General features: G+C 54.0%; 1 pseudogene and 5 gene segments (V, D, J or C); 1 reads left to right on the top strand and 5 right to left on the bottom strand.

The window, feature by feature from the left end:
• Positions 1–396: 396 nt before the first annotated feature.
• On the bottom strand, positions 397–3860 carry LOC137457547 (T cell receptor alpha variable 1-2-like). The segment is given in 3 exon segments: positions 397–429; positions 3045–3325; positions 3812–3860. Coding segments are annotated over 3 exon segments (363 nt in total).
• A 9779-nt stretch (positions 3861–13639) lies between these two features.
• On the bottom strand, positions 13640–14916 carry LOC137457546 (T cell receptor alpha variable 1-1-like). The segment is given in 2 exon segments: positions 13640–14001; positions 14868–14916. Coding segments are annotated over 2 exon segments (411 nt in total).
• An 11370-nt stretch (positions 14917–26286) lies between these two features.
• LOC137457545 (T cell receptor alpha variable 1-2-like) lies at positions 26287–27190 on the bottom strand. The segment is given in 2 exon segments: positions 26287–26654; positions 27142–27190. Coding segments are annotated over 2 exon segments (417 nt in total).
• Positions 27191–30167: 2977 nt separating this feature from the next.
• LOC137457544 (olfactory receptor 6F1-like) lies at positions 30168–33513 on the top strand (annotated as a pseudogene).
• An 8335-nt stretch (positions 33514–41848) lies between these two features.
• Positions 41849–42745, bottom strand: LOC137457543 (T cell receptor alpha variable 1-2-like). The segment is given in 2 exon segments: positions 41849–42210; positions 42697–42745. Coding segments are annotated over 2 exon segments (411 nt in total).
• Positions 42746–58825: 16080 nt separating this feature from the next.
• LOC137457542 (T cell receptor alpha variable 1-2-like) lies at positions 58826–59722 on the bottom strand. The segment is given in 2 exon segments: positions 58826–59193; positions 59674–59722. Coding segments are annotated over 2 exon segments (417 nt in total).
• Between the last annotated feature and the right edge of the window lie 1226 nt (positions 59723–60948).

The raw sequence follows: 60948 nt of genomic DNA, 5'->3' as shown, positions 1-60948 counted from the left end.
GAGGTGTTCAAGAGGTGATTGGATGTGGCAGTTGGTGCCATGGTCTAGTCATGAGGTCTGTGGTGATAGGTTGGATGATCCTCAAGGTCTCTTCCAACCTTAGTTATACTGTGATACATGGCGGCTCCCCTCCCACTATGATGGGGCAAGGCAAACGTGGACTCACTCTCGATCAAGTCCTTTCTCCCCAGCAACTGGGCAGATCTTACCCTCGGGGGTTGGTCCAGTCCTCCGGTGGCACGGTGGGCTCTCCCGGTCGGTACGACTGGCTGTAGTGACGTTGGCTTCTCGGGCTCAGCGAAGGTCCTCCCTCTGGAGATGATCCTCACAACTGCTTCTCACGATGCAGAGGCTTTCAGTGTGCCTGCATGTATGACAGAAGCTAACAACAATAAGCTAAATGGCAGAGGCTATGGCTCGAGAGTTGTTCTGTTGAGCAAGCACAGAGACAAAGTGGAAGAGGGGGCAACTTGTTTACCAACTGGGGTGATACTTATAGATTCCTCGAGGCTGGGTTTGACCAATGGGCACTCTCATAAACAGCTGGCTTCAGCCTATAGAAAGTGTGAAGCTAGAATTATGCCCATACTTGGTGTCAGCATGAGCACTGCATGTGCTAGGTGCCTGCTGGCCTGGCCAATGCCTTGGCTTTTGTCTTCCTCCTGGAGGAGGGGGAACTTGTCCACATGCTGGGACAAGATTTGATATCTGGGCATAATGTGCCTTTACCACACTCATTCTTCTCCTCACTTGTCACCAGCTGCCAAAGTCTGCTCCATTAGTCTAACTAGGCTGCTATTGCAGGCTGAAGGCTCATGCAGTTCCCAGATGCAAGGCAAGAAAGGATTTCCCCTCCTTGGGCTCATATGCCCCAAAAAGAGAGAGAAAATGGAGTGGAACCAGTGCTGGTGATGCCAGAAACTGGGAGCAGTGCAGCATGAGATCTGCGGAGACCAAATAAGAAAAGGTCAGGAGAGAGGAGCTGCATTTCTGCATCTCTTTCCTGGAGAGATCTCCAGCAGGATGTTGCCATCACCAGGCAGCTGCACTTGGGCTCATTCTGACCTAGGAAATTGCTTTCTCCTTCTTGCAGACAAAACTGCAGACACAAAGAGAAGTACAGCACAGGTAGGAGCAACATTTGATGGGGTCAGATGTGAGTATCACAAGACACACGTGGGGAGGCCAAAGCCATTGACCATCAGAGTGAGATGAGGAGGGAAACAAAGACACAGGAGCCCAGGGTGTCCAGCTCAGGTCTTTGACACTGTCCCCCACAGCAAACTCCTGGCCAAGCTGTCAGCCCCTGGCTTGGACAACAGCACTCTGAGCTGGGTTAGGAACTGGCTGGAGGCTGAGCCCAGAGAGTGGTGGTGAACGGTGCCACATCCAGTGGCAATGCCAGCGACGAGCAGTGTGAGCAATCTGGCAGTGTAGGCCTAGAGCCTGACATGGTGGTGGGCCATGCTCAGCATAAGTGCAGAAGGGGCTAGCAGTGTAGCAAAGCAGTGCTGGGCCTGCATCATGTAACTAGAGGAGGGCACTGGTAGCTATAAACATAGAGAGTTATCTTGGAGCAACAGGACATGCACCTGCATCAACAACCTCGCGTGTCATTAGTAGTTGGACCAATGATCTATAACAGTGCCATGTGTGGTCACTCCTAGGGCACCAATGAAGCCATGCCAACAAGGCTCTCCAAGTTTCTATAAGTTGTAGATGTTCCCTTGACAGGCACTTTCCTTCACTTTCCTTTGCTATCCTATACTCACCATGCTCGCACTATACTGGAAGAATAAAGGAACAATACTGGATCCTATTGGTCGTCTGTATTGACTTCAGTCTCCATCACCGACAACATCCAGCTGGCAGCCAGGCACTAGTGGTGTCCCCCAGGGATCAGTGCTGGGCCCCATCCTGTTCAATATCTTTTTTGATGATCTGGATGAGGGCATTGAGTCCATCATCAGTAAATTTGCAGATGACACCAAGCTGGGGGCAGGAGTTGATCTGCTGGAGGGTAGAGAGGCTCTGCAGAGGGACCTCAACAGGCTGGACAGATGGGCTGAGTCAAGGGCATGAGATTGAATACATCCAAGTGCCGGGTTCTGCACATTGGCCACAACAACCCCATCCAATGCTACAGGCTGGGGTCAGAGTGGCTGGAGCGTGGCTAGGCAGAGAGGGACCTGGGGGTGCTGGTCGATGGTAGGCTGAACATGAGCCTGCAGTGTGCCCAGGCAGCCAAGAGGGCCAATGGCATCCTGGCCTGCATCAGGAAGAGTGTGGCCAGCAGGAGCAGGGAGGTCATTCTGCCCCTGTACACTGCACTGGTTAGGCCACACCTTGAGTCCTGTGTCCAGTTCTGGGCCCCTCAGGTTAGGAAGGAGGTTGACTTGCTGGAGCATGTCCAGAGAAGGGCAACAAAGTTGGTGAGGGGTTTGGAGCACAGCCCTAAGAGGAGAGGCTGAGGGAGCTGGGGTTGCTCAGCCTGGAGATGAGGAGGCTAAGGGGAGACCTTCTTGCTCTCTACAACCACCTGAAGGGAGGTTTTAGACAGGCTGATGATGGTCTCTTCTCCCAGGTGCCCAACAACAGAACAAGGGTTAGGAAGAAATTCTACACACTGAGTGATTGCCCATTGGAATGGGCTGCCTGGGGAGGTGGTGGAGTCACCATCACTGGAGGTGCTCAGGAGGAGACTTGACAGGGTGCTTGGTGCCATGGTTTAGTTGATTAGGTGGTGCAGGATGATAGGTTGGACACGATGGTCGTGAAGCTCTCTTCCAAACTGGTCTATTCTATTCTATTCTATTCTATTCTATTCTATTCTATTCTATTCTATTCTATTCTATTCTATTCTATTCTATTCTATTCTATTCACCTGGTAAAGGATCTTGTCCTGCATATGCTCAGGGGAAGCCTCACTGACAGGGGAGAGCTGAGGGCCTCTTGCCCTAAGCTCAGCCTTGCCCAGACACTTCCCCTCCCTCCCCTGGCTTCTTGCACAGCCAAGCAAGCTCCTGCACCAGGGTGTCTCTCACAGCACAGAGGTACAAGGCACTGTCAGAGACCTCCACTTCCTCCAGCTGCAGCAGGCTGTATTTCCCTGTGGTGTTCAGCAGCGTGGTCAGACGGCCACTGGCCTTGGGGCCAGCTGCTACCTGGTACGAGAGCAGCTGGGGAGCTTGGCCTTTCTTCTGCTGGTACCAGAGCAATGCATTAAAGTTAGGTGACTGGTATGAGCAGATGGTGTGGAAGGTTTCTCTTTCCTTCACTGTGACTTGTCCTTCTTGCTGGGTGACAGTGACCTGCCCCAATGTGCCTGGAAGAGAGCAAATGTCAGAGACTGTGGAGGGAAAGATTCTGATATGCAGAACAAGTGGAGATGGAAAGTGAGAGAGGAGAAGGTTCCCTCAGCACAAGAATGCCAATTACCTCCCACAGAGATACCCTAAAGAGAGCTGAGCTTTCACCCAGCTCTTCCCTCCTGTCATTTCTCTGCCCAGAGTGAAACACTGGGCCCAGACAGAGCAGCAGAGAGGGATTGAGAGAGGTGGACACTTGGCAAGAGGACAGGAAGGCAAGAGGGCTGAGATGGTCAGGAGAGGAGCTGCTGCTTCTGCAGCTGAGCTCTCCTGTTCCATCAGGAGCAGCATCTTGAGAAAGCAGCTGCAAAACCACCTGTGTGAGCTGAGGCTTCCCAAGCCTGGCCCAGAAGTGCAGAGCAGCTCCTACAGAGCTCTGCTGAGGGCATGAGGCTGCCCTGGGCAGGAGAGGAACCATGCTTGCAGTGCAAGGCAGTGCTTACCCTGTGGTTGCCTCAGGAAGGCAGCCAGGAGGAGATAGGCGAGGCGCATGCTGAGACCCATCCTGCTGCGTGTGTGAGAGAGACTCCAAAGGCCACAGGTCCCAGGCACAGCCTCATGAGAGCAGAGCTGCCGGAAATGACTCTGCCAGGGGCACAGCCACTGCCATGGGCAGGAGAAAAAGCTGCTGCTCAGCACACCTGCAGTGCCTGTGCTGTGGTCTCCTCCAGCAGTGACACATGTGGCTCCTGCAGCCAACAGCTTCTGCTGCTCCCAGGGGAGGGATAAAGAGGAGAGAGGTGACCAACCTCTCTGACATATTGTCCTCTGCATTGCTGCCTTTTTCCTCCTCTCTCAGTAGTCAGAAGCCTTTCTCTGGTTTGTCTTGTCCTTGCTCCTGCAGAGTGTCTAACCCTATGCTGCTGTCAGCACTCCCCACCCACTTTGCCACTCAGTCCCCTCAGGCACTGCAGGGTTTCCCTCTCTGTCCAGAAGATTTGATCTCAGTCAAGGTCTCTGTCACAGCCCTCTCCTCACCTCACCTCTCCTCTCCTCTCCTCACCTCTCCTCTCCTCTCCTCTCCTCTCCTCTCCTCTCCTCTCCTCTCCTCTCCTCTCCTCTCCTCTCCTCTCCTCTCCTCTCCTCTCCTCTCCTCTCCTCTCCTCTCCTCTCCGAACCTCTCCTCTCCTCTCCGAACCTCTCCTCTCCTCTCCGAACCTCTCCTCTCCGAACCTCTCCTCTCCGAACCTCTCCTCTCCTCTCCGAACCTCTCCTCTCCGAACCTCTCCTCTCCTCTCCTCTCCGAACCTCTCCTCTCCGAACCTCTCCTCTCCGAACCTCTCCTCTCCTCTCCGAACCTCTCACCTCCTCACCTCACCCCTCCTCTCCTCTCCTCTCCTCTCCTCTCCTCTCCTCTCCTCTCCTCTCCTCTCCTCTCCTCTCCTCTCCTCTCCTCTCCTCTCCTCTCCTCTCCTCTCCTCTCCGAACCTCTCCGAACCTCTCCTCTCCAAACCTCTCCTCTCCGAACCTCTCCTCTCCGAACCTCTCCTCTCCTCTCCGAACCTCTCCGAACCTCTCCGAACCTCTCCGAACCTCTCCGAACCTCTCCTCTCCGAACCTCTCCTCTCCTCTCCGAACCTCTCCTCTCCGAACCTCTCCTCTCCGAACCTCTCCTCTCCTCTCCTCTCCGAACCTCTCCTCTCCTCTCCGAACCTCTCCTCTCTGAACCTCTCCTCTCCTCTCCGAACCTCTCCTCTCCGAACCTCTCCTCTCCGAACCTCTCCTCTCCTCTCCTCTCCGAACCTCTCCTCTCCTCTCCTCTCCTCTCCTCTCCTCTCCTCTCCTCTCCTCTCCTCTCCTCTCCTCTCCTCTCCTCTCCTCTCCGAACCTCTCCGAACCTCTCCTCTCCTCTCCTCTCCTCTCCGAACCTCTCCTCTCCTCTCCGAACCTCTCCTGACTGAAGCTCTTTGGCCTTGCTCCTCCTCCCTGTGCTGGTATTTTGGCAAGCAGAATTGTGGCAATCCACAATGGAGGAAGGCCTTCTACTGTTGCTTCTTTTACTGATCAAATCAGGCAATCGAAGGACAGTTTAACACACAATTCATTGGTCTCTGGGTGGGGAGATAAAGGATGGCATAAAAGAACTGAAGGAAGAATTTAAGACCTCCATGTCCAAATTGGTGAAGGGGGATGAGACCACCCCTTCCTCTTCTGAATGGGTCCATGTCTGGGCAATGGGAAATGACATCCTCCTGGGAGGCCAGCTGGAACTAGGCCAATTCAAAACAGACCTCAACAATCACGTGGGTCTCCTTGGATAACCCTGCGTGAGCAATCTGGTGAGATCAGGAACAAGTGGGATGGGCAACCCACCTCTGAGCTTCTGAGGAGAGTGCAGGAACTGCAGAGTGGCAAACCCAGAGGCAACACTACCACAAAGGAATCTGCCTCACTTTCCCACAATGGTTCAGGTTGCTCAGCCATGGTTCTGACAATAACACTAAAGCCTGTGCCAACTGTAGATGCAATGCTCAGAATTAGAGGCACCCTACCTCTTGCCAGGAGGAGGAGTGGAGATAACAGAGTCTATTGGAAAGTGTTCATGAGGGGTCCAGAAGTACAGGGCCTTGGTTGACCCAGGTGCTCAGTGTAGCCTAATACCATCAAATTGTAAAGGTGCAGAGCCCAGAACCCTTTCAGAAATCACTGGTGGGTCTCAAGAGCTGCCTCTGTTGCAAGCTGAAATAAGAGTAACTGGGAATGAGTGGAAGAAACAAAGCATTGCAAAGGGTCCAGATGCACCTTGCATTCTGGGAACTGGCTTTCTGAGAGAAGGGCAGGTCAAAGATCCTGAGGGATACAAATGGGCTTCTGGAATAGCAACTGTAGGAATGGATGGAGGCAAATTAAAGCTGTCAACTAGACCTGACCTCTGGGCTGAATCTGCAGCTGTGGGACAGCACTGTGACCTCATCAGCACAGCCTAGTCCTCTCCATAGCCTACTAAAGTCTGTGGAAGGAAGTGCATGGGATACACCCACCTGATTGGATTAGCAGGACACAAGCTGGCACTGCCACGGTCAAGATCATTTTCCCCACCTCCAGAATCCGTCCTGCAGGAGACTCTCAGCACACAACAGAACCAGACACTCCCAGCAGCTCAGTGCAATGGCTGCACCCTGCAGACTGTGCCAGCACATGTGACACAGTCGTGCCTCTGGGGTGGGAAGGCCCACTCACGGTTTGCCTTTGATTGTCTTCACATCAGAGAGCAGACAGCATCAGTGCCTTCCTGCACTGTCCCCTGGCTTTCCCTCTCCCTTTGTAAAGTTTGCTCTGCAAGACAGCCTCTCTCTCATGCTGAAGAGTGTAACTGCCTTTGTGTGCTCCTCAGAGGGGGGAGGGCTTTTGGAAGCACAGCAGCTCCTCACAGCGTTGGGGCTCTGGCAAACAGCTGTCATGTTCTTTTCAAAAGGTTTTCACGTGTCTCTTCAGCCTCTGTTATTTGGAAGCAGCTGTTCAGTATTTCTCCACACATGAGGACTCTGAGCCAGGAGGAGGAAGCTGGTAAAGGAGCCTTGCCCAGAGACTTGGGTGCTGGCACAAGTAGCTGCTGCAGGGGAACCTGCTGGAGTGCCCTGTGCCAGCCTGTGCTGCACACTGCTGGGTGCTATGGCAGAAAGAACCTTCCAGCATGTAAGGAGATGATGTATGATTAGTTTTTGGTATTACACAAACTAAAAGGCACCACAGCATGGGAGCAAACCAAAAGCTCTTTCAGGATGGGAGAATCCAGCTGGGTCTGCACAGTGTTGCATGAGTCCAGGGTTCCCAGCACCTGGAGGGCTGTAAGCTTTACTCATTGGCTCTATTCCTATTTTTATTCTGTCTCACTAAAACAATTTGATTACACTCTGAGATCTGGAAAGGACTCTGCACCATCTCTCTCCCCATTCCCCCCTCCCTGGTGCAGAACAGCAGGAGCCAAACCAGGCTGGCAGTGTCTTCCTGGAGCAGTGTTAGGCAGGCTAGGGTCAGACCCAGAAGATGGCCACTCCTGCCAACAGGACCAGAGAAAGACTCAAAGGTGCAACCCAGACTGGTGTAATTTCCTTGATTCCTCCAGCATGTGAGCTGAGTCCTCTGCCCACTCTGGGGTGCTTTGCTCCTGAAATACTTGGGCCTCTCATCCTGTCACAAAAAGATGCCCTCACTGAGAACGTCTGGCATGAAACAGTGAACAAAAAGACATCAACTCAGTAAGCCAGAACACAGCCCTCAGCATTAGCTGGGAGCAAGATGAGCTTGTCAGAAAACAATCACCTGTAGAAGGGATGTATCTGGCAGCCTGGGGCAAGAAGGGCCCAGGACAAAATCCAGCCCAGCTCCTCACTCTCTCATCCATTTCTCTTGCTTCCTTCTCCTTGAGAACCACGTGAGGCTGAGGCTCCTTCTCCTTCTCTTCAGTCTCAAAAGGAGTTGTCATCTCAATGAACCTCTTAGAGTATCACAGAATCACCAAGGTTGGAAGAGACCTCAAAGATCATTGAGTCCAAGCTGTCACCACAGACCTCATGACTAGACCATGGCACCAAGTGCCACATCCAGTCCCCTCTTGAACACCTCCAGGGATGGTGACTCCACCTCCTCCCTGGGCAGCACATTCCAGTGGCGAACGACTCTCTCAGTGAAGAACTTTCTCCTCACCTCTAGCCTAAACTTCCCCTGGCACAGCTTGAGACTGTGTCCTCTTGTTCTGGTGCTGGTTGCTTGAGATAAGACACCAACCCACTCCTGGCCACAACCACTCTTCATGTAGTTGTAGAGAGCAATAAGATCTCCCCTGAGCCTCCTCTTCTCCAGGCTAAGCAACCCCAGCTCCCTCAGCTTCTCACAGGGCTGTGCTCCAGACCCCTCCCCAGCCTCGTTGCCCTTCTCTGGACACCTTCCAGTGTCTCGATGTCTTTCTTATACTGAAGAGCCCAGAACTGGACACAGGACTCAAGGTGTGGCCTAACCAGTGCAGAGTACAGGGGCACAATGACTTTCCTGCTCCTGCTGTCCTTAGCTGATATCAGCTTTGTCCTTTGCCAGATCATGGGGGCTACTTGTGGGAGAGGGAGAAGGTTAGATATGGAGGGAGGCTGGAACTGTACTGAGATGGCTTCTGCCCACAGGGGCTAAGCAGTAGTTGCATAGGGGCTGGTAGCACTTTTTGGACCCTGGCAGGATGAGACCAAGAAGCTCTCCATACATCTCTGCACAGCCTTCGGTTCTCAGCCCTGCATGTGCCTTGGTATTGGTTACAGGCTACTCCTCACACATCCCCACGTCCCTCTCTCCCAGGGGCATCTTCACTCAGCACAGGTTCAACCCTGTCATCCCTGCAGCTCAGTCCCACTGGCCAGAAGTTGCCATGCGCTCCACCGCTGTGGTCGAGCGCCCTCTCGTGGTGGTGACCCTGCACGGCCCCATCCTCAGCCCCATCTCCCAGAATGCCTTTGTGGGCTGCACACAATCTGGGTTTAGAGTGGGAGCTCTTAAATACCCCGGTACTGTGTGTGTTGAGTGATGCTGCAGCTGGGTTTATTCTAGCAAAAAAACCCCAAACCATCCTTGGCATCCAGGACTCCAGGATTCAGCTGATAACAAACTTAGCAGAAGCTTTCTCAATTTCATTTCTCTCACAAGCAGATCCTCAAATCATTCATCACAACCACGTTTATTTTGTTAGGTGGGGAAAAATGGTTATCACAGAGCCACCCAGGCAAGCCCTCCCCAAATCTGATTAAAGGATACTCCCAGAACACTTCCTGCTATGGCAGCTGGCATCAGCTAACACCACAGAATATCCTCAGGCATTACAGACAATGAGTGCTCAGCATCCTTCAGTCAGGCAGTGGTTGGGAGTGAGCCAGCAGACTGGCACCAGAGAAGGTGAAAGGGAGGCAGGAGTTCCTCTAAGATGCAACAGCTTGAAAGGCTCCAGGCCCCAATGGCAGTGGAGAAGCAGACAAGGGACCCCTGCTGGTATTAAAGTAAGTGCAAACTCTGGAGAAGCTGAGGGATGGAGGCTGGTGACTTCTGGCAGCAAACAGAAGGTTCATGCCCCACTACGAGCATACAGCTACAAACCAGGGTCACAGCCCTCAAAGAGGAACCAAATGAACCAGGTGAATTTTCTCCTCAACCTGGTGGTTGAGCTTAAGGATGAAGTATCTAGGCTCAGGACTACATGGGAATGTGAAAGGGAGTTAGATCATAGTATCATAGTATCATTCAGGGTTGGAAGGGGCCAGAAGGATCATCTAGTTCCAAACCCCCTGCCATGGACTGGGACACCCCACACTAGATCAGGCTGGCCACAGCCTCAGCCAGCCTGAGCTTAAACACCTCCAGGGACGGGGCCTCGACCACCTCCCTGGACAACCCATTCCAGGGTTTCACCGCTCTCATAGGGAAGAACCACCTCCTCACATCTAGCCTGAATCTCCCCACCTCCAGATTCATTCCATTCCCCCTAGTCCTATCACTCCCTGAGATCCTGAGAAGTCCTTCCCCAGCCTTCCTGTAGGCCCCCTTCAGATACTGGAAGGCCACAATTAGGTCACCTCGGAGCCTTCTCTTCTGCAGACTGAACAGCCCCAACTCCTTCAGTCTGTCCTCACAGGAGAGGTGCTCCAGCCCTCTGATCATCCTCCTGGCCCTTCTCTGGACACATTCCAGCACCTCCACATCCCTCTTGTCATAGGGGCTCCAGAACTGGACACAGTACTCCAGGTGGGGTCTCACCAGGGCTGAGTAGAGGGGGAGGATCACCTCCCTCGGCCTGCTGGCCACACTTCCCCTGATGCAGCCCAGGATCTGATTGGCTTTGCGGGCTGCAAGTGCACACTGAGAGCTCATGTTGAGCTTCTTGTCCACCAGCACCCCCAAGTCTCTCTCCTCAGGGCTACTTTCCAGCCAGTTACTGCCCAGCCTGGATTTGTGCCTGGGATTGCCTTGACCCAGATGCAGGACCCTGCACTTGCTCTTCTTGAACTTCATGAGGTTGGCTTGTGCCCACCTCTCCAGCCTGTCAAGGTCCCTCTGGATGGCCTCCCTTCCCTGCAGTGTTTCTGCTGCACCCCACAGCTTGGTGTCATCAGCAAACTTGCTGAGGGTGCACTCAATGCCACTGTCCTTGGCACCCACAAAGATGTTGAATAAGACAGGTCCCAGGACTGATCCCTGAGGGACTCCGCTTGTCACTGGCCTCCACTGGGACATGGAGCCATTGACAGCCACTCTTTGGGTGCAGCCATCAAGCCAGTTCCTTATCCATCTAGTGGTCCACCCATCAAACCCATGTGCCAGCAGCCTGGACACAAGGATGTGGTGCGGGACAGTGTCGAAGGCTTTGCTCAGGTCCAGGTAAGTGACATCAGTTGCTCGCCCCCATCTATTAATTTTGTCACCTGCTCATAGAAGGCAACCAGGCCAAGGGCTCAGATCCAGCCAACATTGATTTAGGAAGGGCAGGTCCTGCCTCTCCAACCTGATCTCCTTCTGGTGGACGTGGGGAGGCCTGTGGATGTGGTCTACCTGGACTTCAGCAAGGCCTTTGACACTGTCCCCCACAGCAAACTGCTGTCTAAGCTGTCAGCCCCTGGCTTGGACCACTACACTCTGTGCTGGGTTAGGAACTGGCTGGAGGGCCGGGCCCAGAGAGTGGTGGTGAATGGTGCCACATCCAGCTGGCAGCCAGTCACCAGTGGTGTCCCCCAGGATCAGTGCTGGGCCCTGTGCTCTTTAACATCTTCATCGATGATCTGGATGAGGGGGTCGAGTCAGTCATCAGCAAGTTTGCAGATGACACCAAGTTAGGAGCAGATGTTAGTCAGTTAGAGGGTGGAAAGGCTCTGCAGAGGGACCTCGACCTACTGGACAGATGGGCAGAGTCCAATGGGATGGCATTCAACAAGTCCAAGTGCCAGGTGCTACACTTTGGCCATGGCAATCCCATGCAGAGCTACAGGCTGGGGTCACAGTGGCTGGAGAGCTCCCAAACAGAGAGGGACCTGGCTGTGCTGATTGACAGCTGCCTAAACATGAGCCAGCAGTGTGCCCAGGTGGCCAAGAGGGCCACTGGCATCCTGGCCTGCATTAGGAATAGTGTGGCCAGCAGGAGCAGGGAAGTCATTGTGCCCTGTGCTCAGCACTGGTTAGGCCACACCTTGAGTCCTGTGTCCAGTTCTGGGCCTCTCAGTTTAAGAAGGACATTGAAACACTTGAAGGTGTCCAGAGAAGGGCAACAAGGTTGGGGAGAGGCCTTGAACACAAGCCCTATGAGGAGAGGCTGAGGGAGCTGGGATTGTTTAGCCTGGAGAAGAGGAGGCTCAGAGGTGACCTCATTGCCCTCTACAACTACCTCAAGGGAGGTTGTAGCCAGGAAGGGGTTGGCCTCTTCTCCCAGGCAACCAGCACCAGAACAAGAGGACACAGTCTCAAGCTGCACCAGGGGAGGTTTAGACTCGAGGTGAGGAGAAAGTTCTTCACCGAGCGAGTCATTCGTCATTGGAATGTGCTGCCCAGGGAGGTGGTGGAGTCACCGTCCCTGGAGGTGTTCAAGAGGAGATTGGATGTGGCACTTGGTGCCATGGTCTAGTCATGAGGTCTGCGTTGATAGGTTGGACTCGATGATCCTCGAGGTCATTTCCAACATTAGTTATACTGTGATACTGTGATACTAGGGCCAGCCTCCCTAGATGGGGCCTGCTTGAGATGTACCTCTTCCTGCATGGCAGCCAGAGGCGCGAGACCTCTGTGGCTCAAATTGTTCTCCCAGCAATGCTGATACAAATGTACAAATATTTTTCAGTCCCTTACACCCCTTGAAGCCATCTGCTTTCAACACAGAACTGCTCTGGGTTGGAGAGAATCCACCAAAGGGCCAGAAAGAGGATGGATGAGCTGGAGCATCTCTCCTGTGAGGAAAGGCTGGGAGAGCTGGGACTGTTCAGCACAGAGAAGGGAGGGCTGGGGTGGATCTTATTAACAGAATAAACACCTGAAGGAAGTGTGTGGTATATTGAACCTGGCTGCATGCCAGGTGCCCACCAAGCTGGAGGTCAGAGCCCTCCTCAGCTGGGGTGAGGAGAGAAAAGATAATGTAAGGCTGATGGGTGGAGAGGAGTGCAGGGAGCCCTGGCACAAGTTGCCCAGAGAGACTGGGGACTGAAGTTATTCAAAAGGCAGCAGAGCCACCTGCTTGGGAAGCTGACCACAAGTGAGCACAGGAGCAAGTTGGGAAGAAGGAAAAGCAAGGGAAAGACTTGGCACACGTGCTCCCAGGGAAGCCCCTGGGGACCAGACAAGGATTGCAGGGCCTCTTCCTTTCAACAGGGCCACAGGAAACCCCACCAGGACAAAACTGCTTTCCTGCATTGGACTCACTTGGTACTTGAGCTGAGGCCTCTGCTGGCACTGACACATTCCTGCCATGGCCATCCTGGGGTGTCTCAGTCCCAGCACTCAGAAGAAGCCTCCATGAAGGAATGGGTTGGGCATGAGGTAGGAAATGAAAAGGCAGCACTGGGAAAACAAGCACCCAGCCCATGCCATGAGCTGGGATCTTTCCTCTTCATCATCAGCACCTTCAGAAATGGCCACTCCAGAGCCATGCACGTTTTCCACAGCCCAGCCTCTGCCTCCACCTGGCTCCTCTTTTGGTGTCATTGCCTCAGGTTGCTGTGTAAGGAAGGCATTGGCTTGGGGGCTGGGGGATGAGGTGGGGACACAAGTGGCCAATTCATCATTGCCAGAGGAAGGAGAGAGTAGGGAGCACAGCAGTGAGGCCCTTTCAGGCACTGTCCCTTGCAGCTGAGGAAGACATCCCTGGCTCCTGCACAGGCAGTGGGGATCAGGCCCTGCTTCTGACAGCTCAGCTCAGATACAGCCCCTTGGCCTCCAAGCAGGTACAGCAGACAAAGAGCCCAACCACTGCTCTCCCTCAGTGAGCAGCTCAGTGCTGCTGGAGGCTCTGAGGTGCCAGCAGCTCACAAGGCTGTGAAGAAAGGATTTCCTCATGGTTTGGGTAGCCCTGTGCTGGGAAAATGAGGCAGACCAAGAGTTTATCATCATCATCTTTCCAGATGGAGAAATCCAGAATGCAAAGAGCAGCGGCAAGGCTCCATTGTAGAAGTGATCCCAAACTCCTCCATTGCCATCACCTGACCAGAGCCACTGGGCAGAACACAGACTCTGTCCCCTACTGGAAAAGGATCTTGTCCTGCATATGTTCAGGGGAAGCAGCACTGCCAGGGGAGAGCTGAGGGCCTCTCGCCCCAAGCTCAGCCTTGCCCAGACACTTCCCCTCCCTCCCCTAGCTTCTTGCACAGCCAAGCAAGCTCCTGCACCACGGTGTCACTCACAGCACAGAGGTACAAGGCACTGTCAGAGACCTCCACTTCCTCCAGCTGCAGCAGGCTGTATTTCCCCGTGGTGTTCAGCAGCGTGGTCAGACGGCCGCTGGGCTTAGAGCCAGCTGCTGCGTGGAACGAGAGCAGCTGGGGAGCTTGGCCTTTCTTCTGCTGGTACCAGAACAAGCCATAAAAGTTAGCTGTCTGGTAAGTGCATTTGGTGTGGAAGGTTTCTCTCTGCTTCACTGTGAGTTGTGCTTCTTGCTGGGTGACAGTGACCTGCCCCATGGTGCCTGGAAGAGAGCAAATGTCAGGGGCTGTGGAGGGAAAGATTCTGATATGCAGAACAAGTGGAGATGGAAAGTGACAGAGGAGAAGGCTCCCACAGCTCAAGAATGCCAATTCCCTCCCACAGAGATACCCCAGAGAGAGATGAGCTTTCACCCAGCTCTACCCTCCTGTCACGTCTGCTGCCCAGAGTCTCCAGGGAGCAGCCTGGAGTGCCTGACTCTCCTGTGCTACCTCCAAGGACATCTTAAACAGGGTGAGGAACCATCCTAGGTCCTGAAAGATGTTTTACCCTGCTTCCCCTTCCCTGCTCGCTGAGCTAATCCCAGGGTCATGGAAGACAGGGAAGAGGAACCCCTGGCACTGCAGACATTGAGGAGGAATGGAGAGCCAGGGCCTGCTGAATGACATGTGCCAGCCAGGAGAGGGACTGGGACAGCATCAGAATGTCAGTGGCATCAGAGAGCTTTCATGTCCCTGCCTCAGCTCTCCAAAGCCCTCTGTGTTGGGCTGCAAGGTCAGAACATGTGCAGTGCTGAGAGGCAAAAGAGCTTCTGCAGTGCCACGGCTGTGAAACACTGGGCCCAGACAGAGCAGCAGAGAGGGACTGAGAGAGGTGGACACTTGGCAAGAGGACAGGAAGGCAAGAGGGCTGAGATGGTCAGGAGAGGAGCTGCTGCTTCTGCATCTGAGCACTCCTGTTCCATCAGGAGCAGCACCTTGAGAAAGCAGCTGCAAAACCACCTGTGTGAGCTGAGGCTTCCCAAGCCTGGCCCAGAAGTGCAGAGCAGCTCCTGCAGAGCTCTGCTGAGGGGATAAGGCTGCCCTGGGCAGGAGAGGAACCATGCTTGCAGTGCAAGGCAGTGCTTACCCTGTGGTTGCCTCAGGAAGGCAGCCAGGAGGAGATAGGCGAGGCGCATGCTGAGACCCATCCTGCTGCGTGTGTGAGAGAGACTCCAAAGGCCACAGGTCCCAGGCAGAGCCCCACGAGAGCAGAGCTGCCGGAAATTACTCTGCCAGGGGCACAGCCACTGCCATGGGCAGGAGAAAAAGCTGCTGCTCAGCACACCTGCAGTGCCTGTGCTGTGGTCTCCTCCAGCAGTGACACATGTGGCTCCTGCAGCCAACAGCTTCTGCTGCTCCCAGGGGAGGGATAAAAGGGAGCTAGGCCTGCACCTGGTGACCAACCTCTCTGACCTATTGTCCTCTGCATGTCTTGGGGATCCCTTTCCCTGATGCCTTTTGCCTCCTCTCTCTCCAAGCTCAAGCCCATGTCTTCTTTGTCCTGCCCTTGCTCCTGCAGTGTCTAAACCCAAGCTCCTGTCAGCACATTCCAAGGCTGCAGGACTACCAAACTGAACTCTGCACACCCCTCTCAGCACCCCTCTCAGCACCTCCACTCTCTAAACCAGCTCTCTGGGGAACAGATAAATGATCTTTCCTGCCACACTCTCCATCTGCTCTCATCAGTCAAGTTCCTAAATGCTCACCCCAAACCAACCAACCTTCTCTGTTGGCCCAAACCCTTGGATCAGTTTCCTCAACACCACTTGGATCTGCACTTGTCCTCTGCCTAAGTCTAACCTTGGAGCTACAAATCAGCCAAACTCTTTTCACTCTTTCCATGGCATACCTGCTGTTGGACAGGACCTCTGCAGATCAGACATTGCAAGACCTGCTCAGAGGAGGTCTCAGAGTCTGAGCATCCCTGGCCCTCCTTGCAATGCCAGGCTGGAAGGGCTCAGCCTGGAAGCATGGCCCATGTCTGCCTTTCTCTCCTCCTGCTCTCTCCTTTCCCTCTCCTCTTCTGGAATGCTTCTGATCTCCTGGGTACTACTCAGACCAGCCCAGGAGGCACCTTCTGAAGCCTTACATTCTCAGGGCAAGCCAAGAGAGTTCTGTGGGAACTCTGCAACAGCCAAGGGACAACAAATCTCCTCTGACCCTGGTACCCTCTTCTTGGTGGCTGATTCCAGAGCCCCAGGTCTTCCTGGAGGAGATGGCCAGGACCATGAAGGAGGCTGTCATCCATTCTGTTTTTGTACCACTGGGGGAAATGAGACACCTGCTGCCATGAGGCTGAAGCTGGGGCTGTAACTCTGGAGAGCAGAGGTGGGGAGAGCCCAGGGATGCCCTGTGCTGCAGCTGCTGCCTTCAGCTTTTCCTTAAATCACAGAATCACAGAGTCACAGAATCTTAGGGGTTGGAAGGGGCCTCAAGAAGTCATCCAGTCCAACTCCCCTGCCTGAGCATGGTCACCTAGAGCAGATCACACAGGAATGCATGGAGGTGGGGTTTGAATATTTCCAGAGGAGGAGATTCCACAACCCCCCTGGGCAGCCTGCTCCAGGCCTCTCTCACCCTCACAGGGAAAAAGCTTTTCCTGATCTTCATGTGGAGCCTCCTCTGCTCCAGATTGCATCCATTGCCCCTTGTCCTCTCATTGGACATCCCTGAGAAGAGCTCTGTCCTCCTGACACTGCCCTGCAGATCTTGTCTCACATTTTGTCTCCTCTACTCCAGGCTACAGAGCCCCAGCTCCCTCAGCCTTTCCTCTCAAGGGAGATGTTCCACTCCCTACAGCATCTTTCTGGCTCTGCACTGGACTCCTCCAAGCAGTTCCCTGATGTCCTTCCTGAACTGAGGGGCCCAGAACTGGACAAAATATTCCAGATGTGGCCTCACCAGGGTAGAGAAGAGTGGGAGAAGACCCTCTCTCAACCTACTAACCAGAGTCCTCTAATCCACCCCAGGATGCCCTTGGCCTTCTTGGCCACAAGAGCATATTGCTGCCCATGGGCAACCTTCTGTCCACTAGGACCCCCAGGGCCTTTTCCCCTTCACTGCTCTGCAGCAGCTCAATCCCCAGCTCACACTGGTCCATGGAGTTGTCCTTTCCCAGGTGCAAGACTCTCCCCTTGCCCTTGTTGAATTTCATTCAGTTTCTCCAGGCCCAGCTCTCAGCCTGGCTGAATGGCAGCACAGCCTCCTGTGTCAGCCACTCCTGCCAGTTTGGTGTCCTCAGTAAACTCTCTGCACTCAACCAGGATGTTGATGTCTCCGTTCAGTTTGTATCATTGCTGCAGGTGCTGACAGGAGAAGGAGAAGGTGCAGCACCTTTACATCAACCACCATGGCAGGGATTCAAGAGGGAAACAGCAGAGTGGAAGTACTTTTAAGCTGTCTCTGTCTCAGGGCAAGACAAATCCAGTTGCTGCAGGGGCAGAGGGATGTGACTGTGGTCATTAATGGGGGTCAAGTTGAACCAATGGATAATGTCTGAATGCAATGGGTCATGGATGTGCTCCTGGCTCTCCCACAGACAGTGCAGCATTCCACAGATTGATGATGAGAAGACTGAGCCATTGCTGAGATGGTACTGCAGTACATCAGAACATGTCTGAATAAAGAGTATGACTGAATGAATTGCTGCCTGGACAGACCAGAAGAGATTAGATCATGGATCCTGTCCTGCAGATCCCTGGGTGCTCAGGGGAAGCAGCACTGCCAGGGGAGAGCTGAGGGCCTCTTGCCCCAAGCTCAGCCTTGCCCAGACACTTCCCCTCCCTCCCCTGGCTTCTTGCACAGCCAAGCAAGCTCCTGCACCAGGGTGTCACTCGCAGCACAGAGGTACAAGGCACTGTCAGAGACCTCCACTTCCTCCAGCTGCAGCAGGCTGTATTTCCCCGTGGTGTTCAGCAGTGTGGTCAGACGGCCACTGGCCTTGGAGCCAGCTGCTGCGTGGTACGAGAGCAGCTGGGGAGCTTGGCCTTTCTTCTGCTGGTACCAGAGCAAGTAAGGATTGTTGGAGGCCTGGTAAGTGCATTTGGTGTGGAAGGTTTCTCTCTGCTTCACTGTGACTTGTCCTTCCTGCTGGGTGACAGTGACCTGCCCCATGGTGCCTGGAAGAAAGCAAAGGTCAGCAGTGCTACAAATCCCTGGTGAAGAAGGCTTCCTGTCCTTTATGGAAGTGCCCAAATCTTGCAGATGGTGAGCACCAGGGAACAGCCTCTCATGCCTCAACTTTGTCTGCTGGCACCTGCACCCCTCCAGCAGGTTGCATTGGAGCTGCTGCAAGAAAGTCATCCTGCTTGCCCTTCCTCTGCCTCTCCAAGGGGAGAGAGTGGGAACCCTGACTGTGTTCCCAGCCAGGACATACCTGAAGGCCATGGCAGGTAGGTGCCAGCCAGGAGGCACTGACCCCATGTCATTGGGAGGAGGGCTTTAAATTCCCTCTAGCAGCTTGGACAGGATCTGATCCTTGGTGTTGGAAATGGGAGCCTAGAGACAGCTGAGATCCACTCTAGTGACAGAAGGGTGACCAGAGGAGAGATGCAGAGAGAGATGGATGGAAGGGGAGAGGCAAGAAGGAGAAGGTGTCTGAGGGATCTCTCCGCTCCCCTCCTCTCCTCTCTGCAAGAGGAGAATCTTGAGCCAAGGAGTGCAGAACCCCAGGAGTGAGCTGACTTTTCCCAGCGTTTTCCTGGAACTGAAGAGAATTTCCCCACAGGCACCTGCTGAGGCTGCTCAGAGGTTCCTGGGCAGAAGAAGAAAGAGGCAGTGAGGAAGAGCCAGGACTTACCCAGCCACTGCCCCAGCAAGGCAGTGAGGATGAGGTAGGTGAGGAGCATGTGGAGACCAAGCTGCCTGTGCAGGGAGAGTCAGCAAAGCACCTCCCAGCCGCCAGACAGCAGAGCTGCCGCAAATGACTCTGCTGGGGAAGCCAAGGAAGCAGTGGGCAAGGGAAAAGATCTCTTCTTCCTCTGCCTGAGAAGCCACTTCTGGGGCCCTCCCTCCTCCAGCAGCAGCCCCTCTGGCTCCCTCAGCCAAGGGCATTCTGAAGAGTGAGGGGCCCTGGGGGCTCTCTCCACACCTGCAGGAAGATTGACTTCTGCATTGGTAGCCAGAGCAGAAGTGGAGCCAGAGGCCTCCACAGGCCACCACCCTTGCTGACCCCAGTGACACAGCCCTGCCAGTCTCTCCTTCCTTCATGCCTCTGCCTCCCCTCACAATCTGTCCTGGACAAGCTCCAGAGAGCTTTGCAATGCCTCCAGGGACGCAGACTCCACAGTGTCTCTGTGCCTCCTGTGCCAGTGCTCCCTCACCCTCACAAAGTGTTTCCTGATGCTCAGAAGGAATCTTGGCTGATTGCCTTTGTGCCCAGAGCCTCTTGGCTGCTCCCTGGGTGCCATGGAGCACAGCCTGCCTCTGCCTTCTTCACAGCTGCCCTCAGCTATTTGCTCAGCTTCTCTTCTGCCAGGTAAACCATCCCAGCTCTCAGCCTGGCACCAGGGCAGAGCTGTTCCAGTCTCGTCCTCACCCAGAGAGGTTCTGCTGCTGAGTGAGTGCAGCATGCCTGTGACACACAGCTCCCAGGGACAACAGCCCCTCAGCCTCTACACTCCCAAGCACAGCCACATTCCTGCAGCTCTCAGACACCACCACAGGCCTCAGACCAAACTCTGACCCTGCCTGCAGCCTGGGCCCTCTCACCCAGCACCTGGGTCTCCTCCTTTTCTCTGGTCAGCCCAGCCTGATGTTGCCAGGCCAACAGAGGCCTCCAATTCCCCACAGCTCTCACAGCCATCCCACACTCTCAGATCCCTCAGGCATCACCATGGGGTGGTAATATCAGCGCCTGAATTGTTTCTTCTTCTCCAGGCACTTGCACTTTGACCTTGCAGCACACAGCCTGCTCCATCCAGCTGCTGGCACCCAGGAATGAAATATCTGCAATTTGTTTCTTACTTGCCCAGTCCCTTGGCTCCCAGCTCTCCCTTGCACTCCAATCTCTCCACTCCCTGGCTCCCAGCTCTCACACCTACAGAGCTCAACCTGACTTTCTCCCCCTGAAAGGAAAAGGGCTTTGATCTGGCAGCCTTGGTGAACCAGCTGCTCTCCCCTTGCACATAGCCTGACAGTGCCCTCTGCTGCAGCTCCTCAGCTGAGCAAGCTCCTCAAGGCACTGAAAGGCTCCTGACCCCACACAGAACTGGGTCTCCTGAGTCCCAGCTCTGGGGGAAAGCCTCATGTTGAGCTCAGCCACTGAAGTGTCTCCCTGCAGCACCTGCAGCTGCACTAAGCCATTGCTATCCCCTTCAGGGGGCCTGAGGAGCTACAGACATGAAGCACAAGGGAGAGCCTGGCCACCAGAGCAAGCAGTTCCAGGTGGGAGGTGGTGTGAAAAGTACTCAGGTCATGTGAAATGTCATTCTGGAAGCAGCTGCTCTGTGGCCCCATATTCCAACTGATGCATTCTTTGCCCTCCCAGATCTCCTCCATGTCATGCAGCATCCTGGATCCTCCCTCAGAGAAGTTTGAGTACAGCTGAGGATGAGGGCAGAGCTGAATCCCACCTCCAGCAGGGAAGCAAACCACAGCTTCCTTCCCCATCCAGATGAGAATCACCTACCAGTAGCCCACAGAGACCTTTTTCTTCAGGGATCAGTCTCTGAGCTTCCTTTGTCACCTCACAAGGCCTCACTGCAAGCACCTGATGCCATGACCTACTCATGGACATGTTGGCCTGGCAGCAGGGCTGCTTTTGTCACCTTTCCCCACAGCTTCCCCTCTGCAGGGCCAGCTCTTTGCTTGCCCAAGCAGACTGAGCAGAAGAAGAGCTACAGAGGGACAAACTGCATCCCAGAAATCCACCTTCCAGAACTGAAGACCACCAGAGGTGTTGTGCTGCACAAGGAACTCACAGGGACTCAGGGTCAGTGATGCTCCCTGACCAACAAGTAGTGAGTGCAGCCCCTGAGGAGAGATGTGAGAAGCAGGAGGACAGCTGAAGGAGTGGGACTGGGAATGTTGTCCAGGTGTCTTGCCCCAAGTTGAAGCTGTTGCTGGTCCCCAGAGGCAGGGCTGGGAAGACTTTTTCCATCCTTAGTAGAGGAGAGCACTGAGAGGGGATCTGATCAATGCCTATCAATACCTGAGGGCTGGGGGTCAGGAAGGAAGGGGCAGGGACAGCCTCTGCTCAAGGGGGCAAGAGATGGAAAGTTCAGCACAGGAAGTTCCACCTCAACCTGTGGAAGAACTTCTTGACTGTAAGGGTCCCAGACACTGGAGCAGGCTGCCCAGAGAGGTTGTGGAGTCTCCTCTGGAGGAGAAGCCCTGTCTGGAAGGGTTCCTGTGTGACCTGTGCTGCATTCTATGGTCCTGCTCTGGCAGGGGTTTGGACTTGAAGATCTCTGGAGGTCATCCAACCCCTAACATCCTGTGAGCTGTGGTCCTGTGCTGTCAGGCAAGAGGAGCCTGGAGGCTGTTGAATGGCTTTTTGCTCCTCCTGGAAAGCACAACCAGCACAACACAACCCCAGTGTGAGGGGAGTGCCCATGGGGAACAGTTCCTGCCTCCAGGGGCCAGCCAGAGCCAGGAGCTTCAGTCAGCTGCCTCTGGTGGGGAGAGAGCCCCCACTGCAGCCTCGGACATGCTCCCTGTCCCCACAGGAGTTTCTTTCCCTTCTTCAGCTTCTCAGCACTGGGGCAGTGTGGGCAGTGCTGGAAGGTGCCTTGACCTTGCCACCCCTTTCTCCAGCCTGTGTGGAGCTGGAACTCCTGACTGCATGGGATGACTTTGTACCAAGCACCACCTGGAGTACTGTGGGGAGTCTCAGAGAGACATCAAGGTGCTGGAGCATGTCCCGAGAATGCTGCTGAAAGCTCTGGAGAATAAGTCTCATGAGGAGCAGCTGAGGGAGCTGGGCATGTTTAGTCCAGAGAAAAGGAAGCTGAGGGAAGCTCTTCTGGCTCTCAACAACTCCCTGAAAGGAGGCTGGAACCAGTTAGGGCTTGGTCCCTCCTGACAAATCACAACTGACAGGACAAGAGGAAATGGCCTCAAGTTACAGCAGGGGAGGGTGCCCCATGGGGCAGGAGTGGCCCTGGCAGAGTTAGCTGATGGATGGCTTTCAGAGGCCTATTTCACAATCAGATCTCCCCAGCTTCAACCCCCTGGGCACTTCCAGGGGCCAGGTGCATCTTCTCTGTCCCCTCTGAACAAGCAGTTGTAGAAAGGCAGAAGGTCTCCCTTCAGCCATCTCTTCTCCTCTGCTCTCAGCCTCTCCTCACGTGTCCCATTTGTCAGAGCCCTAATTGCCCTGGCAGCCTCTCTTGGCCTTGCTTCATTATGTCAAGAGCCTTCGTGGAGCAGGGAGCCCCAGGCTGGCTGCAGTCCTCCAGCTGTGGTCTCAAAAGGGCCAGAGGGGCAGGGTCCCCTTGATTTAGACTAGGGATCTAAAGTGGGGTGGAACCATCCTTGCTGGTGCTGGAGTTGTGAGCAGAGGAGCATGAGCTTTGGAGGGCCATGGAAAAGGCCTCAGGGGACAGGAGCTGCACTGTGGTGCCTCTTCCCTGCACACATCTGCAGCAGGCTGGGGGCATCACCATTCAGCTGCAGCCAGGCTCCTTCTGTTGCTCTGTGGTGCTCATGGAGTGAGCAATGCAGAGTGTCCCTGCCATGAGCAGCACATGTCCTCGTGCTGGGGGACACACAGGGACGCTCACACACAGGCTCATGCACACCCCTGTGGATTCTCCACAGCTCTGTGCCCTCACCTGCACCCACACAAAGCTGTCTGCTTCCAAGTACACACAAGAGAACAAAGGGAGGAGCACCTTGAGCCATGGACTCTGCAGAAGGCCTCTGAGGCTGTCCAGTTTCAGGCAGGATGGAGCCAAATGTGATCAGGAGAAGGCACAGGCCTGGTCTGGTGACAATTGGTCACTGGTGTGAGCTGAGGAGGCAGTGAAAGACAGGGACATGCCAGGACCTCGTGCTCAGGAGCCCATGGAGTCCACCTGAGGACTGCTGGAGGTTCTGCCTGACAACAGCACTTCAAACAGCCCCAACAGAGCGACCCAGGCTGACATCGTTTGTCTGATCTGCACCCTCCACACAGCAGCACCATGAGCCATGGACTCTGCTGAAGACCCTTGAGACTGGGCAGTGTTACACAGGGTGGGGTCAGACCTGAGCAGGACAAGGCACAGACCTTTAAGAAGTGAGCTGAGGACACACAACAGCACTTCAAACAGTCCCAACAGAGAGAGCCAGGCTGACATCACTGCTCTGATCCGGACCCCTCCAGCACCTGAGATCAGTCTTCTGCCTGCACTCCTGCATTCCTGCCCTGGAAATCCTGGAGCCTTTCCACCCAGGGCTCAGGAGAAGCCTTCACTGGGGCATGGGCCTGGCACAGACCTGGAGATGAAAAGGCAGCAGTGCAGGAGATGAAAGCACAGCCATGTCCTTAGCTGTGATGCTTTGCATTCAAGATGAGCTTGTGCAAAGATTGTTACCTCTGCCAAGCTGCCTCTGCTCCTGCAGCAATGAGGGGCAGGTGCAAAAGGCAGCCCAGCTCCTGCTCTCTCATCCACTCCTCCTGCTTCCTTCTCCTTGGCAAGCAGGTGAGTCTGGAGCCCCTTCTGCTCCTCTTCCAAAAGGAGATCTCCCATCAGACCAGCTCTCAACTGCTACTGCCTCTGTTCTCTGCTGATGGTTGAGTCTTCTTGTGAGGAGAGAGGGAAGCAGGAGGAGGTGTGCTTAGGGAGAGGCTGGGAGGTGGCTGAGGCAGCTTGTGGTGTCTGAAGTGAGAGAGAGCCTCCCTGGGCCAGGCTGTTCTGGCCAGGGTGACGAAGGCCCTGTGGCTGCTGCACAGTTTCCAGCTGCCCACTGAGTCTTGGCCTTGGCTGCTTTGTGAGAGTGTCACCAGGCTGCTCCTCACCCAGCTGCCTTCTCTGCTTGCTCCCTGCCCTCTCTGCCAGCTGCACCTCCAGCCTCCAGCCATGTCCTGCTCCAGCCAGTGCCTGCCCTGCCGGTCCTGTGGCCCAACCCCGCTGGCCAACAGCTGCAATGAGCCCTGTGTCAGGCAGTGCCAGAGCTCCACTGTGGCCATTGAGCCTCCTGCTGTGCTGCTGACCCTGCCCGGCCCCATCCTCAGCTCCTTCCTGCAGAACAGCCTTGTGGGCTCCTCCAGCTCCGCTGCTCTTGGCAGCATCCTCAGCTGTGAGGGAGTGCCCATCAACTCTGGCTGCTGTCACCTCTCTGGCATTTCCAGCTGCTCCTATGGCAGAAGGTAGCTGTGCTGAGAGAGCTGCTGGGGAAGCCCCAGGGACACAGCTCCAGGAGCTCACAAGATGCTGCTGGCCCAAGGATGGACTCCCTGCATGTCTTTGCAGCACAGCTGCTGGGCTTTGCCTTTCCCTTTCCTTCTTTGCTTTGCTGCCCCTTGGCAAAAAGGTGCCCAAGAAATCCATCCTGCTGGGAGCCATCTCTCTGCTCTTCCTCTAGGATGGATGCAGATATTGTGCAGGAACTGGACCGTGGCCAAGGGCCACAGACTCTGGTGTGTTTTGGGGCACTCCTGCAGTGCTGTCCTCCACTTGCAGTGACTTTGGTTTTTCCTTTTGACTGATTAAAGTTCTGCTGCATTCAAGCCTGGCCTCTGTGTGGTCCTTTCCTGTCTGGACAGTGTCGAGACAGGACAAGGACACGGAGTGGAATGAAATACAGCTGGGATGGGGGCATCTAAGGAAGCTGCCTGAGCAGCAAGAGACCTGGTTAGAAGAGCTCAAGCTCAGTTAGGATTAAATCTAGCCAGGGAGAGCAAGGGGAACAACAAAAGTTTCTTCAGGTACATTCGTGGCAAAAGGAAGACTAAGGCAGGTGAGGGCCCCCTCAGAAAGGAAAGGGCAGAACTGGTGACAAGTGACATGGAGAAGGTTGAGGTCCTCAACAAATTCTTTACTGCAGTCTCCACTGGCAAGGGCTCCAGCCACACTGCCAGAGTCACAGAAGATAATGGCAGGGGCTGGAAGAAGGATCTGCTCATTGTGAGTAAAGATCCCCTTAAGGACTTGAGAGTGTACAGGTCCGTGGGACCCTACAGGATACACCCCCAGGTGCTGAGGGAACTGGGGATGAGGTCACTGAATCTCTCCATTGTATTCCAAAAGCTGTGGCAGGCTGGGGAAGTCCCCACGGAGTGGAAAATGCATCTGGCCAGTGCTAGGAAGAAAAGAGTGAATGGCAGCAGCAGAGACCAGCTGCTGGCAAGCTGACCACAAGTGAGCAGTGGAGCAGGTTGGGAGTGAGGAAGAGAAGGAAGAAGAAAGGGAAGGAGAGAGGGAAGAAGAAAGACCTGGCACATCCTGAGCCAGGGAAGCCTTGGGTGACCTGACAAGGAGTGCAGGGCCCCTTCCTGGCAACACAACCACAGGAAACCTCACTGTGTGGCCCAGGTGAAGATCACTTCATGCACTGCACCCATCCAGCACTTGAGCTGAGGCCTCTGCTGGCACTGACACATTCCTGCCATGGCCATCCTGGGGTCTCTGAGTCCCAGCACTCAGAAGCTGCCTCCTCCAGGGCATGAGGCAGGAAATGAAAAGGCAGCACTGGGGAAACAAGCACCCAGCCCATGCCATGAGCTGGGATCTTTCCTCTTCATCAGCAGCACCTTCACAAATGGCCACTCCAGAGCCATGCAAGTTTTCCACAGCCCAGCCTCTGCCTCCACCTGGCTCCTTTTTTGGTGTCATTGCCTCAGGTTGCTGTGTAAGAAAGGCATTGGCTTGGGGGCTGGGGGATGAGGTGGGGACACAAGTGGCCAATTCATCATTGCCAGAGGAAGGAGAGAGTAGGGAGCACAGCAGTGAGGCCCTTTCAGGCACTGTCCCTTGCAGCTGAGGAAGACATCCCTGGCTCCTGCACAGGCAGTGGGGATCAAACCTGGAAGAGATTTTCTCATGCTTTCAGTAGCTGTGTGCTGGAAGAAGGAGGCAGCCCAAGAGCTTCTGCTCATCATCTCTCCACCTGGACTTGCAATGGAGGCCATGGCCATCACCCAAGGACAAGGACAGCAAGGGCAGGACTCCCACACACCCTCTACACCCAAACAGTTGATAAGCAACTCCCCTTGTCATTGTTAGCTGGAATGCAGGAGGGGAGTGGATGGCCTTTAAGGAGGGCAGGATTGGATAGAGAAGCTTTGCATAGAGAGGAGGAACCAGGACTTTCTGTAAGATACTTCTGCTCTTCTTAGAGAGATAACCTTGGTATTGATAGGAAGCACCTGGACTTTCTGTGCAACACCAGCACTCCTCTGGCATTTGAGGTAGAGAACCTTTTGCATAGAAGCCTGCACTGAACCCTCTGGAGACACAGAAGCTTTGGGAAGGATCCCCCTGCGTTCAGTGATGTAATAAAAGCATAATATGAGAACCTGACTGAGTTTCTTGTCCTTCTCTAAATCAATGAGGTCTCTCACAGGTTGATGTTGAGAGGAGTTAGCCAGGCCACACACCAGGGCTCTCCTGCCCCTCACACAGCTTCTTGCACAGCCAAGCAAGCTCCTGCACCAGGGTGTCTCTCACAGCACAGAGGTACAAGGCACTGTCAGAGACCTCCACTTCCTCCAGCTGCAGCAGGCTGTATTTCCCCGTGGTGTTCAGCAGCGTGGTCAGACGGCCGCTGGGCTTGGAGCCAGCTGCTGCGTGGTACGAGAGCAGCTGGGGAGCTTGGCCTCTCTTCTGCTGGTACCAGAAAAAGCCATTAAAGTTAGGTGACTGGTATGAGCAGATGGTGTGGAAGGTCTCTCTTGCCTTCACTGTGACTTGTCCTTCTTGTTGGGTGACAGTGACCTGCCCCATGGTGCCTGGAAGAGAACAAAGGTCAGATACTGTGGAGGGAAAGATTCTGATATGCACAACAAGTGGAGATGGAAAGTGACAGAGGAGAAGGTTCCCTCAGCATAAGAATGCCAATTCCCTCCCACAGAGATACCCCAGAGAGAGCTGAGCTTTCACCCAGCTCTTCCCTCCTGTCACTTCTGCTGCCCAGAGTGAAACACTGGGCCCAGACAGAGCAGCAGAGAGGGACTGAGAGAGGTGGACACTCAGCAAGAGGACAGGAAGGCAAGAGGGCTGAGATGGTCAGGAGAGGAGCTGCTGCTTCTGCATCTGAGCTCTCCTGTTCCATCAGGAGCAGCACCTTGAGAAAGCAGCTGCAAAACCACCTATGTGAGCTGAGGCTTCCCAAGCCTGGCCCAGAAGTGCAGAGCAGCTCCTGCAGAGCTCTGCTGAGGGGATGAGGCTGCCCTGGGCAGGAGAGCAACCATGCTTGCAGTGCAAGGCAGTGCTTACCCTGTGGGTGCCTCAGGAAGGCAGCCAGGAGGAGAGAGGCGAGGCGCATGCTGAGACCCATCCTGCTGCGTGTGTGAGAGAGACTCCAAAGGCCACAGGTCCCAGGCAGAGCCTCACGAGAGCAGAGCTGCCGGAAATGACTCTGCCAGGGGCACAGCCACTGCCATGGGCAGGAGAAAAAGCTGCTGCTCAGCACACCTGCAGTGCCTGTGCTGTGGTCTCCTCCAGCAGTGACACATGTGGCTCCTGCAGCCAACAGCTTCTGCTGCTCCCAGGGGACGAATGAAATGGGGAGAGGTGACCAACCTCTCTGACATATTGTCCTCTGCATGGCTGCCTTTTGCCACCTCTCTCAGTACTAAGAAGCCTTTGTTTAGTTTGTCTTGTCCTAACTCCTGCAGAGTGTCTAACCCTATGATGCTGTCAGCACTCCCCACCCACTTTGCCACTCAGTCCCCTCAGGCACTGCAGGGTTTCCCCCTCTATCCCCTCCTCTTGCCTCGCCTCGCCTCGCCTCCTCTCCCCTCCTCTCCCCTCCCCTCCCCTGCCCTCCTCTCCTCTCCTCTCCCCTCCCCTGCCCTCCTCTCCCCTTTCCTCCCCTCTTCCCCCCTCCCCTATCCTCCAATATAGGCATATAAGAAAGGATGATGTCAGAGGAGAACAGTAATGAGTTGATGAGTTAATTTGGAGGGTGGTGTCACACAGGTGCAGCTGCTTTAGAAGTCAGCAAGAAATCTCATAAACAGTTGAGATATCTTGCTAGGGACAGTGGAATCGATAAGTACATAGGGAGACCCATTGGTAAGGCAGCCCTGTGGACATGCCTTTTGTTGGCTGTGCTACTGCAGTATCCATCTAGGCATGAGTTACCATGGAGCCCTCAGAAATGCTCCACTGGTGAAGAGGGCATCAAGTCTTTGCAGGAGTTTGCTGTGAGAGAAATGATTTATGGAAATTATGGCACACACAACCCTGATGATATTGATGTGGGAACAGCTCTTTCACAGAAGCTCATTGGGCTTGCTCCTCCTCCCTGTGCTGGTAGTTTGGCAAGCAGAATTGTGGCAATCAACAATGGAGGAAGGCCTCCTACTGTTGCTTCTTTTACTGATCAAATGAGGCAAATGGAGGACAGTTTAACACACAATTCATTGATCTCTGGGTGGGGAGATAAAGGATGGCATAAAAGATCTGAATGAAAAACTTAAGACCTCCATGTCCAAATTGGTGAAGGGGGATGAGACCACCCCTTCCTCTTCTGAATGGGTCCATGTCTGGGCAATGGGAAATGACATCCTCCTGGGAGGCCAGCTAGAACTAGGCCAATTCAAAACAGACCTCAACTATCAGGTGGGTCTCCTTGGATAACCCTGCATGAGTAATCTGGTGAGATCATGAACAAGTGGGATGGGCAACCCACCTCTGAGCTTCTGAGGAGAGTGCAGGAAGTGCAGAGTGGCAAACCCAGAGGCAACACTACCACAAAGGACTCTGCCTCACTTTCCCACAATGGTTCAGGTTGCTCAGCCATGGTTCTGACAATAACACTAAAGCCTGTGCCAACTGTAGATGCAATGCTCAGAATTAGAGGCACCCTACCTCCTGCCAGGAGGAGGAGTGGACATAACAGAGTCTATTGGAAAGTGTTCATGAGGGGTCCAGAAGTACAGGGCCTTGGCTGACACAGGTGCTCAGTGTAACCTAATACCATCAAGTTGTAAAGGTGCAGAGTCCATAACCCTTTCAGAAATCACTGGTGGGCCTCAAGAGCTGCCTCTGTTGCAAGCTGAAGTAAGAGTAACTGGGAATGAGTGGAAGAAACAAAGCCTTGCAAGGGGTCCAGATGCACCTTGCATTCTGGGAACTGGCTTTCTGAGAGAAGGGCAGGTCAAAGATCCTGAGGGATAGAAATGGGCTTCTGGAATAGCAACTGTAGAAATGGATGGAGGCAAATTAAAGTTGTCAACTAGACCTGACCTCTCAGCTGAATCTGCAGCTGTGGGACAGCATTGTGAAGAAGAGGTTATTAAATTTATGAATGTGAAATAGGAATTATAAAAACAATTTTATTATCAAAATTATGAATTACCGATGAATCACTAATTTATATACATGTTCTAGTGCACGTTGGTGAAATACATTCCATAAGTGGCTTAGTATGGTAATTAGAACTCGATTGAACTATCTACAGAATTAGAACTATAGTTATATAACGAAGGGTGCAGTTCTGCCGCATGGCCACTAGACGGCGACGCGACGGGGAGAGGGCTGCTTCCGGCTCTATACAGCGCTATTCCAATGTTGCTCTGCGTCAGAGGCTACTCCGCTAGCCACGGATACTTTGAACTGAGAGTTCGTGGATGGAAAGCACGTGGGAGATACTCTGTAGTTGTTGCTTGTGGCAAGGTTGGGGTCCGGCAGACTCCTGTCGCTGCACTGATTCCAGCCCATGGGACCGGCCCTCGGCATCGGCTCGCACGGCAGGGCAGGGCGACGGTTCCCGATAGGCGGGCTCGGGCTCGAGGTCGGGCTCGGTCAAGTCCCTTCTCCCCGGCAACTGGGCAGATCTTACCCTCGGGGGCTTCCAGTCCCCCGGTGGCACGGTGGGCTCTCCCGGTCACTGTGACTGGCTGTCACGGCGCTGGGCTTCTCCTGAAAACAGCTTTGGCCATTAAGCGAGAGAAGGTGAAAGGACCTGCCAGGCCAATACAATTCCTGGGAGTGCGCTGCCAGGATGGTCCCCATCACATTCCAATGGATGGGATAAACAAAGTCTGCACCATTGCAAATCCCACAGATAAGGACACTCTCTCTTTCCAGGGAGCAGTGGGATTTTGGAGACTGCACATTCCTGGAGACCATCACTCTTGATGATGGGACTTGCAAGAAAACCAATTTTGAGTGGGGTTCCTGAGCAACAAGCAGCCTTTGACCAGATGAAGCAAGAAGTAGTCTGTGCCATGGGCTTGGGGCCTGTTTGAACTGGTCCCGACAATAAGAACTTGCAGACATGGCTGCAAGTGAGGATGGTCCAAGCTGGTGCTTATGGCAGAGAGCGCCAGGTGAGACACGCAGACATCCACTTGGTTGCTGGAGTTGTGGCTACAAAGGCTCAGAGGTAAATTGCACTCCAACTGCTCTGGCACTCTGACACACTGGCACTGTGACTCTCTGTTGTGGTCTGTAAAAGGATAAATTAAAGTCCAATAAGCGGAGTGATTAATTAAAAAAATTCATAATTTTATTAATCACACAAAAAAATCCCTCAAAAAACACTAATCAAAACCTATTTGCAGTTTCGAGGGGGTCGGTTGTGGAACAGATACCTCCCCAGCAGGAACAAGTAACAGTTTAAACAATACCTACAATAATCTAGAGACAACAAACAGCACTTTAAACTGTAAAGAAAAGCAACCTCGGCACTGGCACCGGCGATTGCCCACAGCGGGGCAGGGGAGGGGGGCAGCTCTAGAATTCCCTAAGGCACCAGACCTTCAATAGGTGCTTATAACAATCAGCTATTGTAATTCCTCACTGATAATGATACCTCGTGGCACATGTTAAGATCTAGACAAACCAAAATGGCATCGACCACGTGGAAGCTGCAGGAGCACCGTTTCACTTTCTGTTGGCGTTTGCAGCTTATTACTGAGGCAGGATTTGTTCCCGCAGGATTTGTTCCCAAAGAGCTTGTAGGTGAAAGCTTTGTAGAGAGAAGGTTTCTCGGCTGGAATCCTTTTGTAGCAGCGCTCGCTCCTTTCGCCAGTCAAATGAAATTGTCCTGGGGACTCAGCTCCTCTGGGTTTCGCCTCTCGGCCCGGCAAAGATGTATGTCTGTCCTCTGGGCTTTACAACGCTGGAAACAGTGAGGGGTCCTTGCTGTCTTGTCTGGGGAAGCTGAAACACAGTTCAGCTTCCAAGCGAAGCTTGTGGTTCCTTCCAGGGCGTGGACAATTGCAAGACAAGGCTCTGGCCCTTTGGGCTGATACTTATAGATTTCCCAAAGCAATAATGGCCAGTAGCAACACAGAGCTAGGGATAAAACCCTGGTATTGCAGCCTATAGAAAGCCTTCTTTCCAAACGTGGCCAAAAGCACGCCCACCTGGCTCATTCTGGCTCTGAGACATGTTCAGGCAAGCCTAAAGCACCAGATCTACTAACTTCTGCCTCATTGTCTGATTCAGAGTAATTTTGAGCCTTTTTTGTCCATCCAGGACACGCTCTGAAACTGTGACACTCTGGCACTGTGACATTGGCACTGTGAAAATCTGGCACTGTGACTCTCTGGCACTGTGACGCTCTAGCACGGAGAAAATCTGGCACTGTGACATTCTGGCACTGGGGCTCTGTGGCACTGTGACATTGGCACTGTGATGCTCTGGCACTCAAACTCTGGCACTGTGATTCTCTGGCACTGTGGCACTGTGACACTGTGATGGTCTGGCACTGTGATGCTCTGGCACTGTGACTCTCAGGCACTGTGACAACCTGGCACTGTGATGTTTTGTCACTGTGGCACTGGCATTGTGACACTCAGGCACTGTGGCTCTCTGGCACTGTGAAGCTCTGGCACTGTGACTCTGTGGGACTATGATCTCTGGGATTGTGATGCTGTGGCACTGTGAGTCTCTGGCACTGACATTCTGGCACTGTGATGTTTTGGCACTGTGACACTCTGGCACCGAGACATTGGCACTGTGGCACTCTGCAATTGTGACTCTCTGGCACTGACTCTCTGGCACTGTGACTCTCTGCCCCTGTTACACTAAGGCACTGTGACTCTGGCACGCAGACACTCTGGCACTGTGACATTGGCACTGTGATGCTCTGGCACTGTGTCTCTCTGGCACTGTTATGCTCTGGCACGGTGACACTCAGGCACTGTGACTCTCTGGCATTGTGACAATCTGGCATTGTGACACTGGCACTGTGAGTCTCTGGCACTGTGACTCCCTGGCACTGAGTCTCTGGCACTCCCAGGTCCTTCTCCACAGAGCTGCTCTCCAGCAGAACACCTCCTATCCTGTACTGCTGCAGTTCATACAACATCTCTGCAAGGTGCATTCCAGTGCTGGAATACCTAGATTGAATTTCCAGGTCCTAAATGTTATCTCTTATCTATTTTCCCAGTCCCTGGCTCCCAGCTCTCTCTTTCACTCCAATCTCTCCAGTCCCTGGCTCTCAGCTCTCTCTTTCACTCCACTCTCTCCAGTTACTGCACTCACACAGGGAAGTTACACAGAAGATGTTTAATAAAGGATTTCACAAGAAGGCAGGGGGGGCACTCTGGTGATCAGTCTCAGGGCTCAGCCTATCAACTGCACTGATCAGCCTCTGCCTAGGTGCAGATGCCTCCTCTCATCCTTCTTCCTGTCCATTGCCTCCCTTTCCCCCTCCTCTCCTATCTCCTCTTCCCTCCCACCTATCCCCATGCACCTCAATATTCCTTCAGGAGTGTTGCCTCCTCCTGCAGGACCCATTCAAGGCATCCTCCTGTTCCTTTTGTCACTTCTTGTCTCTTTCAGAGCTCAGCCTGAGCCGCTGCAAAGCTACCCCTGCAGGTTCCTCATGGCCTTTGAGTCAGAGGTTGGAGAACTTTGGCCTTCCCCCATGTGACCCTGAGCCTCTGAAGTACCTCCCTGCAGCTACAATAAGATCTGGGACACCACAGGTGTTGTGCCCAAAGCCATAGGAGTCATGCTGGGGACAAGCCCAACCATCTCCTTCAGTGCTTGCATGTTCCAGTTCTTCTCTCTTCTCTCCCTAGGCTCCACTGAGTGTTTTCTCCTCTCTGTCACAGCTTGCAACCACTACTTGGCCATCTGCAGCCCCCTGAGGTCCAGCTCCCTGATCAGCAGTGTCCTGTCTGCTGGGCTGGCACTCAGCTCCTGGCTGGGAGGCTTTCTGGCCATCTCACTGCTGGCCTTGCTGACATCCAGGCTGATCTTCTGTGGGCCACATCTCATCAATCATTCCCTCTGCCATATCGATTCCTGCCTTGCTCTCTCCTGCAGTGGCATGTGGCCTGTGGAGCTGGCAACCTTCCTTGTCTCCATCCTAGTTGTGGTGGCCTCCTGGGGGCTCACCCTGGTCTCCTACCTCTACCTCACCTCTTCCATCCTGAGGATCCAGTCAGCCCATGGCCGGAAGAAGCCTTTTCGACTTGCTCTGCCCAGCTCAGTGCTGTCACCATCTAGTTTGGCTCCAGCATGTTCCTGTATGTCAAGCCATCAGCCCACAGCTCCCTGGACCTGAACAAACTCATCATCACCTTGCACAGAGTTGTCACTCCTGTGCTGAACCCCTTCATTTACACCCTCAGGAACCCAGAAGTGAAGCAAGCCTTGTGGAGGACTTTACAGAAGAAATGAAGTGGCTTTTTGAGGAGCCTCAGGCACAGCACAGTGATTCAGCTCCTCCCTCCCACCACTTCTACCCTGCAGAACTTCCTCCCTGCACTGTAAGTGCTCCTGGGCATCACAGGGAGGCCAAAGCCCCCAGTTCCCCAGTCAGCTCATCTCACTGGGCTCAGTCTTGATCCTAATGCTTCCACCACCCTCTGGCCACTCCTGGGGGAACTCACAATGGCTCCAAGGGCGGTGGGGACCAGCACTTGGAAAGGCTCACAAACCCCATCCAGAAAGAGTTCTCTGACAGAGCTGGAGGAGTCACCTCTCCTGCTCAGGGTTCATCCCAGGCCCCATCAGAAGTCCCAGCAGCTGCTCCTTGCTTCAGGAGATAGATCTGTGCTGCTGCACTCACTCTGATGTTTTCTGGCTGCAGCTCTGCCCCATCCTTGTGGCTGTTCCATGCAACCAAGCTGTCTTGGGTGGTGCCAGAGAAAGCCTGCCAGGCTCTGGGAGCTCTACCTGCAGCCACCATTCCTGCTGTAAGGCTGCCAACACCATTCCCCTCCCTGCCTCACCCCTCTCCAGTACCTGATTGTACTTGGAATTTCTAATGGGAGCAATGCAAACCACTGCTTCCTGCTCCCTGTGTCAGGGCATTTCCACACCCAAACCCCACATCATGATTTAACTCTCCATGCTTTCAGCCAGCTGGGGCTTTGCTGTGGCAGCCCCTGAGTGTGGTTGCCCAGGTGCCCAGAGTGCAGAGCTGGGAAGGGCTGGCTGGGCAGGAGCCTCTGCTGGCACTGGCTGGAGGCCATTAGCACTGCCAAAGGGCCCTTGATTGCCCCTTGCTATGACTGTCACTGCACAACAGATGAATCATGTCCTCAAAGCTCTTCCTCCTGCACACTGGCAGGGAAGGGTCCATGAGGCCACTTCCTAAGGAGCAGGCAGCACCAGGGCAGCTCCACCTTTAGGAACAGGCTGGCATTGATTTCAGCTGAGTGCAGAGCTCTGGGAGGGAGATGCCTGAGCCCCAGAGGAACATCTGCTTGTCTCTCCTGGAAGCAGTGGTGCTTCTGGAGGCCATTCTCCTGTATCCAGCTGTCCTGGGCACTTGGCAATTCGAGCTTCAGCCAGGCTCAGGCACCAGTGCTGTCACAACCCTTGCCTCAAAGCCTGGGCTTAGAGACAGAGCTGTGCCAGGTTCTGAGATCCCCAACAGACAAACCAAGGTCAATCCAGCACCAAGTGGCTTTTGAACCCAACTGAACTCTGTCTTAAATACAAACACAAATGGCAGTGCACTACAGCAGGTGTTCTTCAACCTGCTGTTAGCCCAATGAAATCAGAGATGATTAGAGCAAAGGAGGAAAAGAGAAGAGAGAGCTAACAAGAAGGAGATAGAGATATCACCACCAGTGCAGCCCAGCCTCCAGCCTGGAGTTCCAGGGGGGTGGGGCACCCCGCTGGCCTGCCTTGCTTTGACTCTTCTATAGTCTCTGGTTTCTTGGGGTCCTTCCCTTGGGCAGATTTTGCTGGCCATGTGAACTCTCTTGCTTTGGAAGTTTCCCAAAATGCATCTGGGGGCCAGGGGGTCTCAGGGGTCAGCTGACTGCTCCTGCTGCCATGGCCACTCTTAGTGCTCAGCCAGAAGAGGGCAGAGCTGCAGGAGGGGCCTCACTTCCACAGGCCTTGTCCCCTCTTGCTGCTCACCAGCCTGGCACAAACAGTGTGCTTCAGGAAGAGCCTGCAGGTCAAGGCCAGGACTGCACTCAGGGACTCAAAGAGAGCTTTGTGCCAGGTTTTGGGTCTCAACTTCATCTTCTTCTGGTCTGGTGATCCTTATGCAGCAGACAAATGGAGAAAGGAGAGGAGCAGCCGCAGATGGTAAAGAAATGGATCCTACATTGAACTGTAGCTGTTCCTCTCACCAAAACCAGAAATCCACTCTCAATAATTTTCCAGCCGTCCTGGCTCACTGGCGAGGTCCCAGAGGACTGGAAGCTGGCCAACGTGGTGCCCATCCACAAGAAGGGCCGGTTGGATGAGCCAGGGAATTACAGGCCTGTCAGCCTGACCTCAGTGCCAGGCAAGATCATGGAACAGGTCATCCTGAGTGCAATAACACAACACTTACAGGATGGCCAAGGGATCAGGCCTAGCCAGCATGGATTTAGGAAGGGCAGGTCCTGCCTGACCAACCTGATCTCCTTCTATGATCAGGTGACCCGCCTGGTGGATGTGCGGAGGCCTGTTGATGTAGTCTACCTGGACCTCAGCAAGGCCTTTGACACCGTCCCCCATAGCAAACTGCTGGCCAAGCTGTCAGCCCCTGGCTTGCACAGGAGCACACTGCGATGGGTTAGGAACTGGCTGGATGGCCGAGCCCAGAGAGTGGTGGTGAATGGTGCCACAGCCAGCTGGCAGCCAGTCACCTGTGGTGTGCCCCAAGGATCAGTGCTGGGCCCTGTGCTCTTTAACATCTTTATTGATGATCTGGATGAGGGCATTGAGTCCATCATCAGTAAATTTGCTGACAACACCAAGCTGGGGGCAGGAGTTGATCTGCTGGAAGGTAGAGAGGCTCTGCAGAGGGACCTCGACAGGCTGGACAGATGGGCAGATTCCAACGGCATGAGATTTAACACATCCAAGTGCCGGGTTCTGCACATTGGCCACAACAACCCCATGCAGTGCTACAGGCTGGGGTCAGAGTGGCTGGAGAGCAGCCAGGCAGAGAGGGACCTGGGGGTGCTGGTCGATGGTAGGCTGAACATGAGCCTGCAGTGTGCCCAGGCAGCCAAGAGGGCCAATGGCATCCTGGCCTGCATCAGGAACAGTGTGGCCAGCAGGAGCAGGGAGGTCATTCTGCCCCTGTGCACTGCACTGGTTAGGCCACACCTCGAGTCCTGTGTCCAGTTCTGGGCCCCTCAGTTTAGGAAGGAGGTTGACTTGCTGGAACGAGTCCAGAGAAGAGCAACAAAGTTGGTGAGGGGTTCGGAACACAAGCCCTATGAGGAGAGCCTGAGGGAGCTGGGGCTGCTTAGCCTGGAGAGGAGGAGACTCAGGGGTGACCTCATCACTCTCTACAACTACCTGAAGGGAGGTTGTAGACAGGCTGATGATGGTCTCTTCTCCCAGGCAGCCAGCACCAGAACAAGAGGACACAGTCTCAGGCTGCGCCAGGGGAGGTTCAGGTTGGATGTTAGGAAGAAGTTCTATACAGAAAGAGTGATTGCGCTATGGAATGGGTTGCCCGGGGAGGTGGTGGAGTCGCTGTCATTGAAGGTGTTCAGAAGGAGACTTGATGGGGTGCTTGGTGCCATGGGTTAGCTGTTTGGGTGGGTTGGATTGGTTGATGGGTTGGACACGATGATCTTGAAGGTCTCTTCCAACCTGGTTTGGTTTATTCTAATAAAGGTTTATTCTAACTCTAATAAAGGTTTATTCTAATCCAACCAACAATGTCAACCCAAAGTTCATTAACCACCTTCCCCACCCCATGACTCCCAAAGCCTTTATCATGGACACAACCCAGAAACCCAGGGACGCTCTGCCAAACCAGGCTTTTGCTTGCAAGGCTGGGCACAGCTCAGCTCTCTGGCTGGCAAGGCCTTCATTTTGGCAAGGGCTTCTTGAGTGGAGGTGGAAGTGTTGTGGGTGCTGATGCAGCTTTGACATCCCATATACACCTGTTCCTTTAACAGCAGCATATCTAATGTCAGCCTGTTCTGCAGAGTCATCTTTGGTGCTTGCTGGGCTTGTAAAGTGAGTTCCCCAAGGGCACAGCCAGTCCAACTGCTTCACAAATGCAGTTCCCAAGTCCTGTTTTGCAGAACAACTTGGTGTCTTTGCAGGGTACCGTGGGGCAACTGTGAGTTCAAACATCCAAGAGATGAATTGCCCAGGGCTGGAATTGTTTGATACTGTGTCATTTCCCAGGTGACATCTAAAGGACAGAGTCACAGAAGGGACCTCTAAAGACCATCCAGGTCAATCCCCCTGCCAGGGCAGGGTCACCTGGAGCAGATCACACAGGGACACATCCAGGTGGGGTTTGAATATCTCCTGAGAGGGAGATGAATTGCCCAGGGCTGTAGTAATTGGGTACCTGGAGTTTGCCTGCTGTCCACACCTGGCTTGCTGGGTTTGTTGTGTGCCCCCTTGATGTGTTTGTCTCTGAGGGATACTGAAATGGAATCTTGCATTGGGACATAAGAAGCAATTCTGCTACCACGTTTTTCTCCTGTGTCATATTCCAGAGTTAGGTAAGAATGAAGTTTCCCTTCTGAGCACCCCAGGCTGATTCCAAAGGAGCTGTGCCATTGCTGCTTACAACTGCAATTGTCAGTGTAACTCAGAAGGGTGAAGCTGGGATGAGCCTTTGAAGATGTTCCAGCTATGGGATAATGAGGACAGGGAAGGCCACAGGTTTCAGAGGTGTTACTCTGGCAGCTGCTCCTATCACAGTGTTTATCTCCATCCTTTTGATGGGTAACCCCAATGACTGCACGGATCTCTGATGAGAGTTCTAATGCTTCCGATGAACGATGGGATCTCCATGGCCAGTACCACAAGCAATCACTCTAGCAGAGCTGCAAAGAGGACTCTCCACCCCTCTGAGCAGTGGGCCAAAGGCAGGGTCAGTTCAAGGCCATCCCAGTGACAGAATGGACCAGGACCACATTACACTATTCCCCTTGGTAGGTGATATTTGTGTCTCACTGGGGAGTTGTATGCACCATACTGGCTCCCGTGGGGTGGAAACATTTGTCTCATAGAAATGTGGTTTTGTCAAGGGATCAAAGGCAGGAGCCGAGGGACAGGCAGGACAGATTGTGTGGTATCCTTCACCCCCTGCTGTGGCATTGCCTTCAGGCCAAGGCACAGGCTTGGAAACTGCTTTGGTGTAGGAGCAGAGATTGTAGTATCTGGTCAAGTAGCTTTGCATGTCCTCATCCACAGGGTGGTGGTTTCAGGAAGGTTTGGAGGCTTTTCCAGGCTGTGTGATTTGATCCCCAAATTGTGTTCTCCCCCCAAATGAGGATCTCTTGACTTTGAGGAGAACCCCTGTCATGGGCAGAAACGGTCAAGAGTGGCATTGGTCACATTAACAATGAAAGACAGTTTTACAGGACACAGAAAGGATTTTAATCCCTCTTTAGCAGCCCAAGGAAATGTCATACACAGCCCTTCATCTTGGTGCCCCTAAAGTCTCATGAACCCCTCTGCAATTTGTCAGCTGACATCTGGGGTCTCATCTCCTTGATCCTGTGTGACCCCAAGGAGAGGAGAAAGGGCACCTGAAGCATTGCTGTGGCACTAACATGGACAGCCTACAAAGAGAACAACCTGATAGCTACAACAGTTACCAAAATGCCTGAGAGGAGCATCTGCTTCCAGCTTGATTGCAGGCCCTTGGCTCCTCAGTGGTGAGCTCTGCCTACAAGACAAGAGAAAAGAGGACTCAGCCCTGTGAGAACTGCTTTCAACAGAAGGCTGATTCAGCAGCTGTTAACTTTGTGCTCCTTCCCATGGGTGGCAGTGGCCACCCAGGCACAGAGATGAAGGCAGCTTCTAAGGTGAAAGGCACTTGTCCCACAGTGGGGAACACCAGCAGGAGCAGTTTCCCAGGAGAGTGACAGGACCTGGCTGGCTCTTGCTTTTCTCTGCCTCTGGGCACAATTGTAGGGGATTTACAGCAAAAGGCAATTAGCTGGGGACAGCCATTGCCTGCCCAGGGGCCACTGGGTAATTGCTGAGCCCATCCTGGGCCCTGGGGCTTTCAGGCTCATTCTAATGGCCTGTTAGGGAACATTCTACAGTTCCTTTGCCTGAGGGCACTGGGAGTGTAGGAAACCCATTTAGCAGGTTCCATCCTTGTATTGCTCCAGCCCTCAAGTGCCTCCCTTTATGTGACCCAATGGACTTGGCCCTGGGTAGGTGACTAACCCACAACTTCAAAACCTTCACTGCATCTCCTGGGGCCCACCTCACAACTTCAGGTGAGTTATTCCTGCTTCCAAGGTCAATAATTCTTTCTGGACCTCTTCCACTAGGGAGGTGCCCAGGAGACACCAATAAGCAGCTCCTTTATACACTGATAGACTTGGACCCCTTTCCCTGGGGTGACTTTGGCAAGCTCCTGGGCCAAGGCAGGATAGAGAAGTGTGGGGATGCCTTGGGGCAGGCAAGTGAAGGGAAACTGCCCTCCCTGCCATGCCAGAGCCAAATGATTCCTGGCTGCTTCCTGAAGGGGAGCATAGAAAACACATCACTTGTGGGTAAGGTCATCTGAGACTGTTCTTGGGCAGCTGTTACCAGCTCAGCCATGTCAGGTACCACTGCTTTTAGGGGATTGGTGCCGACACTGAGGAGGCCACAACCAATGGTTCCTACCATTTCTAGTTTGGTTGTGTAGTGGCCACAAAGGAGAGTTCTAGGAGAGGGCATTGGAATAACTCTCCCCAGCTTCCCTAGCCCTGCAGTTACTGATGCTATCCCCTCCTGGGCACCACAGGCAATGGATAGGGTTTTACATTCACTATTTTAAAGGTGGGTAGAGGAGGGGCTACCTGAAGTAGGCTAATGGAGAAGGCAGGAGATCCACATTTCCACTGCCTCCTTTTTGAGTTCTTTGCATTCTCAGATCCCTAAAGGTTTGTTTGTATGTCCCCAAGTACAATCAGTGCTGCCATCAAGGTGTCTTCACCTGGAACCCAACACACCACACACATGGTCTTTTAAGGTCAGGTCCTTTGAGCATCAGTCCCTCATAGCTGCTTTTTGTCTAAGCTGCTCCTGGATCTACTAGAAAAGTTCTTTCTGTGAGCCTCCTTCCATGAGCACCATTTGCTGCCCCTAGGCTCGCTTACAGAGGATGGTGCTGGCAGTTTCCAGATCTGGGGGTCCCTAAGTCAATTCAAGCCTTTTCTGGGGGAGCCAAGAGAGCTTTTAGTTCCTGCTTCTCCTCAGAACAGGAGGAGATTCTTGGGGGGTCTGGGACAGGGTTCCCTTGGCTTCTTTCCAGGCTCTAATCAGTGCCTCCAGACTAGGTGGCAGTTTCCCTCCAAGTCATGGCTCTTGGCCCTGCCCTGTGCCTTCACCTCTTTCCCGTGGCCCATCAGGTACAGCTCTCCATTGGGCTAGAATTTGGACCATGTAAAGCCTTTCAGTTCTCCAGGATACCTTGTCTAGGGGGAGTCATGGAGGTGGGGTCCACAACCATTAGCACTGCAGAGGGTCTGCTTGGCACCAGCTGCCTGTGATACATCAGCTGGAGGCAAGCTGCCTCCGGAAAACTTTCAATCAGCTACTCAATAGTAGGTGTATTGACAGTGACCAGGTCTCCCCTCTCCAGTGGGTCTAGACCTCCAGCCCAGTGCCCTTTGGCTTATGGACCAGGGCTCCCGAGGGTCTTCACCAGTAAGAAACAGGGGAAGAGGGGACAGTAGGAGCCATCATTTCTGGACATACCTCAGGCTCTCTACCTCACTCTTCCACACCACTACAAATCACTCATCCTGAAGTTACTATTCGCTGCTGCAAAAAACTTTTCCAGGCAGAGGCTGGTTTTTTTCCCAGGAGAAGATGATTTTCCTGGCAGAAGGCATCAAATCTGAAAGGCTCATCAAGAAATGTCTGTGGAACCAGAGAGCTCACTTCATGATGTGGCTGCAGTCCCACCCCCACACTTTGCACAACAGAAAACTGACAGAAAGCTGAGGTATCAATATTGGCCCTTTTGGAACCCAAGGTGGGGAAGAGAATTCCACAAGGCCCTGGGGACACAGTGATGGATTTTCTTCTCCTCACCCTCCCCAGGAGGGTTGTCCTTTGGGGAAGCTGTGCCCTTGGTCCCTACTGAGTGGATTTTTACCACTGGATTTTCTCAGAGCTGCAAGGCAACTGCTGCAGCTCAGCTCTTAGCACCACCAAGCTTAAAGAATCTGTACCTGTGGTGTAAGGGTAAACAAAGCCTGTGACTGGTGCATCTGACTGCTGAACTGCAAGTAACCTACAGCAAAAGAGTTCATGTCTCTGGTGCTGGATGTATTGGAACCCACCCTAATCAGCATCCTATGAAGAGACAAAACCACAAAAGCACTGAGCCCCTCCAATCCCTGAGCACTCAGCTGGAATGCAAGGGCAAATACCTCGTAGCAAATACATTCCTCACTTCACACAACACCCATGGTGGAAAAGGGGAACCTGAGACTCTTTCACCACCTTCTCCTGCCTCTCCAGCCACAGGCACTGTCCTCTTCTGGGAGAGGACCTTGTCCTGAAGATCCCTGGGTGCTCAGGCAAAGCAGCACTACCAAGGGAGAAATGAGGGCCCCTGATTACAAGCTCAGACTTGCCCAGACACATTCCCTGCCTCCCTTGGGTTCTTGCACAGCCAAGCAAGCTCCTGCACCAGGGTGTCACTCACAGCACAGAGGTACAAGGCACTGTCAGAGACCTCCACTTCCTCCAGCTGCAGCAGGCTGTATTTCCCCGTGGTGTTCAGCAGCGTGGTCAGACGGCCGCTGGGCTTGGAGCCAGCTGCTGCCTGGTACGAGAGCAGCTGGGGAGCTTGGCCTTTCTTCTGCTGGTACCAGAGCAATGCATTAAAGCCAGGTGACTGGTATGTGCATTTGGTGTGGAAGGCTTCTCTTTCCTTCACTGTGACTTGTCCTTCTTGCTGGGTGACAGTGACCTGCCCCAATGTGCCTGGAAGAGAGCAAAGATCGGAGACTGTGGAGGGAAAGATTCTGATATGCAGAAGAAGTGGAGATGGAAAGTGACAGAGGAGAAGGCTCCCACAGCTCAAGAATGCCGATTCCCTCCCACAGAGATACCCCAGAGAGAGCTGAGCTTTCACCCAGCTCTTCCCTCCTGTCACTTCTCTGCCCAGAGTGAAACACTGGGCCCAGACAGAGCAGCAGAGAGGGACTGAGAGAGGTGGACACTCAGCAAGAGGACAGGAAGGCAAGAGGGCTGAGATGGTCAGGAGAGGAGCTGATGCTTCTGCAGCTGAGCTCTCCTGTTCCATCAGGAGCAGCACCTTGAGAAAGCAGCTGCAAAACCACCTGTGTGAGCTGAGGCTTCCCAAGCCTGGCCCAGAAGTGCAGAGCAGCTCCTGCAGAGCTCTGCTGAGGGGATGAGGCTGCCCTGGGCAGGAGAGGAACCATGCTTGCAGTGCAAGGCAGTGCTTACCCTGTGGGTGCCTCAGGAAGGCAGCCAGGAGGAGATAGGCGAGGCGCATGCTGAGACCCATCCTGCTGCGTGTGTGAGAGAGACTCCAAAGGCCACAGGTCCCAGGCAGAGCCCCACGAGAGCAGAGCTGCCGGAAATGACTCTGCCAGGGGCACAGCCACTGCCATGGGCAGGAGAAAAAGCTGCTGCTCAGCACACCTGCAGTGCCTGTGCTGTGGTCTCCTCCAGCAGTGACACATGTTGCTCCTGCAGCCAACAGCTTCTGCTGCTCCCAGGGGAGGGATAAAAGGGGGCTAGGCCTGCACCTGCTGACCAACCTCTCTGATGTATTGTCCTCTGCATGTCTTGGGGATCCCTTTCCCTGATGCCTTTTGCCTCCTCTCTCTCCAAGCTCAGGCCCATGTCTTCTTTGTCCTGCCCTTGCTCTTGCAGTGTCTAAACCCAAGCTCCTGTCAGCACACTCCAAGGCTGCAGGACTCCCAAACAGAACTCTGCACACCCCTCTCAGCACCCCTCTCAGCACCTCCACTCTCTAAACCAGCTCTCTGGGGAACAGATAAATGATGTTTCCTGCCACACTCTCCATCTGCTCTCATCAGTCAAGTTCCTAAATGCTCGCCCCGAACCAACCAACCTTCTCTGTTGGCCCAAACCCTTGGATCAGTTTCCTCAACACCACTTGGATCTGCACTTGTCCTCTGCCTAAGTCTAACCTTGGAGCTACAAATCAGCCAAACTCTTTTCACTCTTTCCATGGCATACCTGCTGTTGGACAGGACCTCTGCAGATCAGACATTGCAAGACCTGCTCAGAGGAGGTCTCAGAGTCTGAGCATCCCTGGCCCTCCTTGCAATGCCAGGCTGGAAGAGCTCAGCCTGGAAGCATGGCCCATGTCTGCCTTTCTCCCCTTTTGCTCTCTCCTTTCCCTCTCCTCTTCTGGAATGCTTCTGATCTCCTGGGTACTACTCTGACCAGCCCAGGAGGCACCTTCTGAAGCCTTCCATTCTCAGGGCAAGCCAAGAGAGTTCTGTGGGAACTCTGCAACAGCCAAGGGACAACAAATCTCCTCTGACCCTGGTACCCTCTTCTTGGTGGCTGATTCCAGAGCCCCAGGTCTTCCTGGAGGAGATGGCCAGGACCATGAAGGAGGCTGTTATCCATTCTGGTTTTGTACCACTGGGGGAAATGAGACACCTGCTGCCATGAGGTTGAAGCTGGGGCTGTAACTCTGGAGAGCAGAGGAGGGGAGAGCCCAGGGATGCCCTGTGCTGGAGCTGCTGCCTTTAGCTTTTCCCCAAATCACAGAACCACAGAATCACAGAATGTTAGGGGTTGGAAGTGGCCTCAAGAGGTCATACAGTCCAACTCCCCTGCCTGAGCAGGGTCACCTAGAGCAGATCACAAAGGAATGCATGGAGGTGGGGTTTGAATATTTCCAGAGAAGGAGATTCCACAACCCCCCTTGGCAGCCTGCTCCAGGCCTCTCTCACCCTCACAGGGAAAAAGCTTTTCCAGATCTTCATGTGGAGCCTCCTCTGCTCCAGCTTGCATCCATTGCCCCTTGTCCTCTCATTGGACATCCCTGAGCAGAGCTCTGTCCTCCTGACACTGCCCTGAAAATCTTGTCTCACATTTTGTCTACTCTACTCCAGGCTACAGAGCCCCAGCTCACTCAGCCTTTCCTCTCAAGGGAGATGTTCCACTCCCTACAGCATCTTTGTGGCTCTGTACTGGACTCCTCCAAGCAGTTCCCTGATGTCCTTCCTGAACTGAGGGACCCAGACCTGGACAAAATATTCCAGATGTGGCCTCACCAGGGCAGAGAAGAGTGGGAGAAGACCCTCTCTCAACCTACTAACCAGAGTCCTCTAATCCACCCCAGGATGCCCTTGGCCTTCTTGGCCACAAGAGCATATTGCTGCCCATGGGCAACCTTCTGTCCACTAGGACCCCCAGGGCCTTTTCCCCTTCACTGCTCTGCAGCAGCTCAATCCCCGGCTTACACTGGTCCATGGAGTTGTCCTTTCCCAGGTGCAAGACTCTCCCCTTGCCCTTGCTGAATTTCATTGAGTTTCTCCAGGCCCAGCTCTCAGCCTGGCTGAATGGCAGCACAACCTCCTGTGTCAGCCACTCCTGCCAGTTTGGTGTCCTCAGTAAACTCTCTGCACTCAACCAGGATGTTGATGTCTCCGTTCAGTTTGTATCATTGCTGCAGGTGCTGACAGGAGAAGGAGAAGGTGCAGCACCTTTACATCAACCACCATGGCAGGGATACAAGAGGGGAATAGCAGAGTGGAAGTACTTTTAAGCTGTCTCTGTCTCAGGGCAAGACAAACCCAGTTGCTGTAGGGGCAGAGGGATGTGACTGTGGTCATTAATGGGGGTCAAGGTGAACCAATAGATAATGACTGAATGCAATGGGTCATGGATGTGCTCCTGGCTCTCCCACAGACAGTGCAGCATTCCACACATTGGTGATCAGAAGACTGAGCCATTGCTGAGATGGTACTGCAGTACATCAGAACATGTCTGAATAAAGAATATGACTGAATGAATTGCTGCCTGGACAGTCGAGAATAGATTAGAGCATGGATCCTGTCCTGCAGATCCCTGGGTGCTCAGGGGAAGCAGCACTGCCAGGGGAGAGCTGAGGGCCTCTTGCCCCAAGCTCAGCCTTGCCCAGACACTTCCCCTCCCTCCCCTGGCTTCTTGCACAGCCAAGCAAGCTCCTGCACCAGGGTGTCACCCACAGCACAGAGGTACAAGGCACTGTCAGAGACCTCCACTTCCTCCAGCTGCAGCAGGCTGTATTTCCCCGTGGTGTTCAGCAGCGTGATCAGACGGCCGCTGGCCTTGGAGCCAGCTGCTGTGTGGTACGAGAGCAGCTGGGGAGCTTGGCCTTTCTTCTGCTGGTACCAGAGCAAGTAAGGATTGTTGGAGGCCTGGTAAGTGCATTTGGTGTGGAAGGTTTCTCTCTGCTTCACTGTGACTTGTCCTTCTTGCTGGGTGACAGTGACCTGCCCCATGGTGCCTGGAAGAAAGCAAAGGTCAGCAGTGCTACAAAACCCTGGGGAAGAAGGCTTCCTCTCCTTTCTGGAAGTGCCCAAAGCTTGCAGATGGTGAGCACCAGGGAGCAGCCTCTCATGCCTCAACTTTGTGTGCTGGCACCGGCACCCCTCCAGCAGGTTGCATTGGAGCTGCTGCAAGAAAGTCATCCTGCTTGCCCTCCCCTGCCATCTCCAAGGGCTATGAGCTCCATACCTCTATGCAATGCTGAGCTGAATGGTAGAGAGAGGGAGCCCTGACTGTGTTCCCAGCCAGGAGATACCTGAAGGCCATGGCATGTGGGTGCCAGCCAGGAGGCACTGACCCCATGTCAGTGGGAGGAGGGCTTTAAATTCCCTCTAGCAGCTTGGACAGGATCTGATCCTTGGTGTTGGAAATGGGAGCTTAGAGACAGCTGAGATCCACTCTAGTGACAGAAGGGTGACCAGAAGAGAGATGCAGAGAGAGATGGATGGAAGGGGAGAGGCAAGAAGGAGAAGGTGTCTGAGGGATCTCTCCTCTCCCCTCCTCTCCTCTCCTCTCTGCAAGAGGAGAATCTTGAGCCAAGGAGTGCAGAACCCCAGGAGTGAGCTGACTTTTCCCAGCGTTTTCCTGGAACTGAAGAGAATTTCCCCACAGGCACCTGCTGAGGCTGCTCAGAGGTTCCTGGGCAGAAGAAGAAAGAGGCAGTGAGGAAGAGCCAGGACTTACCCAGCCACTGCCCCAGCAAGGCAGTGAGGATGAGGTAGGTGAGGAGCATGTGGAGACCAAGCTGCCTGTGCAGGGAGAGTCAGCAAAGCACCTCCCAGCCGCCAGACAGCAGAGCTGCCGCAAATGACTCTGCTGGGGGAGCCAAGGAAGCAGTGGGCAAGGGAAAAGATCTCTTCTTCCTCTGCCTGAGAAGCCACTTCTGGGGCCCTCCCTCCTCCAGCAGCAGCCCCTCTGGCTCCCTCAGCCAAGGGCACTCTGAAGAGTGAGGGGCCCTGGGGGCTCTCTCCACACCTGCAGGAAGATTGACTCCTGCATTGGTAGCCAGAGCAGAAGTGGAGCCAGAGGCCCCCACAGGCCACCACCCTTGCTGACCCCAGTGACACAGCCCTGGCAGTCTCTCCTTCCTTCATGCCTCTGCCTCCCCTCACAATCTGTCCTGGACAAGCTCCAGAGAGCTTTGCAATGCCTCCAGGGACGCAGACTCCACAGTGTCTCTGTGCCTCCTGTGGCAGTGCTCCCTCACCCTCACAAAGTGTTTCCTGATGCTCAGAAGGAATCTTGGCTGATTGCCTTTGTGCCCAGAGCCTCTTGGCTGCTCACTGGGTGCCATGGAGCAGAGCCTGCCTCTGCCTTCTTCACAGCTGCCCTCAGCTATGTGCTCACATTCTCTTCTGCCAGGTAAACCATCCCAGCTCTCAGCCTGGCACCAGGGCAGAGCTGTTCCAGTCTCCTCCTCACCCAGAGAGGTTCTGCTGCTGAGTGTCTGCAGCATGCCTGTGACACACAGCTCCCAGGGACAACAGCCCCTCAGCCTCTGCACTCCCAAGCACAGCCACATTCCTGCAGCTCTCAGACATCACCACAGGCCTCAGACCAAACTCTGGCCCTGCCTGCAGCCTGGGCCCTCTCACCCAGCACCTGGGTCTCCTCCTTCTCTCTGGCCAGCCCAGCCTGATGTTCCCAGGCCAACAGAGGCCTCCAGTTCCCCACTGCTCTCACAGCCACCCCACACTCAGAGATCCCTCAGGCATCACCATGGGCTGGTAATATCAGCCCCTGAATTGTTTCTCCTTCTCCAGGCACTGGCACTTTGACCTTGCAGCACACAGCCTGCTCCATCCAGCTGCTGGCACCCAGGAATGAAATATCTGCAATTTATTTGTTGCTTGCCCAGTCCCTGGCTCCCAGCTCTCCCTTTCACTCTAATCTCTCCACTCCCTGGCTCCCACCTCTCACACCTACAGAGCTCAACCTGACTTTCTCCCCCTGAAAGGAAAAGGGCTTTGATCTGGCAGCCTTGGTGAACCAGCTGCTCTCCCCTTGCACATGGCCTGACAGTGCCCTCTGCTGCAGCTCCTCAGCTGAGCAAGCTCCTCAAGGCACTGAAAGGCTCCTGACCCCACACAGAACTGGGTCTCCTGAGTCCCAGCTCTGGGGGAAAGCCTCATGTTGAGCTCAGCCACTGAAGTGTCTCCCTGCAGCACCTGCAGCTGCACTAAGCCATCGCTGTCCCCTTCAGGGGGCCTGAGGAGCTACAGACATGAAGCACAAGGGAGAGCCTGGCCACCAGAGCAAGCAGTCCCAGGTGTGAGGTGGTGTGAAAAGCACTCAGGTCATGTGAAATGTCATTCTGGAAGCAGCTGCTCTGTGGCCCCATATTCCAACTGATGCATTCTTTGCCCTCCCAGATCTCCTCCATGTCATGCAGGATCCTGGATCCTCCCTCAGAGAAGTTTGAGTACAGCTGAGGATGAGGGCAGAGCTGAATCCCACCTCCAGCAGGGAAGCAAACCACAGCTTCCATACCCATCCAGATGAGAATCACCTACCAGTAGCCCACAGAGACCTTTTTCTTCAGGGATCAGACTCTGAGCTTCCTTTGTCACCTCACAAGGCCTCACTGCAAGCACCTGATGCCATGACCTACTCATGGACATGTTGGCCTGGCAGCAGGGCTGCTTTTGTCACCTTTCCCCACAGCTTCTCATCTGCAGGGCCAGCTCTTTGCTTGCCCAAGCAGACTAAGCAGAAGAAGAGCTACAGAGGGACAAACTGCATCCCAGAAATGCACCTTCCAGAACTGAAGACCACCAGAGGTGTTGTGCTGGTCAAGGAACTCACAGGGACTCAGGGTCAGTGGTGCTCCCTGAGCAACAAGTAGTGAGTGCAGCCCCTGAGGAGAGATGTGAGAAGCAGGAGGACAGCTGAAGGAGTGGGACTGGGAATGTTGTCCAGGTGTCTTGCCCCAAGGTGAAGCTGTTGCTGATCCCCAGAGGCAGGGCTGGGAAGACTTTTTCCATCCTTAGGAGAGGAGAGGACTGAGAGGGGATCTGATCAATGCCTATCAATACCTGAGGGCTGGGGGTCAGGAAGGAAGGGGCAGGGACAGCCTCTGCTCAAAGGGGGCAAGAGATGGAAAGTTCAGCACAGGAAGTTCCACCTCAACTTGAGGAAGAACTTCTTGACTGTAAGGGTCCCAGACACTGGAGCAGGCTGCCCAGAGAGGTTGTGGAGTCTCCTCTGGAGGAGAAGTCCTGTCTGGAAGGGTTCCTGTGTGACCTGTGCTGGATTCTATGGTCCTGCTCTGGCAGGGGGGGTGGACTTGAAGATCTCTGGAGGTCTCATCCAACCCCTAACATCCTGTGTCAGGCAAGAGGAGCCTGGAGGCTGTTGAATGGCTTTTTGCTCCTCCTGGAAAGCACAGCCAGCACAACACAACCCCAGTGTGAGGGGAGTGCCCATGGGGAACAGTTCCTGCATCAAGGGGCCAGCCAGAGCCAGGAGCTTCAGTCAGCTGCCTCTGGTGGGGAGAGAGCCCCCACTGCAGCCTCGGACATGCTCCCTGTCCCCACAGGAGTTTCTTTCCCTTCTTCAGCTTCTCAGCACTGGGGCAGTGTGGGCAGTGCTGGAAGGTGCCCTTGACCTTGCCACCCCTTTCTCCAGCCTGTGTGGAGCTGGAACTCCTGACTGCATGGGATGACTTTGTACCAAGCACCACCTGGAGTACTGTGGGGAGTCTAAGAGAGACATCGAGGTGCTGGAGCATGTCCCGAGAATGCTGCTGAAAGCTCTGGAGAATAAGTCTCATGAGGAGCAGCTGAGGGAGCTGGGCATGTTTAGTCCAGAGAAAAGGAAGCTGAGGGAAGCTCTTCTGGCTCTCAACAACTCCCTGAAAGGAGGCTGGAACCCGTTAGGGCTTGGTCCCTCCTGACAAATCACAACTGACAGGACAAGAGGAAATGGCCTCAAGTTACACCAGGGGAGGGTGCCCCATGGGGCAGGAGTGGCCCTGGCAGAGTTAGCTCATGGATGGCTTTCAGAGGCCTATTTCACAATCAGATCTCCCCACCTTCAGCCCCCTGGGCACTTCTAGGGGCCAGGTGCATCTTCTCTGTCCCCTCTGAACAAGCGGTTGTAGAAAGGCAGAAGGTCTCCCTTCAGCCATCTCTTCTCCAAGATGAGCAGGCCCTCTGCTCTCAGCCTCTCCTCACATGTCATGTGAGGGGCAGGTACAAAAGGCAGCCCAGCTTCTGCTCTCTCATCCACTCCTCCTGCCTCCTTCTCCCTGGCAAGCAGGTGAGTCTGGAGCCCCTTCTGCTCCTCTTCCAAAAGGAGATCTCCCCTGGGAGCAGCTCTCAGTGGCTACTGCCTCTGTTCTCTCCTGATGGTTGAGTCTTCTTGTGAGGAGAGAGGGAAGCAGGAGGAGGTGTGCTTAGGGAGAGGCTGGGAGGTGGCTGAGGCAGCTTGTGGTGTCTGAAGTGAGAGAGAGCCTCCCTGGGCCAGGCTGCTCTGGCCAGGGTGACGAAGGCCCTGTGGCTGCTGCACAGCTTCCAGCTGCCCACTGAGTCTTGGCCTTGGCTGCTTTGTGAGAGTGTCACCAGGCTGCTCCTCACCCAGCTGCCTTCTCTGCTTGCTCCCTGCCCTCTCTGCCAGCTGCACCTCCAGCCTCCAGCCATGTCCTGCTCCAGCCAGTGCCTGCCCTGCCAGCCCTGCGGCCCAACCCCGCTGGCCAACAGCTGCAATGAGCCCTGTGTCAGGCAGTGCCAGAGCTCCACTGTGGCCATTGAGCCTCCTGCTGTGCTGCTGACCCTGCCCGGCCCCATCCTCAGCTCCTTCCTGCAGAACAGCCTTGTGGGCTCCTCCAGCTCCGCTGCTCTTGGCAGCATCCTCAGCTGTGAGGGAGTGCCCATCAACTCTGGCTGCTGTCACCTCTCTGGCATTTCCAGCTGCTCCTATGGCAGAAGGTAGCTGCGCTGAGAGAGCTGCTGGGGAAGCCCCAGGGATACAGCTCCAGGAGCTCACAAGATGCTGCTGGCCCAAGGATGGACTCCCTGCATGTCTTTGCAGCACAGCTGCTGGGCTTTGCCTTTCCCTTTCCTTCTTTGCTTTGCTGCTCCTTGGCAAAAAGGTGCCCAACAAATCCATCCTGCTGGGAGCCATCTCTCTGCTCTTCCTCTAGGATGGATGCAGATATTGTGCAGGAACTGGACCCTGGCCAAGGGCCACAGACTCTGGTGTGTTTTGGGACACTCCTGCAGTGCTGTCCTCCACTTGCAGTGACTTTGGTTTTTCTTTTTGACTGATTAAAGTTCTGCTGCATTCAAGCCTGGCCTCTGTGTGGTCCTTTCCTGTCTGGACACTGTACACAGAGTGGAAGGAAGGACAGCTGGGATGGGGGCATATGAGGAAGCTGCCTGAGCAGCAAGAGACCTGGTTAGAAGAGCTAAAGCTCAGTCAGAATTAAATCTAGCCAGGGAGAGCAAGGGGAATAGCAAAAGTTTCTTCAGGTACATTCATGGCAAAAGGAAGACTTGATCTTATCAAGAGAAGAAACACCTAGAGGGAGGGGAGATGTCCGGTGCCCACCAAGCCAGAGGTCTGAACCTTCCTCACAGGAGAGAGGAAAGACAATGAGAGGCTGGTGGCTGGAGATGAGGACAGGGAGATCCTTCAGTCATTCCTGTCACAGTCAGATCAGACATGACTTGGGGAAATGAATCTCATGGATTAGCAATCAACTGAGGCTAATGAGAAACAACCCCAAATCTCAAAACACCTTCCCCCATCCCTCCCTTCTCTCTGGGATCAGCTTCCCTGCTGCTTTGCTCTTATGTCCTCCTCTCACCACCATTCCCAGCAGACACAGAGGGCAGGCAATTTGGGTCAGTTCACCTCAGGTTGTCACTGCTGCTTCCTCTTCCTCAAGGAGAGGACTTCTCACTCTATTCCCCTGCTCCTGTGTGGGCAGTTGGTCCTCCATGAACTTCTCCAGTGGGAGTATTTCCCTTGAGCTGCATGAGGAGAACAAGGGGACACAGTCTCAAGCTGCGCCAAGGGAGGTTTAGACTTGAGGTGAGGAGGAAGTTCTTCACCAAGAGAGTCATTCGTCATTGGAACGGGTTGCCCAGGGAGGTGGTTGAGTCATCGACCCTGGAGGGGTTCAAGGGGAGATTGGATGTGGCACTTGGTGCCATGGTCTAGTCATGGGGTCTGTGTTGATAGGTTGGACTCGATGATCCTCGAGGTCCTTTCCAACCTAAGTGATACTGTGATACTGTGAGCTGCTTCACCAATTGCCCCAGCGGGAGTTGCTTCCCTGGGGCTCAGTCCTTTAGGAACAAATTGCTCCAATGTGTGTCCCCCACAGGGTCACAAGTCCTGCCAGGAGCCTGCTCCAGCATGGGCTCCTCTTTAGAGGGTCCTCTTGACAGGGGGCCTGACAGGAGCCTGCTCCACGGACAACTTTCCACAGGGTCACAGCTGCTCCAGCCTGGGATCCTCCACAGGCTATTGGCTCCAGCATTAACCTCCATTGGATACAGGGATACAACCTGCCTCACCTGGGGCTCTGCATGGGCTTGGAGCACCTCCTCCCTATCTCCTCCACTGACTTTCTCCTTCCTGCAACAGGTTGTCACAGAGGTCCTGCCACCATCTCTGATTGGCTCAGCCTTGGACAACAACCCTGGGATGTGCCACAGGCTCTTTCCAACCTGGCAAAAGGTTCTAAAATCTTCTCACAGGAGCCACCCCTGTAGCCCACCCACAGCCAAAACCTTTCCACACAAACCCAGCAGACAGGGTCTAAAGGAAATGGAGGCAGGCTCTTTTCAGAGGTGCCCAGTGACAGAATCACAGGCAGTGGGCAGAGCTGAAAGCCAGGAAGCTCTGTCTGAATCATCAGGAAACACTTTAGCTGATGTGGGTGAGCAGGCACTGGCACATGGTGCCCAGAGAGACTGGGGATTGTCCCTCCTTGGAGATACTCAGAAGGCATCTGGCCAGTGCTAGGAGGAAAAGAATGAATGGCAGCAGCAGAGGCCAGCTGCTGGCAAGCTGAGCACAAGTGAGCAGTGGAGCAGGTTGGGAGTGAGGAAGAGAAGGAAGAAGAAAGGGAAGGAGAGAGGGAAGAAGAAAGACCTGGCACATCCTGAGCCAGGGAAGCCTTGGGTGACCTGACAAGGAGTGCAGGGCCACACTCTGCGGTGCTGATGCAAAGTCCAGCTCACAATCCTTGATGGAAAACTCTCTGGGCTGAGCTGTGGGCAGACTTATCTTGCGTACGGTGGCTGGGCTATGTGCACGAGCGACTGGGTTTGGAGCTTTATTAGAATAAACCTTTATTAGAATAAACCAAACCAGGTTGGAAGAGACCTTCAAGATCATCGTGTCCAACCCATCAACCTGTTTCACCCATTCCAAGACTGAGACTGTTTGAGTTCATAGTTATAGACCAAAGGGCAGTATCCACAGATTTAGAGGAAGAGAGGGCAGGCTGCTGTAGTGAAGGCCCAACACGAGCACTACACTGATGAAACAAAGAAGCTAATTGCTCTGAGAGAGTAACGAGCATGCAAGCTATGAGTGTAACGAGCAACGGTTGAGCACAAGAGGTCTTCCCCTACCAATTCCCTTGTTGCAAAGGGAAGGGCCCAATGGCACATCAGCCATTCACATCCCACCAAGCCATTCAAAATGTTTAGGTGGTGAGTAAAATGCACACACCTTCTCTCATGGCGTCTGACACGTGCAGTCGCCTCTCTGAAACGTGAGGCTCAGGGATCAGCTTCCACTCCCCTCCAGGCAGCCTTAATGGCGCCTGCCTATTAGGCTTCTCGACCTCAATCTGTCCAGGACATTCCACCCCGATGGCATTGGGCATTTCTGTGTTTTATAAGCTGGGAATTATTGTTATTGCTTAGCTACCTTTTCATGTGCTCTCTATGGTGGCAACTTAATTAGCCATACAGAGACTCTTGAACAATGTTACACAACTGTATAACAACCATCAAGTCTATAGCAGAGTCTTAGAGTAATACAACTCTGAGTCCCATCAGGTTTTGTCCAACACTGAATGGGTGTCTGGTGGGGAGTTTTCTCTTTCAGTTGTCCATTGCTGACGAGTCTCTGGAGAAGTGTCCTCTCTTCTTGTCCACCCCAATGAGCCTCTCAAGTGTCCTCTCAGGTTATCTTCTCAGGTTGTCCACCCCAATGATGGTCTTCAGTCCCTGGATGACTGGCCGTCTCATTCCTGGTCTCAGCCTCCCTGTCCCCGGTGCGGGTTGGAATTGGACTCCATCCTGTATGGAGGCAAAACTGGCCTTGGGGTGTAGCAAGCAGGCAGGTTAAATTAATGGTTGGGAACAATCCATCACACACTGATGCAATGGGTCTTTCCATAGGCATCCAGTGCTTCCCATGTGTGTGACCCTTGGGGTTTGGTCAACATCATGGGCACTGTACCAATTGATGGCAACCTCACTATTACAGGTGGGCCCCCTTCCAATTGTAGCAATGGCTGTGTTGCTTTGCCCTCTGACCCACCTATTTCAGAACCTCTACGGTCTGGACCGTGTGATAGGCCTTGCCTGAGTGACCCCTCTTTGGTGGGAAGCCATTCAGCCAACCTCCCCCAATCTTTCCCCTCGCTACTCACCACAAGGGTGTGTGCTGGGTCATCCACCTCTTGGTTCAGCTTCACAGCAAGGGTGTCTTGCTTGGAGAATCCTTTGACATGACAGCAAACTGGGCCTTCTCCTCTTCTCACAGTTGGACCATGAAATGCATGTCCTTGATGTCCATCATGGCCATCCAGGCACGGGGTGCATCTTGAATTGCTTAGGACTGCTGTGGTGAGAAGGGCTGTATTCTTGTTCCATCATCAGTGGTCCGCTGGCAGTTGCCACTGTCCATCAGGCTTCTGCACTGGCCAAATCGGAGAGTTGTAGGAAGAATGTGTCCTGCAGATGATCTCCTCTGCTCCAGGTCTGCAATTACTTCTGATATGCCTTGTCTGGCTGCCGCTGGTAATGGATACTGCTTAATGCAGGTGATGGCAGACTGGGGTAGAGCAGGAGTGATTTGCAAAGTGTTAACATGAATAGTCTTTGCCCCCATGCCATAGAAACCAAAAGACTGCTGGGAACCATTAGGGAGATAGCATCTTTTGCTAGCTAGAACATCAAATCCTAAGGTGTTCCCAGGGTAAGGGCTTAAGGCAACCTCTACCAAGGTGCTACACTTGTCACCTGGGAGCCATAGCCTTGCCTTAGCCAAATGGCAAATCGTGGGTGTGCCCGTGACACCACTAATTTTAATTCTCCTATGGGATGGCTGTATTCCCAGTCTCTTTGCCTGCTGCACCTTTAAAACACTGATTTGTGCACCAGTATCAACAAGGAATTCAATGGCAGTTCGGGTTGGTCCTGTTGGAATTAAAAACAAAGGTTCCAAATTATCAGACCATTGCAAGGCATACACTGTGCCTGTGACAGGCCTGAGAGGCCTGTGACAATCATCCCAGTATTTAGTGTTTTGGCACCTCCCTGGAGCTTTGCTGATGAGGTGTGAATGGTTTATTCCCAACAGCAGGAGAATCTGCAGTGGAGGAACAGCTACTTTTACTCTGGCTACCACTGCTGCCACTATGGCTTTGCTTCCATTCACCAGTCCTGTTCAAAGTCTTAAGGACAATTGACTTGATGTGCCCTATGGTCAGGCTCTTCAATATATGCTCAGGTGCCCCTAAGGAAAGAGTTTGCTGAAACCAGTCTCTGGTCAGTGAGGCTTGCTGCTGGCTGGAGTGGCGTCCTTGGGTTTTCCTGGGGTGACGCCTGGACTGTTTTGGGCTGCTGTTTGGACTTGTGTGGGGAACTGCCTGTGCTCGGCACACTGCTTGTTTTTTACTACGAGGCGACGCTCTGTGGCTGGCTTTGTGGGTGCCAGCACGATCTCCATTCCCAGAGGGTGCATGAACTGGGTACGCAACAAGATCCCCATAATCTGCTAAGTCCCTTCACAGTTCTTTCCAGGTTGGGGTGTGCTTGCAAGAATGATCGGAGCCTTGGTTCCTTCTAACTGCCTGTTTAATCTGCTCCATTTGGTCAATTAAGTGTCCCTTAAAGGTGTTGGGCACTCCCTGAACGAGAGGTTTAATCCTCTGTGGGTTAATGGGTGCGTTTAAAGGGGATGCGTGGAGACCACCTTCGTGCATGGCTTGGACGCACGACATCTTTCTAATTGCTGCAGACAGTTCAGCTGAGGTCTGTATCTGTATGACCATGGGCTCGTCTCTCTCAGAAGCATCTATGCCCCCAGCCCAATAAGTGATTTGGGCACTCAGGGAATAATTCCCGTCAGGGACTGGACTCAAGAATACATTCGGCCCTCAGTCTGTACCAACCTCTTCAGCACTCAGGAAAACCAGATCAGCTCCCATGGCTGAAACCCTATACAGAAAGTCAGTAATTGTCTCATTTGGCTCACGGGAGAATTTTTCCTGCAATTCGCTTAACTGCGGTGCAGAAAAGGGTGAATCTGGGTTCTGGTGGTCCTGCGGCCGCTGCGGGCTGCCGTGACTTCCTGCCTTATTACGGGGCAAATGTGTTGTTAAGTGACCTCCTCTTCCGAGCTTGAGGCGTCTGTGTCGGTAAACTTAGGCAAAGTCCCTGCTGGCCAAAAACTCGCCGCTTGTCCACAGCTGCTGACCGATCTCCAGTCAGGTCAGACTGGGCAGCTACTCTGCAGATAGGCTGGCTGCAGAGCTGGCGAGCGTGACACAGGATAAGCGGTCACTGAGGCTGGGTCTGGATGCGTGGCTGTGGGTGAAACGCTTGGGGCCACGCTCGGCTGTGCTGATGCAAAGTCCAGCTCACAATCCTTGACGGAAAACTCTCTCTCTCTGGGCTGAGCTGTGGGCAGACTTATCTTGCATCCGGGGGCTGGGCTGCATGCACAAGTGACTGGGTTTGGAGATGTTTCACCCATTCCAAGTCTGAGACTGTTTGAGTTCATAGTTATAGACCAAAGGGCAGTATCCACAGATTTAGAGGAAGAGAGGGCAGGCTGCTGTCGTGAAGGCCCAACACGAGCACTACACTGATGAAACAAAGAAGCTAATTGCTCTGAGAGAGTAATGAGCATGCAAGCTATGAGTGTAACAAGCAACGAGTGAGCACAAGAGGTCTTCCCCTACCAATTCCCTTGTTGCAAAGGGAAGGGCCCAATGGCACATCAGCCATTCACATCCTGCCAAGCCATTCAAAATGTTTAGGTGGTGAGTAAACTGCACACACCTTCTCTCATGGCATCTGACACGTGCAGTCACCTCTCTGAAACGTGAGGCTCAGGGATCAGCTTCCACTCCCCTCCAGGCAGCCTTAATGGAGCCTGCCTATTAGGCTCCTCGACCTCAATCTGGACCCTGAAACAGAGAGGGAGGAGAAAGGGGCAGTAGCTCAAAACAGATTTAGCTCTATTGTTAATGCCTCATCCAGGACAGGCCTCTGTGTGGTCATTTCTGTTGCACACTGTGCATGGAGTAGAAGGAAGGACAGCTGGGATGGGGGCATCTAAGGAAGCTGCCTGAGCAGCAAGAGACCTGGTTAGAAGAACTCAAGCTCAGTTAGAACTAAATCAAGCCAGGGAGAGCAAGGGGAACAGCAAAAGTTTCTTCAGGTACATTCATGGCAAAAGGAAGACTAAGGCAGGTGAGGGCCCCCTCAGAAAGGAAAGGGCAGAACTGGTGACAAGTGACATGGAGAAGGCTGAGGTCCTCAACAACTTCTTTACCTCAGGCTCCACTGGCAAGGGCTCCAGCCACACTGCCAGAGTCACAGAAGATAATGGCAGGGGCTGGAAGAAGAAGGATCTGCTCATTGTGAGTGAAGATCCCCTTAAGGACTTGAGAGTGTACAGGACCATGGGACCCAACGGGATACACCCCCAGGTGCTGAGGGAACTGGGGATGAGGTCACTGAACCTCTCTATTGTGTTCCAAAAGTTGTGGCAGGCTGGGGAAGTCCCCACTGAGTGGAAAATGCATCTGGCCAGTGCTAGGAGGAAAAGAATGAATGGCAGCAGCAGAGGCCAGCTGCTGGGTGACCTGACAAGGAGTGCAGGGCCCCTTCCTGGCAACACAGCCACAGGAAACCTCACTGTGTGGCCCAGGTGAAGATCACTTCATGCACTGCAGCCATCCAGCACTTGAGCTGAGGCCTCTGCTGGCACTGACACATTCCTGCCATGGCCATCCTGGGGTCTCTGAGTCCCAGCACTCAGAAGCTGCCTCCTCCAGGGCATGAGGCAGGAAATGAAGAGGCAGCACTGGGGAAAGAAGCACCCAGCCCATGCCATGAGCTGGGATCTTTCCTCTTCATCAGCAGCACCTTCACAAATGGCCACCCCAGAGCCATTCAAGTTTTCCACAGCCCAGCCTCTGCCTCCACCTGCATCCTTTTTTGGTGTCATTGCCTCAGGTTGCTGTGTAAGGAAGGCATTGGCTTGGGGGCTGGGGGATGAGGTGGGGACACAAGTGGCCAATTCATCATTGCCAGAGGAAGGAGAGAGTAGGGAGCACAGCAGTGAGGCCCTTTCAGGCACTGTCCCCAGCAGCTGAGGAAGACATCCCTGGCTCCTGCACAGGCAGTGCAGATCACACCTGAAAGAGATTTTCTCATGCTTTCAGTAGCTGTGTGCTGGAAGAAAGAGGCAGCCCAAGAGCTTCTGCTCATCATCTCTCCACCTGGACTTGCAATGGAGGCCATGGCCATCACCCAAGGAGAAGGACAGCAAGGGCAGGACTCCCACACACCCTCTAGACCCAAAGAGTTGATAAGCAACTCCCCTTGTCATTGTTAGCTGGAATGCAGGAGGGGAGTGGATGGCCCTTAAGGAGGGCAGGATTGGATAGAGAAGCTTTGCATAGAGAGGAGGCACCAGGACTTTCTGCACTGAACCCTCTGGAGACACAGAGGCTTTGGGAAGGAACCCCCTGTGTCCAGGGCTGTAATAAAAGCATAATATGAGAACCTGACTGAGTTTCTTGTCCTTCTCTAAATCACTGAGGTCTCTCACAGGTTGATGTTGAGAGGAATTAGCCAGGCCACACACCAGGGCTCTCCTGCCCCTCACACAGCTTCTTGCACAGCCAAGCAAGCTCCTGCACCACGGTGTCACCCACAGCACAGAGGTACAAGGCACTGTCAGAGACCTCCACTTCCTCCAGCTGCAGCAGGCTGTATTTCCCCGTGGTGTTCAGCAGCGTGGTCAGACGGCCGCTGGCCTTGGGGCCAGCTACTGCCTGGTACGAGAGCAGCTGGGGAGCTTGGCCTTTCTTCTGCTGGTACCAGAACAATGCCCCAAAGTTAGCTGTCTGGTAAGTGCATTTGGTGTGGAAAGTTTCTCTTTCCTTCACTGTGACTTGTCCTTCTTGCTGGGTGACAGTGACCTGCCCCATGGTGCCTGGAAGAAAGCAAAGGTCAGGGACTGTGGAGGGAAAGATATGCAGAACAAGTGGAGATGCAAAGTGACAGAGGAGAAGGTTCCCACAGCACAAGAATGCCAATTCCCTCCCACAGAGATACCCCAGAGAGAGCTGAGCTTTCACCCAGCTCTACCCTCCTGTCACTTCTCAGCCCAGAGTGAAACACTGGGCCCAGACAGAGCAGCAGAGAGGGACTGAGAGAGGTGGACACTCAGCAAGAGGACAGGAAGGCAAGAGGGCTGAGATGGTCAGGAGAGGAGCTGCTGCTTCTGCAGCTGAGCTCTCCTGTTCCATCAGGAGCAGCACCTTGAGAAAGCAGCTGCAAAACCACCTGTGTGAGCTGAGGCTTCCCAAGCCTGGCCCAGAAGTGCAGAGCAGCTCCTGCAGAGCTCTGCTGAGGGGATGAGGCTGCCCTGGGCAGGAGAGGAACCATGCTTGCAGTGCAAGGCAGTGCTTACCCTGTGGTTGCCTCAGGAAGGCAGCCAGGAGGAGATAGGCGAGGCGCATGCTGAGACCCATCCTGCTGCGTGTGTGAGAGAGACTCCAAAGGCCACAGGTCCCAGGCAGAGCCCCACGAGAGCAGAGCTGCCGGAAATGACTCTGCCAGGGGCACAGCCACTGCCATGGGCAGGAGAAAAAGCTGCTGCTCAGCACACCTGCAGTGCCTGTGCTGTGCTCTCCTCCAGCAGTGACACATGTGGCTCCTGCAGCCAACAGCTTCTGCTGCTCCCAGGGGAGGGATAAAGAGGAGAGAGGTTACCAACCTCTCTGACATATTGTCCTCTGCATCCCTGCCTTTTGCCACCTCTCTCAGTAGTAAGAATTCTTTCTCTGGTTTGTCTTGTCCTTGCTCCTGCAGAGTGTCTAACCCTATGCTGCTGTCAGCACTCCCCACCCACTTTGCCACTCAGTCCCCTCAGGCACTGCAGGGTTTCCACCTCCATCCAGAAGAATTGATCTCAGTCAAGGTCTCTGTCACAGCACTCTCCTCTCCTCTCCTCTCCTCTCCTCTCCTCTCCTCTCCTCTCCTCTCCTCTCCTCTCCTCTCCTCTCCTCTCCTCTCCTCTCCTCTCCTCTCCTCTCCTCTCCTCTCCTCTCCTCTCCTCTCCTCTCCTCTCCTCTCCTCTCCTCTCCTCTCCTCTCCTCTCCTCTCCTCTCCTCTCCTCTCCAAACCTCTCCTCTCCTCTCCTCTCCAAACCTCTCCTCTCCTCTCCAAACCTCTCCTCTCCTCTCCAAACCTCTCCTCTCCTCTCCAAACCTCTCCTCTCCAAACCTCTCCTCTCCTCTCCAAACCTCTCCTCTCCTCTCCTCTCCAAACCTCTCCTCTCCTCTCCTCTCCTCTCCTCTCCTCTCCTCTCCTCTCCTCTCCTCTCCTCTCCTCTCCAAACCTCTCCTCTCCTCTCCTCTCCAAACCTCTCCTCTCCTCTCCTCTCCAAACCTCTCCTCTCCAAACCTCTCCTCTCCAAACCTCTCCTCTCCAAACCTCTCCTCTCCTCTCCAAACCTCTCCTCTCCTTTCCTCTCCTCTCCAAACCTCTCCTCTCCAAACCTCTCCTCTCCAAACCTCTCCAAACCTCTCCTCTCCAAACCTCTCCTCTCCAAACCTCTCCTCTCCTCTCCAAACCTCTCCTCTCCGAACCTCTCCTCTCCAAAACTCTCCTCTCCTCTTCTCTTCTCTTCTCTCCTCTCCTAAGTGAAGCTCTTTGGGCTTGCTCCTCCTCCCTGTGCAGGTAT

The sequence above is a fragment of the Melanerpes formicivorus genome, unplaced genomic scaffold (assembly GCF_026170545.1).
Source record: "Melanerpes formicivorus ecotype bairdi unplaced genomic scaffold, bMelFor1.0.p_v2 SCAF_182, whole genome shotgun sequence".
Taxonomy (NCBI): domain Eukaryota; kingdom Metazoa; phylum Chordata; class Aves; order Piciformes; family Picidae; genus Melanerpes; species Melanerpes formicivorus.
This window is presented reverse-complemented; position numbering and strand designations above follow the sequence as displayed.